This window comes from Sus scrofa, chromosome X (assembly GCF_000003025.6).
Source record: "Sus scrofa isolate TJ Tabasco breed Duroc chromosome X, Sscrofa11.1, whole genome shotgun sequence".
NCBI lineage: Eukaryota > Metazoa > Chordata > Mammalia > Artiodactyla > Suidae > Sus > Sus scrofa.
Window position 1 is genome coordinate 110027613 of NC_010461.5, and position 72089 is coordinate 110099701.

Below are 72089 nucleotides of genomic sequence, written 5' to 3' on the forward strand. Positions count from 1 at the left end.
AGCAATCATATTAGGATTTAGATTATGAATTTATCAAATATGATCATCATTGAGGAATGATCTACAATGGGGAATATCAATTTAGCTGGAATTCTAATATATGAGGAATATAATATATGATTAACCGAATTCTTCTGTGGTCTGGGGATTTATTCGAATGGTGATTTTACTTTGTGTGGATTAGTATCAGTTAACTTGGTTAATATTTTGAGATTTAAAATTTTTGAATAAATAATAAGTATTTTACACAATTCTGGACCTCGATAATTTTAGCGTAGATGAGATCTGGTCAAATCACCATGCTATTCTGATTATTTACAAGTGTTTTGTATACTCCTGGAAGTTTTCTCTAAAGTTCTTCTGAAGATTTTTACGACACTTGATTCAGTGACGGTGACAATAGGGAATCCAGCTATTCCTCTTGAGGAGAGTGACAACTGCACAACTCCACTGTTGGAGACTGGCGGTAGGTAGCCTCCCTTCTCTGAGAGGAGGGCTGAGAGGAAGAGGGCTCCCTAGTGGTCTCCAGGCGCCCCCATGCACCCCCTGCCCTAAGCGCCCTGGTGAGACTGGGAGGAACCCCAAAATGGTAGCATTTTGTGAATTTGGGAGATTATATAAAAGCGTAACCGAACATACACTGTTTGTGCTTTGGTAACTGCTTTTAATATCCTGTTGGTTGGCTGAAACGCCTTCTATGACAGTGACGCCTTTTGTCTTTATTTTTCAGTTGGGAAATCTTTCCCCCCACCTGAAAAGACTGAATCTGGGCTATAAGCCATACTGCAACCCTTGACCTTCTTGCCTTCCCAAACCTCCAAAGAAAGCTGGGTAGCCAGTAATCCCCGACTTCTGATTGTGCTTATGTAACCTCTCTTGATATTTAGGACTTTCAGTGGGTTTTAAATTTGTGACAATAACTTTTGATTTTAGTCTCATTTATTTCTCCTTTATCTGTTTCAAAAAAAATAATAAGTATTTTATCCTAATTTCTGTGGGGATTAGCAGCAGAGGAGGTTACGGAGCTCCATAATATAAAATTGAAAATGTAATCATTTATTCATTCAAAAAATATTTGTTGAATGCCTCCTACATACTTTAGGTTCTGGGAGCACAATTGTGGATAAAACAAACCCAAATCCCTGCCCTCATGGAGTTCACAGTCTAATCATTCAGTGTTTAACGATCCATGGTAAAAATCACAATACTTGTTCCCAGGCTGCAGTAGATTTTACTGAGAAATGCTAGAAGATACTTTGTCCATAATTTAATGTGCTTTATGTTTGTTTTATTTGGAACTGACTCTGAGGTTTTGCTAAGACTGCCTGGGAATGACTTGTAATGATATTGGGTAACATCCAGAATGTAGTATGAACGTAGAACCATTGTCAAAATATGCTGCCCCCGCACCTGGATTGCAGCTGTATCCATGAGTCTTTACTCTGAGAGGAATGGGTTTCTTATTTGGCTGTAGATGTGTTTTGTGATCTCATGCTCAGTGACCCAGGCACTGTGTTGTCCTGGGCTTATGGAACTTGTTTAGCTTGAACCGATTGGTATATTTTCCCTGTTTTTAATATTTGATTTGGTTCTTTAGCCCGATATTCTTGATTGGCTATTTTTATCTGCTTAGGGGCTGGGAGGTGGAGTTGAAAACAAAGGACCAAACGTAAATATTCAAAGGCTTTATGGGAGGGATTTGAAGAACAGATGGCATCAGTATATATGGTAGCAGGTAGCGTGGGGACATGGGAAGGTTGGGAGAGGATGGCTAAGCTGTCCACAGTAAGGTCAACGAAGGTTTGCAGACAGCTCCAAGCCACTGATGAAGTTCCACTCTGCCTAGAAATTAATTAGGGCATGCTCAGTGGTCTGAAAGAATTTCTTTCGGCATGGGTGTAATCTGAGCAGTTTGGATTTCTCAAAAACAGCAGTTGTAGTAGAACAGCTGTTATTTTAAATCTGCGAATCTCCACAGAACATACCCTGTGCCCTGTATTTGGCTGCTTTTCATTAATAGGGCTAGAGACCCTGGAAGAGAAAGCAGTCTTGGGTCTTGGGGTTGGGAAGAGTACTGAGCCTTGACACCGGCGCTTTACTAGCAGCCTGCAAAAGGGCATCTGACGCGGGGGAGGGGATGTTGGAAGAGGCAATAAGAAAAGTCGAAGGGAAGAGGAGGGGGAATCAATAGCAAAACTGCCTGCGACAAAAGGACAAGCAAGTGGATCAGTGCAGAAAAATATGAGGGAAGTAATGTTGGGGTTCTGTCAGAGGAGGCTGTTTATTAACATATCATAATTGCCAACAGTGTATCAGCTATCTTAGACATATTATCTGATTTAATCCTCATAACAATTCTCTGAGGTAGTTATCAGCTCATTTTATAAATAAAACAACTAAGGAACAGAGAGGTGAAGAAACTTCTCCAAAGTTACGCAGGTAACAAGTAGCAGAGTCGAATTCTTGTTTCAACAGTCTGGTTTTGAGTTTGTGTCCTTCTTTGAAAATTTTAATTTTTATTTTATACTGGAGTATAGTTGATTCACAATGTTGTGTTAGTTTCAGATTGAACAGCAAAGTGATTCAATTATATATATATGCATGTATCCATTATTTTTCAGATTCTTTTCCCACATAGGTTATTACAAAATATTGAGTAGAGTTTCCTGTGCTGTACTGTAGGTCCTTGTTACTTACCTATCTTATATATATAGTGGTGTGTATATGTTAATCAAAACCTTCTAATTTCTGCCTCCTCCCCACGTTTCCCCTTTGATAACCTTAAATTTGATTTTGAAATCTTTGAGTCTGCTTGTGTTTTATGAGTAAGTTCTTTTGTATCATTTTTATTAGATTCCACTTTTTTTGGTTTTGTTTTTGCTTTTTAGGGCTGAACCCACAGCATATGGAAGTTCCTAGGCTAGGGCATGAATTAGAGCTACAGCTTCCGGCCTGTGCCTCAGCCACAGCAATGTGGGATCCAAGCCATGTCTGCAACCTACACCACAGTTCACGACAATGCCAGATACTTAAGCCACTGAGTGAGGCCAGGGATCGAACCTGCATCCTCATGGATATTAGTCAGGTTCGTTTCCACTGTACCACAATGGGAACTCCAAATTCCACATGCTATTGATCTCAAATATATGTCTTTGTTTTACTTACTTCACTTAGTATGATAATTTCTAGATCTATCTATGTTGCTGCAAATGGCAATATTTCACTCCTTTTTATGGCTGCGTAATATTCCACTGTATATATATGTACCAATCTTCTTTATCCATTCCTCTGTCAATGAACATTTAGGTCGCATCCACATCTTGGCTATTGTGAATAGTTCCGCTATGAATACTGGGATTCATCTATCTTTTCAAATTATGGTTTTCTCCAGATATATGGCCAGGAGTGAGATTGCTGGATCATATGTAGTTCTATTTTTAGTTTTTTAAAGAACTTCCATACTGTTCTGCATAGTAGTCATATCAATTTAAATTACCATCAACAGCATAGGAGGGTTCCCTTTTCTCCACACTCTCTGCAGCACTTATTGATTGTAGACTTTTTGATGATGGCCATTCTCACCAGTGTGAGGTAGTACCTCATTGTAGTTTTGATTTGCATTTCTCTAATAATTAGTGATGTTGAGCATCTTTTCATGTGCTTTTTGGCCATCTGTCTCTTTTCTTCTTAGAAATGTCTACTTAGATCTGCCCATTTTTTGACTGGGTTGTTTGTTTTCTTGATATTGATCTGCATGAGCTGTTTGTATATTTTTGGAGATTAATCCCTTGTTGGTTATATAGCTTGCAAATATTTTATCTCCTTCTATGGGTTGGATTTTCATTTTGTTTATGGTTTCCTTTGCTGTGCAAAAGGTTTTAAGTTTAATTAGGTCCCATTTGTTTATTTTTGTTTTCAATTTCATTACTCTAGGAGATGGATCCAAAGAGATACTGCTACAATTTATGTAAAAGAGTGTTCTGCCTATGTTTTCCTCTAAGAGTTTTGTAGTTTCCGACCTTATATTTATGCCTGTAATCCATTTTGAGTTTAGAGTTGTGTATGGTGTTAGAGAATATTCTAATTTCATTCTTTTGTATGCAGCTGTCCAGTTTTCCCAGTACCATTTATTGGAGAGACTGTCTTTCTCCATTGCTTCCTTTGTTGTAGATTAATTGACTGCAGGTGTATGAGTTTATTTCTGGGCTTTCTATACTTTTCCAGTGATCTATATGTTTTTTTGGTGCCAGTACCATACTGTTTTGATGTCTGTAGCTTTTTAATATAGTCCAAAGTCAGCAAGCCTGATTCCTACTCTCCATTTTTCTTTCCCAGGATTGCTTTGGCTATTCAAAGTTATTTGTGCTTCCATATAAATTAAAAAATTTTTTTTCTTCTGGTTCTATGGAAAACGTATTGGTAATTTGATAGGGATTGCATTGAATCTGTAGATTGTCATGGGTAATATAGTAATTTTGACAATATTTATTCTTCCAATGCAAGACCACGGTATATCTTTCCACCTGTTTGTGTCATCTTTGATTTCTTTCCTCAGTCTTACAGCTTTGCCTCCTTAGTTTTATTCCTAGGTATTTTATTCTTTTTGGTATTAGGATAAATGTGATTGTTTCCTTAATTTCTCTTTCTGATATTTTGTTGTTAGTGTATAGACATGAAGGTGATTTCTGTGTATTGGGAGTTCCCATTGTGACTTAGCAGTAATGAACCCTACTACTATCCATGAGGATGTGGGTTCAATCTCTGGCCTTGCTTAGTGGGTTAAGGAATCTGGCATTGTTGTGAGCTGTGGTGTAGGTCACAGAGGTGGCTCGAATCTTGTGTTGCTGTGGCTGTAGATGTGGCTGGCAACTGGAGCTCCAGTTCAGCCCCTAGCTTGGGAACTTCCATATGCTGCAGGTGTGGCCGCAAAGAGACAGAGGGAGAGGGAGGGAGATTTCTTTGAATTAATTTTGTATCCTTCAACTTTACTGATTGTTGAGCTATTGATTATTAGCTCTAGTAGTTTTCTGGTGGCATCTCTAGGGTTTTTTATGTTTACTTTCATTTCATCTGCAGACAGTGACAGTTTTACTTCTTTTCCAATTTGGATTCCTTTTATTTCTTTTTCTTCTCTGATTGCTGCAGCTAGGACTTTCAAACCTATGTTGAATAAAAGTGGTGAGAGTGGACATCCTTGTCTTATTCCTGATCTTAGAGGAAATACTTTCAGCTTTTCACCGTTGAGAATGATGTTAGCTGTGAGTTTATCATATATAGTCTTTATTAATTTGAGGTAGGTTCCCTCCATGCCCACCTTCTGGAGAGTTCTTATCATAAATGAGTGTTGAATTTTGTCAAAAGCTTTTTCTGAATCTATTGAGATGATCATATGATTTTTATTCTTCAATTTGTTAATGTGGCATATCACACTGATTGATTTGTGGATATTGAAAAAATCTTTGCATCCCTGGGATAAATCCCACTTGATCAAGGTGTATGGTCCTTTTAATGTACTGTTGTGTTAAGTTTGCTAGTATTTTGTTGAGGATTTTTGTGTCTTTTTCATCAATGATATTGGCCTATAATGTCCTTTTTTTAGTGTCTTTTTCTGGTTTTGGTATCAGGGTAATTGGTAGCCTCATAAAATGAACTTGGGAGTGTTCCTTCTTCTGCAATTTTTTGGGACCAGTTTCAGAAAAAATAGGTATTAACTCTTCTCTAAATTTTTGGTAGAATTCCTCTGTGAAGCCATCCAGTCCTGAACTTCAGTTTTTTGGAAATTTTTATTTTTTATTATTTAAAAAAATTTGGGAGGCCATGCCCACAGCATGTGGAAGTTCTTGGGGCCAGTGATCGAATCTGCACCAAAACAGCAACTTAAGCCACTGCAGTGACAATGCCAGATCCTTAACACACTGCAACACAAGGGAACTCCTTTTTGGAAGTTTTTAAATTAGTTTCAATTTCAGTACTTGGGATTGGTCTATTCAAATGTTCTATTTCTTCCTGGTTCAGTCTTGGAAGGTTGTGCTTTCGTTAGAATTTGCCCATTTATTCTAGGTTGTCTTTTTTTTTTTTTTTTTTGGCATATAATTGCTTGTAGTAGTCTCTTGTGATACATTGTATTTCTGTGGTGTCAGTTGTAATTTCTCCTTTTTCATTTCTAATTTTATTGATTTGATTCTTCTTTTTTCTTGAGAAGTCTGGTTAAGGGTTTATCAATTGTGTTGATCTATTCAAAGAACCAAAATTTTCATTATCTTTTCTATTATTTTCTTCATCTCTATTTTGTTTATTTCTGCTCTGATCTTAGTGATCTCTTTCCTTCTACTAACTTTGGATTTTGTTTGTTTTTCTTTCACTAGCTGCTTCAGATGTAAGTTAAGGCCATTATTTGAGATTTTTCTTGGTCCCTGTGGTTAGACTGTATTGCTCTAAATGTCTGTCTTAAAACTGTTTTTGCTGAATCCCATAGGCTTTGGATCATCAAGTGTTCATTGTCATTTGTTTCTAGGTATTTTTAATTTTATCTTTGATTTCTTCAGTGATCCATTCATTGTTTGGTAACATATTGTTTAGCCTCCATGTGTTTAAGTTTATGTTTTTACCCTTGTAGTTGGTTTTTAATCTCATAGTGTTCTGATTGGAAAAAGTACTTGTTATGATTTCAATTTCCTTAAATTTACCGAGGCTTGCTTTGTGACCCAGTACATGATCTATCCTGGAGAGTCTTCTGTGTGCACTTGAGAAAAATATGTATTCTGCTGCTTTCAGATGGAATGTTCTATAAATATCTATTAAGTCCCATCTGGTCTGATGCATCATTTAAGGCTTGTGTTTCCTTATTGATTTTCTGCCTGGATGATCCATCCATAAAAGTGTGGTGTCATAAAGTCCCCTACTATTATTGTGTTACTGTCAATTTCTCCTTTTATGGCTCTTAGCATTTTCCTTATATACTGAGATACTCCTATGTTGGGTGCATATATATTTATGATTGTTATATATTCTTCTTGAATTGATCCCTTAATCATTATGTAGCATCCTTCTTTGTCTTTTATGAATGTCTTTATTTTAAAGTCTATTTTGTCTGATAGTATAGCTATTCCAGCTTTCTTGGTTTCCTTTTTCTATCCCCACACCTTCTTTCTGTATGTGTCCCTAGATCTGAAGTGGGTCTCTTATGGACAGCATATATACAGGTCTTGTGGTTTTTTTTTTTTTTAATCCATTCAGCTAATCTGTGTCTTTTGGTTGGAAAATTTAATCCATTTACATTTACAATATGTATATTTAATCCATTTACATTTACAATATGTATATTTAATCCATTTACAGTTATCAATATGTATATTATTATTGCCATTGTGTTAATTGTTTTGGATTTGTTTTTGTAGGTATTTTCCCCTTCCTCTTTTGTTCTTTTCTCTTATAATTTGATGACTATCTTTAGTGTTTTGTTTGGATTTCTTTTTCTTTTTCATGTGTGTTTCTGTTGTAGTTTTTTCATTTCTGGTTCTGATGAAGTTTTGATACATCAATCAAACAAACAAGACTTAAATAAGACTGTTACGTTGCTGGTATCTCAATTTCAAACGCCTTTTCAGTATGCTGCATTTGTACTCTCCTCTTCTCATGATTGCTGGATTTGATATCATATTTGTGTGTGGATGATTTCCAACATTCACTGTATGTTTGCCTTTACTGGTGGGATTTCCCATTCTTAATTTTCTTGTTTCTAGTTATGGCTTTTATCTTCTCTTCCTAGTTCCTTTAGCATTTGTTGTGATGCTGGCTTGGTGGTGTTGAATTCTTTTAGCTTTTGCTTGACTGAAAAGCTTTTGATTTCCCCACTGAGTATGAACAAGAGCCTTGCTGGGTAGAATATTCTTGGTTATAGAAACCTGCCTTTCATCACTTCAAATATATTGTGCCACTCTTTCTGTCCTGCAGAGTTTCTGCTGAAAAACCAGCTGATATCCTTATGGGAAGCCCCTTATATGTTATTTGTTTTTGCTTTTTGCTTTTAATATTTTCTCTTTTTGCTTTTAATATTTTCTCTTTGTATTTAATTTTTGAAAAGTTGATTAATATGTATCTTGTCATGTTCCTTCCTTGGTTTATCTTATATGGGACTCTCTGTGCTTACTGGACTTAAGTGAACGTTTCCTTTCTCATATTGTGGAAGTTTTTGGCTATTATCTCTTTAAATATTTTCTCAGGACCTTTCTCTCTTTTCCTTCTAAGACCCCTATAATATGAATGTTGGTGCATTAGTATTGTCCCAGAGGTCTCTTAGGCTGTCTTCATTTCTTTTCATTCTTTTTTCTTTATTCTATTCTGTGGAAATGATTTTAAACAATCAGTCTTCCAGCTCACTTATTTGTTCTGCCTCATTTATCCTGCCATTGATTCCTTCTAGTGTATTTTTCATTTCCGTTATTGTGTTGTTCATCTATGTTTGTTTGTTCTTTAAATCTTCTAGCTCTTTCTTAAACATTTCTTGTGTCTTTTTGGTTTATGCCTCCATTCTTTTTTGAGATCTTAAATCATCTTTACTGTCATTACTCTGCATTCTTTTTCAGGCACATTGCCTATTTCCATTTCACTTCCTCTTATTCAGTCTTGTTCCTTCATCTGGAATGTATTTAAAATGCTTTTGAAGAATTCCTACTGTGGTACAGTGGATTAAGAATCTGACTGCAGTGGCTTGGGTCACTGTGGAGGCATGGGTTTGACCCCCAGCCCAGCACAGCAAATTAGGATCTGGTGTTGTCACAGCTGTGGCATAAGTAGCAGTTGTGGCTCATATCCAATCCCTAGCCCACGAATTTTCATATGCCACAGGTGAGGCCATAAAAAATATAAAACACATTTCAACTTAAGAGAGCAACAACTTAAAGCAATCACACACACACGTGTGCGTGCGCGCGCACACACACACACACACACACAGACTGCTATATCAAAACCTCATGGTAACTGCAAACAAAAAATCTATGATAGATATACATACAAAAAAGAAAAAGAGATCCAAACAAAACACTAAAAATAGTCACTAAATCACAAGGCAAGAGAACAAAAGAGGAAAGTGGAAAAAGAAGCTACCAAAAAAAGGTTGTTAAACTTTGAGTTTGTGGTCTCCATTCCATAGGCTGCAAGATTATAGTCCCTCTTGCTTCTGGTGTCTGTCCGCCTGGTGGGTGAGGTTGGTCCAAGGGCTTGCACAGGCTTCCTGGTGGAAGGGACTGGTGCCTGCCCACTGGTAGGTGCAGCTGGGTCTTGTCCCTCTGGTGGGCAGGGCCACGTCAAGGGGTTTGTTTAGAGCTGAAGCAGCTGTGGGCTCAGGGTGACTTTAGGCAGCCTATCTGCTGATGAGTGGTGCTGCGTTCCCACCCTGCTGGTTATTTGGCCTGAGGTGTCCCAGCACTGGAGCCTGCAGGCTGCTGGGTGGGGCCAGGTCTTGATGCCAAAATGACAACCTCAGGGAGAGCTCGTGCCAATCCGTATCCCCTGGGGCATCTGCCACCCGTGTCCTTGCCCCCACAGTGAGCCCCAGCCGACCCCCACCTCCCCAGAGACCCACAGGTAGGTCTGGCCCAGGGTACTCTGGAGCCAGTGCTTTGTGCTCAGTCCCTGTGCATGTGGAAGCGTGTGTGTTCCCTCCAAGAGTGGAGTGGCTGTTTCCCCCAGTCCTGAGGGGCTCCTGCACTCAAGCCCTGCCAGCCTTCACAGCCAAATGCTGTGGGGGCTCCTCGTCCTGATGCCAGACCCCTAGGCGAGGTTCAGAAGTTTCACTCCCGTGGGGGAACCTCTGTGAGAGTTATTTTCCAGCTTGTGGGTCACCCACCTGTAGGGGATGGGATTGGATTATATCACAAAAGTGCTCCTCCTGTGAGCTCATTGTGGCTTTTTCTTTGTTTGGGCTTTTAAAATGCCTTTTGTGGTAGGTTTCAGTCTTTTTTGTTCAGCAGTTAGTTGTGATTTTGGTGGTTTCGTGAGAGGGGGTGAGCTCACAAGATGATTCTACCATCTTGTCTGGAATCCTAAATTGTGGTAATATATCGACAACATAAAATTTGCCATTTTAGTCCATTCCTTTTTATGTTGTTGAATAGTATTCCATTATATATATGAATCTATCACAACTTATTTATCTATTCAGACAAGTAATATTATATTCATGCCCATTTTACAAATGTGGTAAATTACAGTCAGGTATGTAATAGACCTGGTATTCAAACCCAGGTCTGTCCAATGCCAGATTCAATGATTTTTTTTTTTTTTTTTGCCACATCCACAGTATGTGGAAGTTTCAGGGCCAGGGATTGAACCCACACCACAGCAGTGACTTGAGCCACTGCAGTGACAATCCTGGATCTTTAACCCACTGTGCTACAAGGGAACTCCTAGAGTCAATGCCTTTAACGACTCTGCTACACTGTCTTTCCTGACTGAAAAGACCTAGCTGTACTTTAAATGAAATATGTGCTGCCTCCATGGCCAACAACATATCAGTGCCTGTCATCATCTAGCCCTGGAGGCTGATCAAGGTCACCCTCACCTAATAAGCTGAAAGAGCCCTTCATACACACAAAAGGTAAAGTAGAAGCCATCGTCAATATAAGCCATAGACCTTGAAGTGACCATACTGCAAACAGGAGGCAAGGTTCCAGAACTGAGGATCAGACATGGGTTCAAAGAGCTGGATATTAAGCAGACAGGTTAGTGTCAGAACAATGAGCTTTGCCCAATCATCAGGAAAATAAACTGTCAGCCCTCCTCAGGCTTATGTGAAAGTATTAAATGAATGCCAACTAGGAAAAGAAACAAGTCTTTGTGAGATAACAGCTCAGCTGGAACAAGTACCCAAAAGAATCACTTCAACTCTCAAGAGAGTTGATTCATTCACATTTAATAGTGCCTCAGATTGGGAACATACAAAGATATATTCCCCTACACTTTCCAGAAAGAAACTTGAGGGCTAACGCACTAAACTACCTTCACAGGATCATAGGACACAAGGGCTACCAGGAGAGAAGACAGCGGTGGTCTCATCTCTATTTTCACTCATTTAGAAAAAGAGGAAATGAGTTGTAGTAGAAATAGGCATTTCTTGACAGTATTATAAAGCACTATAATATAAGCTGTCAGAGGAGGCTGTGGAATCTTCCGTCCTGGAACTCATTAAGAACAAGAGAGATACTTGGACTAAATCCAAGAGTAGAGTCAGAGGATTACCAGAGAGATGAACTGAACACGGACTTCAGCGAGGGCGGGCTGTAGCCAAATTGGATCCTAGCCAGCTGCATAGGCGAGCCATTTCAATAATCTGCAGGGATGACAACTCCAGGGTGGCCAGAGATTACCAGGAGGTGCTTCCTAGAGAACTGGACTCCAATTCTGCTGAATTCATCTGCTTCTTTCCTCTGTGAAAACACGGCCACAACAAGGCCACTAATATGACATCTGGAAACCAGAATATGATTTATTTTAAGCCTCTAGGATCTTTGGACACAGAACGAAACAGCAACCGATGTTTTAAAAAACCCTGAAACACATGGACCCTAGTCACTATAGGGTTTTTTTTAATTGGGGTATAGTTGACTTACAGTGTTGTATTAGCATCATATTTACAGCATAGTGGCTCAGATATACATATACATATATCCATTCTTGCCACCCACAGGTTATTAAAAAACATTAAGTAAACCTTCCTGCACTATACAGTAGGTCCTTGTTAGTTATCTATTTTCTATATAGTAGTGTGTGTGTGTGAATCCCATCCTCCCAATTTATCCCCCCATCCCACGGTTTCACCTTTGGTAACCCTAAATTCAATTTTGAAATCTTTGTGTTTGTTTCTGTTTCATAAATAAGTTCTTTTTTCTTTTCTTTTCTTTTTTTTTTTTTTTTTTTTTTTGTCTTTTTGCTATTTCTTGGGCCGCTCCCGCGGCATATGGAGGTTCCCAGGCTAGGGGTCGAATCGGAGCCGTAGCCACCGGCCTACGCCAGAGCCACAGCAACACGGGATCCGAGCCGCGCCTGTGACCTATACCACAGCTCACAGCAACGCCGGATCCTTAACCCACTGAGCAAGGCCAGGGACCGGACCCGCAACCTCATAGTTCCTAGTTGGATTCGTTAACTACTGCGCCACAACGGGAACTCCATAAATAAGTTCTTTTGTGTCATTTTAATAAATTGCACATATAAGTGATATCATATGATATTTATCTTTCTCTGTCTGGCTTACTTCACTTAATATGATAAGCTCTATTTTGCTGCTAATGGCATTATTTCGTTCACTACACATTTTATCCATAAAAATTAGGAAACAGGCTGAAGAAATATGCACAGCTCAAGACAAATGAATCTTAATTCCTGAACCTGGCTCTGAGGTCATTTACAAGGGTCTGAATCCAGTCTACAAGACCCCTTTTACCCATAGCTGAGACATCAATTTGATCCTAACTAGAGGCTCAGTGCTAGCCCCAGACACAGCTCTGTCTGCAGAGTTTTAGGATACTCCACCCCAACACTCCGACTCAACATAAACTTGCTGCAAGTCTTCTCCCTGTGGCCCAGTCAGTTAAAATAGAATTCCTTCCCCTTCTTTCCTTCTTCCTTTTCTCCCTCTACTCCTTCCTTCGTCCCCATCATCCAGCAATTCCACTCCTATGTTTTTACCCAAAAGAAATAAAAGCATATATCTACAAAAGATCTGAATATCAATATTTATAGCAGCTTTATTTTTATAGCTAAAAAAACCAAAAACAACTTAAGTGTCCATCAACAAAAGAATGGATAAATTGCAATATGTCCATGCAATGGACTACTACTCAGTAATAAAAAGAAAATACAAACTGATACTTACAACCAGATGGATGAATTACAAGAACATCCTGAGTGAGAGAAGCTAGACACAAAACAATGTATATTACATGATTCCATTTATGTGAAATTCTAAAACAGGCAAAATCAGTGGTGGGAAAAAATCAGAATAACAGTTGCATCTGGGATGTGTTAGAGTTGAATTATGTTCTCCCCAAAGATATGCTGAAGTCCTAACCCTCAGTACCTATGATGTGACCTTATTTGGAAATAGGGTCTTTGGAGATATAATAAAGTTTAAATAATGTCAATATGGTGAGTCCTAATCCAGTATGACTGGTGTCCTTATAAGAAGAGGAGAGACAAAGACAGAAACATGCAAGGAGAATGCCATGTGATGACAGAGACAGAGATTGCCGTGGTGCATCTGTAAACCAAGGAATGCTAAGGGTTGCCAGCAACACTAGGAAGTGAAAAGAAAGGAACTGAACGGATTCTTCCCTGGAACCCTCAGAGAGAGCATGGCTCTGCTGACACCCTGAATTTGGACGTCTGCACTCCAGAACTGTGGGAGAATAAGTTTCTGTTGTTTTAAGCCCCCCAGTGTGTAATAATTTATTACAGTAGTCCTAGGAAACTAATACAGAGTGGGTGGAGTGGGACTGGCTGGAAAGAAACATTAGGGAACTTTCTGGGGTGAAGAAAACGTTCTATATTTTGATAGGGGTTTGGGTTGCATGAATGTATGCATTTGTCACAGCTAATCTAATACTACACTTGAGATTTATACATGCTGCTGTCTGTGAGTTTTACCTCAAAAATAAAAAGTACCATAAAATAACTATTGGATTCTAGTGAATGACATGCATGCTGAAACATTTAGGGGTAACGTGTACCCATGTCTGCAACTTACTCTGATTGATGGATGGAGGATATGCGATAAAGCAAATAACGCAAAATGTTAATAATCACTGTAGAATCTAGGTGGTGGGTGTCTGGTGTCTATACTTCTTTCAACTTTTGAACATGTTTGAAAGTTTTCATAGTAAAATACTGGAGAAGAAACAAATTCTGCTTGCTGTGTGAAAGCATCTTCAAAACAGGTCTGTAGCCTGCCACATCTCTGCTCCTTTCAACCAAACTGGAAATTCTGGAGCTTCCATAGTCTCAAAACATTTTACAGTTAAGAAAATTGAGTGACAAGCTAGTTCAGTGACTTTCCCCAGGTCATACTGCTGTCCAAGAGTCATTGGATAGAGACTGGGTACAGACATTTTCATTTTCCATCTTTACAAGACTGCACTTGGCACAGGGTGGAAGCTCAAGAAGAATGAAAGCCTACAAAGTTGTGCTCTTTACTGCTCTGCGCACACCGTGTCCTAAGGTCCAGGCCCTCCTTGTGCCCCAGTTCTGATCACTGGACCTATGCCTCCTCCCTGAGCCAAAGCCCTCACTCTGATGTCCTACCAAATACCTTGATCCCACAACACCAGCCTTGCTGGCTCCCCTTCTAGGGACCAAAATCCTATTCCTCTCCAGACTTTGATACATGTTCACAGTTTCCTACTGTCAGCCTACCTGGATTTCTTTCTTTCTTTTCTTTCTTTCTTTCTTTTTTTTTTTTTTCATCTTTTTAGGGCTGCACCTGCAGCATATGGAAGTTCCCAGGCTAGGGATCGAATCGGAGCTGCAGCTGCCGGTCTACCCCACAGCCACAGCAACTCGGAATCTGAGCCGCATCTGCGACCTACCCCACAGCTCATGGCAACACTGGATCTCTAACCCACGGAGCGAGGCCAGGGATAGAATGTCCTCATGGATGCTAGTCGGGTTCGTTACCAATGAGCCACCACGGGGACTCCTGATTTCTAACCTAACCCAATTCCTCATTGCAACAGTAATCCACCTGTCTGGTGGTGCTTCCCACTTCCCTGGGCACAGATATTGACCACCACCCCTCCCCTCGCCACTGATTGCCACTAACTGCCTAAAGTGCTCACCCTCTGCCTGCTGGTTTGGCCTTTGCACCAGAACCATAGTAAAGAAAAACAAGTCTTTACACGGACCACTTCCAAACGCTACCTGCTTCCTGGCTGTCTCGGGTCCTATCTCCCCCTGTATGATTCCCTCGTGGGTCTCCTCAGGTCCCCACAGGCAAAATCGGAGCCACAGCCTATTGTCCTAGAGACTGAGATAACCCCCCAAGCCTGGAGCGAAGGGAAGGCAGGCAGAGAAGGAAGAAGGAGAGGGAATACAACGAACAACTTTCCTTTCTCTGCAAAACGCAGGGCGGCATGTGACAGGCTTGGGGTCAAAAGTGCCTTTTTTTTGGTCTTTTGTCCTTTTAGGGCCGCACCCCAGGTATATGGAGGATCCCAGGCTGGGGGTCGAATCAGAGCTGTTGGCACCGGCCTACACCACAGCCACGCCAGATCCAAGCCACGTCTGCGACCTACACCAGAGCTCATGGCAACGGCGGATCCTTAACCCACTGAGCAAGGCCAGGGACCGAACCCGAAACCTCATGGTTCCTAGTCGGATGCGTTAACCACTGCGCCACGACGGGAACTCCCAAAAGTGCTTTTATTTTAGAAGGACTAAAACACCAAACCACAAACCCAGCACTTGGGGAAGGGGGCAAAGGAAAATAAAGTTTAAAAAGGGACCTAAATGGGGAGAGATTGACAAATGTTGTTGGCATAAAGCAGCTAAGGCCTGTGAGGAAGAAGCCAGTGTGAAATGTCCAGACTTCCAACTTTTCATCAACCCATTTGATCCTTCTAAGCTGCCCTCTGACTCAGTGGCTATATAGACACTGTCTCTGAAAAAATCCCTTGTTGGTTCCCAGGCTCCTCCAAGTGAATGCCTACATTCATGGACATGCTATACATTATATATATATATATATAAAATATAAAATATATATAAATATATATATATATAAAATATATATATAAAAACAATAGACACATCATTTGCATGCGGCCTGCACACAGCCAACCTGACTGAGATGGAGAGAGGGCCCAGGGAGGCAACCCTTCCAGCCAGAACTGTTTCACTGATGAAAGATAATTCCACAAAAGAATTCTTTTCGCTTCAATTCACTTCAGGTGAAAATAGCCTGTGACTAATAGAGAATTGGGCATAATGAGTTCCTCGACGTTAGATATGCATAAAGCAGAATAAACAATGTCTCCCTCGCTTCACACCCCCAGCTCTATAATGGTTCTAACTTAGTAGCACTGGAGAAAAAACACAGGGAACTGAGTAAGGGAGAGCGAGCCATGCTATAGGCAGAGAGCAAATGTAAAGAGAGTAACCTAGGAGTTCCCGTCGTGGCTCAGCAGTAATGAACCCAACTAGGATCCATGAGGATGCAGGTTCAATCCCTGGCCTCACTCAGTGGGTTAAGGATCCAGCGTTGCCATGAGCTGTGGTATAGTGGTGTAGGTCGCAGATGTGGCTCGGATCTCATGTTGTTGTGGCTGTGGCGTAGACCAGCAGCTGCAGCCCTGATTTGACCCCTAGCCTGGGAACCTCCATATGCTGCAGGTACCGCCCTAAAAAAGCAAAAAGAAAAAAAGAGAGAGAGGAGGGAGTGAATAAAGGGAAGGAAAAACAGGCAGGTTATTTAGATTCAGGCAACACTGATAACCATCTAGTTTGTTACTAATATCGACTTAATTTTAACAGTATACAAAAAGTTTGTTCTCCTAAAACTCCATTCCTTCTCCCTTCCTTTTTGCTTTACATCTTTATACACTGTATGCCCACGAACACAGACTTATAATTATCACTTTACGGAGTTGTCTTTTAAAAACAGATAGGAGAAAAAAACAAGTAACAAACTGTTTGTGTGTCTCTGTGTGTGTATTCATACAGTTTTTTATGTTTGTCTACGTAGCTAACTTTACTGGTCCTCTCTTTCTTCATGTGGATTCAAGTTACTGTCTAATGTCCTTTCACTGCACCCTGAAGAACTTCCTTTAGTACGTTGTGGAGGCCAGGTCCTCCAAGAAAAGAAAAGAACTCTTTGCTTTTATTCATCTGGGAATGTCTTAATTGCTCTTTTTCTTATGCACTTTTTTGGGATTTTTTTTTTTTTTGGTCTTTTTAGGCCATACCTGCAGCATATGGAGGTTCCCCAGCTAGGGGTCAAATTGGAGCTGCAACCATAACCACAGCAGCACAGGATCCAAGCCCGATCTGCAACCTACACCACAGCTCACGGCAACGCCGGATCGTTACCCCACTGAATGGGGCCAGGGATCAAACCTGCATCCTCATGGATGCTAGTCAGATTCGATTCCGCCGAGCCATGATGGGAACTCCAAAGCATAGTTTTAATATATTAAGAATTCTTGGAGTTCCCATCGTGGCGCAGTGGTTAACGAATCCGACTAGGAACCATGAGGTTGCGGGTTCGGTCCCTGCCCTTGCTCAGTGGGTTAACGATCCGGCGTTGCCGTGAGCTGTGGTGTAGGTTGCAGACGTGGCTCGGATCCTACATTGCTGTGGCTGTGGTGTAGGCCGGTGGCTACAGCTCCAATTCGACCCCTAGCCTGGGAACCTCCATATGCCGCGGGAGCGGCCCAAGAAATGGCAAAAAGAAAAGACAAAAAAAAAAAAAAAAAAAAAAAAAAAAGAATTCTTGGTTGACAGACTTTTTCTTTCAACACTTTGAATATGTCATGACACTGCCTTCAGACAGGTGATATGGCCTCCGTGGTTTCTGATAAGTTAATTGCTCACCTCTTCAAGGATCCCTGTATGTTTGGGGTCTCTTTTCTCATTGTTTTCAAGACTTTCACACTGTCATTATATTTCAATAGTTTGGCTCTTTTGTGTCTAGGTGTGGACCTCTTTAATCAAATTAATGTGTGAAGCTTCTCGGGTGTACGGATTAATGTTTTTCATGAAATTTTGCAAGTTTTGACCATTGTCTCTTCTAATATTCTTTCTGCCTTTTGCTCTTTCCTAATTTTCTAGGCTTCCCATTATGCATATGTTGGTACACTTGATGTTGTCCCCTAAATCTCTGAGGCTCTGTTTATTTTTCATTCTTTCTTCTTTCTCTTTCTCAGACTAGATAAGTCCAATTGATCTATCTCTAGGTTCTCTGCTCAAATATGCTATTGAGTTCCTCTAGTAAATTTTTCATTTCAGCTACTGTTTTTCCACAGTGGAATCTGTATTTGTCACTTTTTTATAATTTCCATCTTATCATTAATGTTCAATATTTCGTGACATATCATTCTTATACTTTCTTTTAGTTCCTCTAATATACTTTAGTTCTTCGAGCACATTTTAAATGATTTATTTAAAGTCTTTGCCTAGTAAGTCTAATGTCTGAGCTTCTTCAGTGACAGTTTTTGTTTATTGATTTTTATCCTGTGTATGGACCATAGTTTCTTGTTTCTTTGCATATCTTGCAACAGTTTGCTGAAAACTGGAAATTTTAAGTAGTATAATGTGAAAACTTATAGAAACCAAATTATCTCCCCTCCCCTGAATATGTTTTGTTGCTGTCTGTTGTAAATGTTGTTATTTGCTTATTTAATGGTCTTCCTGAATTCTGTTAAAGTCCGTATTCTTTGTCATGTGTGACCACAAAAATCTCTGCTCAGTTAGCTTAATTGTCAGTTAACTATTGTACAGGAGTTTCTTTAAATTAGTGAAACCAATAAATCTACCAATCTTTGTTGAGGAACTCTATGTGTGTCTGTGTGAAGGCCCACTGTCAATGCTCCAGCGGGCAATTTACAACTCTGCCTTAGCTTTTGCTTTGTGCTTTTGCAGAGCCTCGAGGTCTGTGAAAGGTGACAGTATGGAGTCTTCTCAGGTCTTTTCTGAACACATAGAAAACTTGGGCATGTACACGACCTTCTACATTCCCAGGAATGTGACAGAGCTTTTCAAAACCTCTATAGACATCTAACTCCCCAGCTTTATTTCTAGATTTTGGTTAGCTTTTTGTTCTCCACCACTGTTCCTACCTTCTCAAACAGCCAGGGAGTTAAACAATTGCCCCACAACTTTCTTTAGACAAATGCCTTATGGGGAAAAGCTTTTCATGCTGAGCAAGCACTGAGTCAGGTTAAATACAGACACCCTTGGAAGTGAGGTCTTCCAGGGAGCCAACGGATACATCAAATAATGACAATTTTGGGGGAATGAATATTTGAAAGACCTCCACACTTGTTCTGCTCCCTCTGCTGGTTGCCAAGATGAGAAGGTGGGCTGTAGTTTTTCAAGGCTACCATCTGGAGAGTAGGGGGTGGGACTGAGGCAAGTTAAAATGCCACAAAGCTCACTGTTCTTACTTATCCATTTTTCTTGAATAAATGCTCCTTGATTACTACAAACCTTCAGTTGATTCTCAGAGTTCTGAAAAAGTTACTTCTGATACTTTTTGACAGTTTTCTCATTACTTGATGCAGGAGAAACCTTTTAGAAGCCCTCACTCTGCCATTTTCACTCTCTCAAGGATTATTTTTCAACCTTTTCCCTGCACATTCTTTTCTTTGGGCATAAATTGGATAACAGAAAGTATCATGGCCCTTGCGAATTTGAGGCCTCTAGTTCTAAAAAGGGACTACCAGCAATGTTCTTAAAACTGTAGAGCCATGAGAGACCTGAAAGGTAAGGTCTACAGAACCAGAGACAGAGAGCAGCAAAGGTCAGTGAAGAAAGAACTAGTATGAACAGGCAGCTTGTTTTTCACCAGCTTTTCAAATACTGTGGACTGGTAACAGAGATGCCTGTCTGAATGTATCCTCCAAATTTATATCTAAACAAACAGTTTTCAAGTACCAAAAAAGGGGAAGGATCTGTCATGATCCATTCATCTTAAAACGATCACCGCGTTTTTTTCTCCTTATGCTGTAGAAAAACTTCTGAGAAAATGACCCACAGCCAATATGGTACTCAATGGTAAAAAGCTGAAAGACTTCCAGCTAAAATCTGGAACAAAACAAGAATGCTCACTCTCACCGCTTCTGTTCAACATAGTATTGGAAGTCCTAGCCAAGGCAATCAGAAAAGGAAATGTAAGAAATGTATCCAAATTGGAAGGGAAGAGCTAAAATTGTCATTGTATGCAGAAGACACGATACTCTATATAGAAAACCCTAAAGACGCTACACAAAAACTATTATAGCTAATAAATTAATTCAGCAGGTAGCAGGATACAGGATCAATACACAGAAATGTGTTCCATTTCTTTACACTAACAATGAAATATCAGAAAGAGAAAGTAAAAAAAAATCCCATTTAATTTTTATTTATTTTTGTCTTTTTTTTTTTTTCAGGGCTGCACCCACAGCATGTGGAAGTTCCCAGACTAAGGGTCGAATCCGAGCTATAGCTGCCAGCCTACACCACAGCCACAGCAATGCAGGATCCTTAAGCCACTGAATGAGGCCAGGGATCGAACCCACAACCTCATGCTACCTAGTCAGGTTCATTAACCACAGAGCCACAACGGGAACTCCAAAAAAAAGTATCCCATTTTAAATTGCATCAAAAAAAAAAAAAATACCTAGGGACTTCCCCTGTGGCTCACATCATAATTACTTGGCATTGTCTCTGCGGTTGCTCTGGTTCTATCCCTGGCCTGGGAACTTCCATGTACCATGGGTGTGGCCAAAAAACAAAACAAAACAAGATGAAACAAAAACTTAGGAATAAACCTGACCAAAAAGAAAGACCTATACACTGAGAACTATAAAACACTGATAAAGAAAATTGAAGGTGTTAGAAAGAAATGGAAAGACATACCCTGCTCTTGGATTGGAAGAATTAATATTGTTAAAATGGCCATACTACCCAAAGCAATCTACAGCTTTAGTGTGATCCCTATCAAATTATCCATGACAGTTTTTTCATAGAGCTAGAACAAATAATCCTAACATTTATATGGAACCACAAAAGACCCAAAATTGCACAAGCAATTCTGAGGAAAAAGTACAAAACTGAAGGGATAACTCTCTCAGATTTTATACAATACTATAAAGCTACAGTAATAAAAACAGTGTGGTATTGGCACAAAAGCAGACAGATAGATCAATGGAATGGAATAAGAAGCATGGAAATAAACCCACACATCTGTAATCAATTAATCTTTGACAAAGGAGGCAAGAATATACAGTAGAGAATAGACAATCTCTTCAGCAAGTAGTGTTGGGAAAGCTGGATAGCCTCATGTAAATCAGTGAAATTAGAACTCTCTTACACCATACACAAAAATCAACTCAAAATGGTGTAAAGACTTAAATATAAGACATGACACCAAAAAACTCCTAGAAGAGAAATCTAGGCAAAACATTCTCTGACATCAACCATACAAATGTTTTCTTAGGTCAGTCTCCCAAGGCAATAGAAATAAAAACAAAAATAAACAAAAGGGACCTAATCAAACTGACAGGCTTTTGCATAGCAAAAGAAACCATTCTACAAAATGGGAGAAAATAGTTGCAAATGATGCAAACTACAACGGCTTAATCTCCAAAATATACAAACAACTCTTACAACTCAACAGAAAAAACAAAACACCCACTCAAAAAATGGGTACAAGACTTAAATAGACATTTCTCCAAAGGAGATATACGAATGGCCAGTAGGCACACGAAAAAATGCTCAACATCAGAATGGCCATCATTAATAAGTCTACAAATAACAACTGTTGGAGAGGGTGTTGAAAAAAGGGAATCATCCTACACTTTTGATGGGAATGTAAATTGGTACAATCACTATGGAAAACAGATGGAGTTTCCTCAGAAAACTATAGAACCACCATATATGATCCAGCAATCCCACCCCTGGGCATATATCTGGATAAAACTTTCATTCAAAAAGATAAATGTACCCCTATATTCACTGAAGCACTATTCACAATAGCCAAGACATGGAAGCAACCTAAACATCTGTTGACAGATGAATGGGTAAAGAAGATGTGGTACATATACACAATGGAATACTACTCAGACATAAAAAAAAAACAACAGAATAATGGCATTTGCGGCAACACAGATGCAACTAGAGATTCTCACACTAAGTGAAGCAAATCTGAAAGAGAAAGACAAATTCCATATGATACCACTTATATGTGGAATCTAAAATATGGCACAAATGAACTTATCTGCAAAACAGAAACAGACTCAGAGACACAGAGAACAGAATTGTAGTTCCCAATGGGGAGATGGGAAGGAGTGGGATGGACTGGGAGTTTGGGTTTAGTAGATGCAAACTATTACATTTAGAATGGATAAGCGATGCAGTCCTACTGCATAGCACAGGAAACTATATCCAGTCTCTTGGGATAGACCATAATGGAAGAAAATATAAAAAAGACAATGTGTATATATGTATGACTGGATCACTTTGCTGTACAGCAGAAATTGGCAAAACATTCCAAATCAACTATACTTTTTTTTTTAGGTCTGCACTTGTGGCATATGGAGGTGCCCAGGCTAGGGGTCTAATTAGAGCTATAGCTGCCAGCTGACACCACAGCCACAGCAGTGGGGAAACCAAGCCACGTCTGTAACCTATACCACAGCTCAAGGCAATGCTGGATCCTTAACCCACTGAGTGAGGCCAGGGATTAAACCCAAATCCTCATGGATACAAGTCAGGTTTGTTTCCGCTGAGCCACAAGGGGAACTCCAAATATACTTTAATAAAAATAAGTAAATAAATAAGCAAATGGGACCTAATCTAACTAATAAACTTTTGCACAACAAAGAAAACCATAAACAAACAAACAAAAAAAACAACCTTCAGACTGGGAGAAAATATTTGCAAATGATGCAACTGACAAGGGCTTAATTTCCAAAAATATACAGACAGTTCATACAACTCAATTAAAAAAAATTAAACAACTCAATCAAAAAATGGGCAGAAGATTTAAATACACATTTCTCTGAAGAATACAGACAGATGGCCAAAAAGCACATGGCAAAATGCTCAATATTGCTAATTATTAGAGAAATGTAAATCGAAACTACAATGAGCTATTACCTCGCCCTGGTCAGAAAGGCCATCATCAAAGTCTGCAAACAATACATGCTAGAGAGGGTGTGGAGAAAACAGAACTCTTCTACACTGTTGGTGGGCATGTAAATTGGTGTGGCCACCATAGAAACAATCTGGAGTTTCCTTAAAAAACTAAAAATAGAGTTACCATATGACCCAGCAATCATTCCTGTGCATATAACCAGAAAAGACAAAAACTCAAATTCAAAAAGATACATGCACACCAATGTTCATAGCAGCATTGTTCACAATGGCCAAGACATGGAAGCAACCTAAATATCCACCAACAGACTATTCATTTCGGAAGATGTGAGAAACACACACACACACACACACACACACAGAGAGAGAAAGAGACAGAAAGCAAACAATGGAATATTACCTAGCCATAAAAAGAATGAAATATTGCCATTTGCAGCAGCATGGATGGACCTAGAGATTATTATACTAGGTGAAGTAAGTTGGACAGAGAAAGACAAATATTATATGATATATCACTTATATGTGGAATCTAAAAAATTAATACAAATCAACTTATTTACAAAATGCAAATAGACACAGTCATAGAAAGTAAACTTATGGTTACCACAGAGGAAAGAGGAGAGGGAGGGATCAATTAGGAGTTTGGGATTAACATACACATACTACTATATGTAAAATAGGTAAGCAACCAGGATTTACTGTATAGCACAGAGAACCATATTCAATATCTTGTAATAATGTATAATGCGTAATCTGAAGCTGTACACCTGAAACGAATAAAATATTGCGTATCAACTATAGTTGAATAAAAGAAAACTTCTAGGGAAATGGAAAATCTAATGGTAGTTTCAATCTCTAACCTCTATAAAGGCAGATAGCCAGTTGCTCTGTCTCAACCTATCAAAAAACAGAGGAAAGATGGTATTATGGACTGAATTGTACCCACAAAATTCACGGTGAATCCTTAACCCCCAATGTGATTGTATTTGGATACAGGGCCTTTAAAGGGGCTATTAGGGTTAAATGAGGTCATTAGGGTGGGGCCACAATTCAATAGCACTAGGGTCCTCAGAAGAAGAGGAAGAGACACCAGGAGCACCTGCACACAGAGGAAAGGGCACGTGTGGACTCAGAAGGCAGCTGTCTGCAAGCCAAAGAGAGAGGCCTCAGGAGAAACCAGATCTGTCCACACTTTAATCTTAGATTTGTAGCCTGGGGAACTGTGAGAAAATCAATTTCCAGTTTTTAAGCCACTCTGTTTGAGCAATGTTGTTAAAGCAACCTGAGCAGACTAATACAGGTGGTATCCTGGATGAGATCCTACAACAGAAAGAGGATATTAGGGGGAAAGCAATGAAATGTGACTAAAGTGTATTTAGTTAATTGTAATGTACCAGTTTGAGTTCATTTGTTATGGCAAACAGACCGTAATCACATAAGAGGTTTTTAATAGTGTAAATTGGATGTGGGCTACACAAGAGTTCTCTGTACTCTCTTTGCAACTTTTTATACATCGAAAACTTCTCTAAAATTAAAAGTTTATTTTAACAAAAATAGAGAGAGGAGAAGTATCCAAAACCCACAGGTTCAGGGCAGCAGAGGCCTGTAATGGAGGCTCTAGACTTTCCAGGGCAACATTTCTTCCACCACTACTTCCTCTCTGTGGACATATACCAGAGCTCCCCCTAATGCTCCTTTTGGGCTGCTTTCCAGCACACGAAGCAAGGTGGGGATCACTCCTGGTCCAGTTCCCTTGCAGTCACTGCACAGTTGTTTCTATTGGAAATAGATTATGCCGTAGGAAAATGGAAACTCTGATTGTATTTCCAGTCCCCAATCTCTGTCAAAGCACTGGTACAGCTGCTCTTTTTCAGTCTCTCAAAAGGAGAGGAAACCAGGTCTCTAAAGCTCACAGGCTCAGGGCAACAGAGGCTTATGAAGGAGACGCTGGTGTTAAGAGAGAAACCCAACAGACCAGCTTCTATCTTGCTCCCACATCAACAGAGAGAGCAACACTCTTTGGGGGTCTGTCCCCCCCAAATCCTTATCTGAACCCTTCATTCTACCGATTAAGGCAAGATTCGGTCACCCTCAATTCCCCCTTTTACAGATTTCCCTTGCAGATAACAATAGAAAATAAAGGGAAAAGGAAGCCATCAGGATTTCCAGGCCTCTGGCTCTATGATTAAGTGATAGGATGGGATCCACTGGATGGCAGGCCCATGACGAAGGAGCCTGTGTGAGTAGGGCAGCTCAGCTTTCACCCCTCATCTGCCAGTCGTGGACTCACCCCAGAAGCCCTCATCAGGGTCTCCCAGTCGTTCTCCCTTTAGACTAACTTCTATCCCAACCAGCAAGTCTGGTGTCTTTGCTGATCTATGCCTTTTAAGAACCACCACCTACTTTCCCCCTGAACGCAAGACAGGGAGAAGACACGAGGCACCATGAGCTCCTTGCGTCCATAGAGGCACCAACACAGCAGTACTGGGAAGGGACTCTACACAAGCCTGAGGCAGCGAGCAGCACTGACCTGTGAAGCAGAGGCTGCTGTGACCTGCTCCTTTGTCCCTGCTGTTTTTACTGTGGAGAAAGCTGTTAACTTGTGTCTCAATTAGGTGCTACCAGACAACCCCCCGCTGGCTGGTCCCCTTCTATTCCTCCAAGGGAAGCAAAGGTCACTCTTGACCTATTCCCCGTCTATTATTTTCCTTGAGTGTAGACAAAACTGGAAGAGGGAGAACACCAAGTAACTACAGTCCTTCAGCTTGATAACGTTCCCCTAGCCCAATAGGACACAACGAAGAAGACTTTAGGCGTGGCCAGAGAGAAGCATGTGGAACTTGTAGCCTTTACAGCAAAGGGTATTGGGAGTAACATTTAGACTGGCATCTAAGTCCCTGCAGCCACCCTGGTAAGTAGCCTGGGACACAGAACTTTCTCCCCAGGCGCACACCGCCTGAAGGAGCAGGCCTGTCCAAGGCCTCTGAGGGTGGGTCCCGTGTACTTGAATCCCAAACAGGAGGGAAGAACCAGCGTTCGGTTTGCCTGACCAACTGCGCTGGGGAGCCACCTCCTGGGTGAGGTCCGCTTTGGAGGGCAAGGCCAGCTGTGCCGGGAGCTCCCAGCCGAGTCCTAACTGCCCCCTGCTGGTGCCGGGGCCACCGGCTTCCCTCGCCCCCCAGCCCCCACCCCTCGCCCGCCCCCACGGAAGAGGCTGGCCAGGTGAGGCAGGGAGCTACTTTCCACAACATCCTGCTGGAAAGAAAAGGGATGGTGTGAAATTGAGGTAACAGCATCTCAGAAGGAACAAAAGGGAAAAAATGTGAATTGAAGCCCACTCACGCATTCACAATGCCTTAGCGGTTTCTATACGCTATATTTAGCAGAAGCCCACAGTCCCCTCTTTGCAATTATTTGTATGCTTCATCCAGACCTTCACACTATCTGTATTAGCCACAATTATTATCTCAGCTCATCTACATGCTCGGTTTCCCAGGAAAGGAAAAACCTCTCCTGATACTTAGTTTCTGAATTCTGGGGAATCTGACTGGGGGAGATGTAGAAAAGCAAACAATTGGTAGGGCATATAATTATCTCTTTCAAAGGAAACTTCACCTCCAGCTGGCCTACTTGTATAGGTTCTAATGCCTGAAAAGAGAATTAATTAACCCAGGCAGGTCTCCAGCGCTTGCATGTCCTCCTTCAAATCTATTTACAAACCTGCTTAGAAATGCCAGGCTTTTTACAAGCAGAGAGTTCTCTTAGAAATACAGCTGCAGATGGAATTTTTTGAAAATGGAAAATTCTGAATAGGAATAACGACATTAGATTCTGGAACAATGGTAAAATGTCAACATCTGCCATGGAAATACAGAACTATAAAACAATGATTAAGTGTCCTTTCAGTTTTTTTAAATATATAACATTGTTCGGGTTTGGTTGTTTTACAAAGCTTCTGTGCAGTATCACTTTGCTTTAACAAACTTAAAAAAAAAAACTTAAAGTAATACTACTTAAGCAATTGAATAATTAACTAGGCACACTTAGAATTTAAATTTTATTGGAACATAATAATAGTCTCACTCTATCAGAACTGTGGCCCATATAGGCCAGAAGGCTCTCTTTTCCATATACTAAAAGCTAGGTTGTTTGATAGCCTAATAATCCCCTATTTAGTAATGCTTTTAAATAATCCCCTATTTAGTGATCTGGGTATCACCAAAACATCCCAAATCCTGTTAAAAATCCATTTTAATGCTATCACTTATAATTGTTCTTAAATTTTTCTTAAACTTCTTTACGATATGAACTAATACCAGTAGCTTCAATGACTACTTAAGTCCTTGAGTTTGCTGCCTGTGGGGTAAAGTAGCACCTCCAACTTTTTCTTAAAAAAAAATTTACTGTGGTTTAAAAAAAACCACACTTAATGTAAGATTTACCATCTCCAGGAATTTTTTTGTGTTGCAAAACTGAAACTCTATAGCCATTAACAACATCTCCCCGTTTCCCGCTCCATCAGCCTCTGGCAATCACCATTCAACTTCTATTTCTATATATACTTTATACAGATTAAATCACAACATATTTGTCTTTTGTGACTGGCTTATTTCACTTAGCATAATGACTTCAAAGTTCATCCATGGCATATCATGTGATAGGATTTCCTTTTTTTTTTTTTTTTTTTTAACTATGGCCACACCCACAGCATATGGAAGTTCTCAGGCCAGGGATCAAATCCAAGCCACAGTTCTGGCAATGCTGGATCCTTCAATCCACTGCACTGGGCTGGGGATTGAACCCACTCCTTTTCAGTGACCTGAACCACTCCAGTTGGATTCTTAACCCACCATGCCATGGTGGGAACTCGAGGATTTCCTTCTTTTGTAAGGTTGAAAAATATTCCATTGTATGCATGTACTACATTTTTAAAATCTATTCATCCATCAATGGACACTAGGCTTGCTTCTGCCTCCCAGCTATTGTAAATAATGCTGCTATGAACATGGGTGTGCAAATATCTCGGAAAGATTCTGATTTCAATTCTTTTGGATCTACATCCAGACATGGGATTGCTAGTAATTCTATTTTAATTTTATTTTTTGAGAAACCACCACGCCATTTTCCATAGCAGCTAAACCATTTTACATTTCTACCAACGGTGCACAAAGGTTCCAGTTTCTCCACATCTTATTTTCTGGAGGGTTTTGATAGTGGCCATCCTAAAGGATGTGAGATGATATTTCCTTGTGGTTTTGATTTGCATTTCCCTGATGATTAGTGATGTTGAGCACCTTTTCATATTTGTATGTCTTCTTTGGAAAAATGTCTATTCAGGTCTTTGGCTCATTTTTTAAACCAGGTTATCTGGATTTTCTTGCTATTGAGTTGTAGGAGTTCCTTATACATTTTAGATATTAATCCTTTATCAGCTATAATGGTCTGAAAATATTTTTCTCCTAATCCATAGCTTGCCTTTTACTTTGTTAATTGGTTCCTTTGCTGTACAGAGCTTTTTAGTTTTACATAGTACCACTTGTCTATTTATGCTTTTGTTGGCTGTGCTTTTAGTGTCGCATCTAAGGAATCATTGCCAAGACCAAAGTCAAGAAGGTTTTCCTCTATTTTTTCTTCCAAAAGTTCTATGGATTTGGGTCTCATTTAAGTTTTTCATCCATTTTTAGTTGATTTTTGTGTACTGTGTAAGATGAGGGTCCAATTTCATTCTTTCACATGTGGACATTCAGTTTTCCCAGCACTATTTATTGAAGAGAATGTCCTTTCCCCTTTCAATAGTCTTGGAAGACTTGTTGAAGATCAGTTGACTGTATGTGTGTGGGTTCATTTCTGGGCTCTCTATTCTGTGCCATTCGTCTATACCATACTGTTTTGGTTACTGTAGTTTTGAAATAAGTTAAATAAGTTTTGAAGTCAGGATGTGTGATGCTTCCAGCTTTGTTCTTCTTGCTCAAAAATTGCTTTGGTTATTTGGGATTTTCTGACTCCATATGAATTTTAGGATTGTTTTTCTACTTTTGTAAGAAATGCGATTGGATTTTGATAGAGATTGTATTGAATATGTAGATAACTTTGGGGAGTACATTTTAACAATATAATACTTCTGATCCACGCACATGGGATATTTTTCCATTTATTTGTGTCTGCTTTAATTTCTTTCATTTAGAGTTTTATAGTTTTATTACTGAATAATATGTTATTATATGAATATATCACATTTTTTATGCATTCATTAGTCGACAGACATTTGAGTTGTTTTCACTTTTGTCTATTACGAATAATGCTGCTATGAAAATCAGTGTACAAGTTTTTGTTTGGATGTATGCTGTCAATTCAGTGTCTTTTAGTACATTTACAGGGCTATGCAACAATCCCCATTCCCTAATTCCGGAACATTTTCATCTCCCTAAAGAAGAACCTTGGAGTTCCCGTCGTGGCGCAGTGGTTAACGAATCCAACTAGGAACCATGAGGTTGCGGGTTCGGTCCCTGCCCTTGCTCAGTGGGTTGACGATCCGGCGTTGCCATGAGCTGTGGTATAGGTTGCAGACGCGGCTCGGATCCTGCGTTGCTGTGCCTCTGGTGTAGGCCGGGGGCTACAGCTCCGATTCAACCCCTAGCCTGGGAACCTCCATATGCCGCGGGAGCGGCCCAGAAATAGCAGCAACAACAACAACAACAAGAAAAGACAAAAAGACAAAAGACAAAAAAAAAAAAAAGAAGAACCTTATACCATGTAGTCACTCCTCACTGTCTACTTTCCCCCAGCTGTAGCAACCACTGTTCTACTTTCTTTTTTTTTTTTTCTCTCTTTTTTTTTTTTTTTTGCTATTTCTTTGGGCCGCTCCCGTGGCATATGGAGGTTCCCAGGCTAGGGGTCGAATCGGAGCTGTAGCCCCTGGCCTACGCCAGAGCCACAGCAACGCAGGATCCAAGCCGCATCTGCAACCTACACCACAGCTCATGGCAACACTGGATCCCCAACCCACTGAGCGAGGCCAGGGATCGAACCCGCAACCTCATGGTTCCTAGTCGGATTCGTTAACCACTGCGCCACGACAGGAACTCCTGTTCTATTTTCTGTTTCTGTAGATTTGCTTACTCTAGACATTTCACATAAGTGGAATCATATGATATTTGTCCTCTTGTGTCTGATTTCTTTTACTTAGCATAATATTCTCAAGGTTCCTCCAAGTTTCCCCTCCTTTTTATGGCTGAATAATATTCCATTGTATGAATATACAACATTTTGTTTATACATGGGTATTCGAGTTGTTTCCACTTTTTAGCTTTTAGGAATAATGTTGCTGTGAACATTTGTATACAAGTATTTGTGTGGACAAATGTTTTCAATTCATTTTGGTATTTTCAATATCTTTAGTAGGGACATTGCTGGGTCATATGGTTACTGTTTAATTTCTCCAGAATCTACCAAACTGTTTTCTACTGAAGCTAAACCTTTTCTATTCCAACCATCAATGTATTAAGATTCCAATTTCTTCATCTCTTTACCAACATTTGTTATTGTCTTTTTAAATTATAGTCATACGAATGGGTTGAAGTGGTATCTCGTTGTGGTTTTCACTTGCATTTCTCTAGTGACTAATGATGTTGAGCATGTTTTCATGTGCTTAATGGTCATCTGAATGTCTTCTTTGAGGAAATTTCTATTCACATCCTTTGCTTACTTTTTAACTGGGTCATTTTTCTTTTTATTGTTGAATTGTAATTTTTAATCTATATATTCTGGGTACTATGACCTTATCAGACATAAGTTTTGCAAATATTTTCCCATTCTGTAAGTTGTCTTGTAGTTTTCTTAACAATATTGCTTGTAGTACAAAACTTTTTAATTTTGATGTAGTCCACTTTATCTCCTTTTCTATTAAGTCTAATTTTTTCAAAATTACAAATTTGGACCAAAAGTAAGGTGAAAGGTAAGGGACACAGCCTTGTTGTGTTTATAATCTAAGTATATGTAAAATAGTAACTCAGCAAAAAAGACCACGGGGAAAGAGATGAGGTTGTGAACAGTGGGACACAGGTTAGGGAAACTAAATCAGCTGCTGTATTCTCTCCTACAGGTGATAGTTAACAATTAAAGCCACTGGCCAAAAGGTCAAGATAGTCTGGGTCTTGATTTATACTAGCACCGGCATCTAAGGGAGTCAGTCTGGAGAGTGAGGTATAGCAGCAGGAGTCTCCAAACTGGAATGAACAAACCTGTGAATGAAGCAAGAGTTAGCCATGTGGTTTGCAGTAATCCATCCAGCTTAGAGTAGAACTCCAATCAGAAACTCAGAATATAGAGAATGGAGGAAGGAGCTGGTGAGTAGAAGGGAAGTCCAGCAAGCCAAAGCAGAATTCAAGATGTGCAGATTAGCTACAATTTTATAGGAAAGAGGAAAAATGTGAGGAATTGAGGGAATGAATTGTTTAGGGTGTTGGTTAATTTTATGTATCGACTTAACTGAGCCATGGGGTGGCAAGATATTTGATCAAACATTAGTCTGGATGTTTCCATGAAGGTGCTTTTGGATGAGATCAATATTTAAATCAGTAGATCAAGTAAAGCAGATTGCTCTCCATAATGTGAGTGGGCCTTATCCAAACAGTTGAAGGCCTGAATAGAATTAAAAGGTTGACCCTCTCCCAAGTAAGAGAACTAGTCTCTGAGCTGAAAAACAGTCTTTTTTCCGCCTTTGGCCTTGAAAGAAAACATTAGCTCTTCCTGGATCTCAAGCCTGTTGGCCTTTGGACTGGAACTACACCATCAGCTCTCCCGAGTCTCCAGCTTACCAACTCACCCTGAAGATCTTGGGGCTTGTCAGCCTCCATAATCATATGAACCAATTCTCTATAATAAATCTCTTTATATACATACATATAAAATACATCTTATGTATTATATACATTATATATCTTTATTTGTAGCCCTCATATTATGTATTATTTATATTAATAAATTATATACACAGATTTATTATAAAGAATTGGTTCCCATGATTATGGAGACTAACAAATCCATATGTATTATATACATATAGAGAGAGATACATATACATGGATATGGATATAGATATAGATACTACCGGTTCTGTTTCTCTGGAGGATTCTGACTAATACACCCAATTTAGGGAAGCCAAACTCCACCGGTTATTGGGAGCTCCTAAATATCCTGTCTGCTTTCAGAGTAGCTCACATGTTAGATGGGACTGAGCTCTCAAGTTTGGAAACATCAGTACATGCTGCAACATGGCTGGAGAGGTAAGGAATGAAAATTTCTAGTACCTGACGATGACAAACAAATCTATGAACACCATACTGACTTCACACTATATAATAATATCACTTCTTGGCTTGCATTTTCTAGCCTGAAAAATATATGATGTAATTCATCTAGCCGGGCCTCACATAGCAATTTCCTCTATTTTCTTGATTTTTAAAAATGCCAAACCAACTATACTTGGATTTTTTAAAAACGCTTACAAATAAAATAAAAGAAGATGCAAATTTAAAAATGTTTTTCTCTGGATGGTCCGTAGCTCCACCCAGTCCTTTTTAAGGTGAAGAATCAAAACTTGCCACAGTGTTCTAGGTTCAGAAATATCTTGGTTTCATGTAAGAAGAAAATATTTGGGTTTTCTTACCAACAGTCTTCTCTGTTTCTCAGCACTTTGTTGGCCTTTCCTCACTGTGGTTTTCTTAGATGGGGGTGTTCTCAAAGTCTTCCTGCTGAGCCTCTGTAGTGGGGTTAATTTAAACAATAGGCAAGAGCAAGATGATCTGATTAAAGTGCTTGGCTTAGATTTCCTGCTTTCTCTGTGATGACTCATCATATAGATGCTCCCAAGGGCGTGGTCTTCCTGAATCCTTTCATTACCACCCACCATATCCTAATGCTTAAAAGTGCAAGTGCACTTTTCACCACAGGGATGTGTGTATTACTCCATAACTTCAATCTGCTTCCACCCACTTCTTGGTCCACACTAATCAAAACTTGAACAAAGAAAGATGGATAATGTATCATGCTGCCCTTCTCTCACCCCAAAAGCCTAAGATCCTGTTAACGGCTTTTGTAAAATCAGAATATGGTTACCTGGGTAACCATGACTCTATATTAGAAGCTCCTGTTCTCTTTCCTTTCTACACTATTCACTCTTCGGTTTCCATTTTCTGTCATATGAATCAACCCTTAACATGCAAAGAAAATTCTGAAATATGTGAGCACTGACAGTTTTTAAGAAATCACAGCTGTGTAAAGAGGCTTTCCATTAAAAAAGATTTTTTTGTTGTTGCTTTTTAGGGGTGCACCTGCGGCATGTGGAGGTTCCCAGGCTAGGGGTCTAATCGGAGTTGTTGCTGCCGGCTGAAGCCACAGCCACAGCAATGCAGGATCTAAGCTGCAACTGTGACCTACACCACAGCTCAGGGCAACATCAGATCCTTAACCCACTGAGCAAGGCCAGGAATTGAACCCACATCTTCATGGACCCCAGTCAAGTTTGTTACTGCTGAGCCACAACAGGGACTCCTGCTTTCCATTTTTTAAATTTGCTATTTTTGGAGTTCCCGTCATGGCTCAGCAGAAACGAATCTGACTAGTATCCACGAGGACGAGAGTTCGATCCCTGGCCTTGCTCAGTGGGCTAAGGATCCAACGTTGCTGTGAGCTGTGGTGCAGGTCACAGATGAGGCTAGGATCCCCCATTGCTGTGGCTCTGGCGTAGGCTGGCCTGGGAACCTCCATATGATTTGACCCGTAGCCTGGGAACCTCCATATGCTGTGGATCTGGCTCTAAAAAGACAAAAATAAATAAATAAATAAATTTGCTACTTTTAAACACATCTTAAACACAAAATTGTTTTGAAGAGCATTACACAGTTTTCTTACATGGTAAGAGGAGCGGAAAATTTGTTAACAATATTTAACCATGTTCTCAAAAAATATCATCCACTATCCCATTCGAATTTCATGTGTAGAAAAGAGTATACTCTTAAGGCACAACAGGACACAGCCTCTCTGCCTCATACTGGGAATCCAAAGAAGTAAGGTGGGTTTACATCTCCCCCCTAAACTTGCTAAGTGGAAACCTAGATCATATAACATCTGCTTATACATTTTTTCTTTTTTTAAAGGTTTATTGAAGTAGAGCTAATTTACAAGGCTGTGATAATCTCTGCTGTACAACAGAGTGATCCAGTTATACACATATCCATTCTCTCTCAGATTCTTTGCCCACATAGGTTATCACAGAATACTGGGTAGAGTTCTCTGTGCTGTACAGCAGGTCCCCATTGGCTGACCATTCCATATACCTCAGTGTGCATTTGTCAGTCCCAAACCCCCAGTCCATCCCTCCCGCGCCCCCCATCTGTCCCCTTTGGTAACCGTAAGTTTTTCAAAGTCTATGAGTCTGTTTCTGTTCTGAACATCTGCTTATATTTGTTTACAAAGAAGTACCAAGCAATTTTATAGGTCTGATATCTTTATTTGAGATATAATTCATATACAAAAAAAAAACAATTCAGTGTGGTATATTTACAAGTTATGCAACCATCACCACCTCCTACTTCCAGAAATTTTTCATCACCCCAAAAAGAAACCCCACACCCAGTAGCAGTCACTCCCTTTTCCTCCTTCCCACCAGCCAATGGCAGCCAATGTACTTTCTGCGTTTATGGATTTGCCCATTCTGGATGTTTCACATGAAAGGAATCATACAATATGTGGTCTTTCTGACTGGCTCCTTTCATGAAACATAGTGTTTTCAAGTTACATTGACATTGTAGCAGGTACCAATGCTCCATTATTTTTATTACCAAATACTACTCTATTGTCTGTATATATTACATTTTATTTATTCATTCATCGGTTGGTGGACATTTAAGTTCTTTTCACTTTGGGGCTATTATAAATGATGCTGCTATGAACATTTGAGTACAAGTAAGTTTTTTTGTGGATATCAGTTTTCATTTCTCTTGGATATATTCCTAGGAGTGGAATTCTTTGACTATGTGATAACTCTATATGTTCAATCACTTCAGGAATGGCCATTCTATATTCCAGAGTGGCTGCATCATCTTACATTACCATTAGAATGGATAAGTGTTCTCATTTCACCAACATTTATTATTGTTTGCATATTAATATATATTATATATCCTTATCTATTGTAGCCATCCTAGTGGGGATGAAGTGGTATCCAATTTTTTTTTCTTTTGTCCTATTTAGGGCCACACCCGCGGCACATGGAGGTTCCCAGGCTAGAGGTCTAATCGGAGCTATTACTGCTGGCCTACCCCAGAGCCACAGCAACACCAAATCTGAGCCGCATCTGTGACCTACACCACAGCTCACGGCAACTCCAGATCCTTAACCCACTGAGCAAGGCCAGGGATCAAACCCGCAACCTCAGGGTTTCTAGTCAGATTTGTTTTGCTGCACCATGATGGGGACTCCCCATTGTCTTTTGATTTGCATTTCCCTAATGATTAATGATTTTGAGCATCTTTTCATGTGCTTATTAATTATTTATGTGTCATCTTTGGGGAAAAGTATATTCAAATCCATTGCCCTTTTTTGAATTGGGGTATCTTTTTATTGTTAAGTTGTAAGAATTCTTTATATATTCTGTATGCAAGACATGTCATATACGTGATTTGCAAATATTTTCTCCCATTCTGTGGGTTGTCTCATCACTTTTTTGATGGTACTCTTTGAAACCTAAAAGTTTCAACTTTGATGAATTTATCTTTTTTTCCTTTAGTTGTTGTGCTTTAGGTGTCATATCTAAAAAGTGTCTAGATTCCCTAATCTAGACCATATTTATTTCTACCTACTTTCCTTCTAAGAGTTTGATACTGTTAGCTCTTTGATCCATTTAAAATTAATTTTTGGTTTATGGTGTGGGGTAAGGGTTCAACTTCATTCTTTTGCATGTAGATATAGATTTGTCTCAGCACGTTTTGTTGAAAAGACTATTCTTTCTCCACTGAGTGGTCCTGTCACCCTTGTTGAAGATCAATTGACCATAAAAGTGAGGGTTTATTTATGGACTTTCTGTCCTACTCCATTGATCTATAGGTCTTTAGGCCAGTATCATACTGTCTTGATTAATGTAGTTTAATAGTAAGCTTTGAAATCAGAAAGTGTAGAGTCTACATTCTTTGTCATTCTGCTCCCTCCAGTTGATGTTTAGTTGCTATTTTCACTAGAGTTGTGGGCTGTTGGTTTTCAAGGATACCGCAGAGCTAGAGAGGGAGCATGGGAATAGGGGATGTTCTAATGACACAAAGCTTACTCTTCTTAGCAAGATTAAGCCAATTTTCTTGGAAAAAAAAAAAGCTCTCTGGATTTTTGTAAAATCTGTGTTCAGCATTTTTCTAGAATACTGAAAAAGTTACTTTTGACATTTTTTGGTTAGTGTTTTCATTGCTTTTATGGAGGGGAGGGTTTTCAGAGTTCCTCTTTCACCATACTTGAATTCATCTAGATCTGAGTTTTTAACTTCCACCACTTTCTCCTCCTTTTTATCAAATGCTGTTAGACCAACTTGTACATTTCTCTAGGAACTGAATAGATAACAACCTCACAAATTACCCCATGCATTATAAGCCAGCATAAAACTGTTGGGATTTCCAGATTAGGTTATGTGAGATTAGATCCTTGTCTTTTTTTATATGAATGTGTCTATTTCTTACCCATGAAACAGAGTATTAAAATGGGAATCATATATAGATATATGATCTAACTTCCACAGTACAATTTTGTCAGTTGACTAGTAATATCCTTTTCCAGCACTTTATTACCCTTTAGCGCAGGATACAGTCTAGGATCAGGTATTGCATTTGGCTGTCACATCTCTTTAGTCTGGAAGATTCGCACAGTATTTCTTTTACGACATTGAGATTTTTGAAGTATACAGCCCTCCTTCCTTTTAATAGAATGTTCCATATTTGGAGTTTGTCTAAAATTTCCTTATATTTAGACCCATATTATGCATTCCTAGCTAGAAAAGTACATAATTGATGCTGTGTCCTTCATAGGGTATAATATTGGGAGGCACAGATGTCTATCTGACCTCCATGGGTGATGTAAATTTTGATTACCCAATCAAGTTGTTTTCTGATTTTTCCACTTTAAATTTACTATTTTTTCTCCAACGACTAATAAGCAGTCTGCAGAGAAACACTTTAAGAGTAATGTAAATATTGTGATTCTTATAAAAAATTTGTTTTAGCATAAATTGGTAATTTCTGCTTAAACCAATCTTTACTATGATGGCTGGAAAATGATTTTCCAATTCTAGAACTCCCTCCAGATTCACCATTTTGATACTCAAGGCCCCTGATCTTTTAAAACAGCTTTACTGGCTGTTCTCTCTAGATGCGGATGCTAGTATGACATGCTGCAGTCAAAACGGGCTTGTTGGTGTCAGTGGAGATAATATGGGGATGGGAGAAGCTACTAGAATAGGTAGCAGGGCTGTATGTAATCAGAACTTGTAGTTCACAGGTCCTTTGGCATTATCTAACTGAGCAGGTACCCAAGGGACATATAGATGGGCAGCCCACCCACTGAGGTCCTTCTACAACTGACAAAACTGGTTCAGTGAAGGAAAACATGGTTTGATCTATTACAAAAGAGAGTCATGACCTTTCACCCAATTACCAGATCTGAGTTGGTTTATAGCTTAAGGATCCCATAAATTAAGAGGAGGCCGGGTACCCTTAAAGAATACACAAGGATGTATACATTTTCCTCCTAACTTTCCCCCAGTGACTCTGCAGCCATTTTCCCTAGGGAAAGGGAAATACCTCAATTTTTGGAGAAGAGTAGCTCCTACTTTTGAGTTCACACCAATTTCTGGGCAGCCAAAACACCATGGCCACCCATCACAAACTTTAAGGCTAAGGATTGACAAGGTGTAAGTGCAATGTTGACCCTAGTTGGTCTCGTCATAGGCCCAACGAAACCACCAGACCCAAACTAGTGAAACTATCTTTAGTTCCTGAGGGTATCAATGAAATGCATATCTTCAGTAAATGACAATTCCCCTCTGGGCTCCTTGAGCCGCAGAGACAGGGCTTTTAAGACTATCATGGAAGGCCAAAAAAAAGAAAAGGAGTTCCCGTCGTGGCGCAGGGGTTAACGAATCCAACTAGGAACCATGAGGTTGCGGGTTCGATCCCTGGCCTTGCTCAGTGGGTTAAGGATCCGGTGTTGCCATGAGCTGTGGTGTAGGTGGCAGACACGGCTCAGATCTGGTGTGGCTATGGTGTAGGCTGGTGGCTATAGCTCTGATTCGACCCCTAGCCTGGGAACCTCCATATGCCGCGAGTATGGCCCTGGAAAAGACAAAAATAAATAAATTAATTAATTAAAAGGCTATCATGGAAGAAGGGGCTAAGTAGAGACTCCTGGAGATCCACTCCCTAACAAGAAAGCAATATTGCCTTCCTGGTGGAATGGCAGAGATAAATATTACCATCCATGTAGAAATGTTTATTTAACTCCTATTTGGCCACTTTAAAAGTCAGGTGGGTCTCCTACTGTATAGCACAGGGATCTCTACTCAGTAGTCTGTGAAAATCTATATGGGAAAAGAATCTGAAAAAGAATGGATGTGTGTATATGCATAACTGAATCACTTTGTTGTACAGCAGAAATGATCACAGCATTGAAAATCAACTATACTTCAACAAAACTTTAAAAATGTAATCTCAGGGGTTCCCTTGTGGCTCAGTGGAAACAAATCGGACTAGTATCCACGAGAATGTGGGTTCGATTCCTGGCCTCGCTTAATGGGTTGGGGATCCAGCATTGCTGTGAGTTGGGGTGTAGATCGCAGACCTTTCTTGGATCCTACACTGCTGTGGCTGTGGTGTAGGCCAGCAGCTGTAGCTCCAATTCCACCCCTAGCCTGAGGACTTCCATATGCCACAGGTATGGCCCTAAAAAGGCAAAAAAAAAAAAAATGAAATCATAAAAAAAGTCAGGTGGATCTCAAAGTGACCTTAGATTATTGTATGTCAACTCCAATTCTGGCTACTGTTCCAGATATGATCTTGTAAACACTTGACAAGTAGCTATTGATCTAATGAAAGCATTTTCTCTATATATCAATCAAAACTGGGACCAGGATAAGGTGAATGAAGCAGTTGCCTTGGCACAAAATTTAAGATGGTGACAAAAATAAATAATATTTAATGCAATATTTTGTAAAAACTACAATTAATGTGAAAATCTATAACATATAAAATAGCAAAATTTTAAATAGAGACAGGATTAGCAACAGAACACCTTCACTTTCTTGTCACAGAATCTGTCAATTCCTCAACCATGTGCCACTACTTTGCAGGGAATATTGATCATCTCACTAACCCATAGGTCGTCACTATGCTAGGCTGCCACTGGTAACATCATGTTCGCTCAACACGGAGAGAAAAAATTATTTACCTCAGATGCAAGAAAATGGGTGATAGTTCTCCAGAAAGACAGGGTTCTCTTTACACATCAGCGAAATTGGGGGGCGGGGGTTGCAGGTACACCCAGGATCTGAGACATACTGAATATCCCTTCCAAAGTAAATGAAAGTTGTTGCATCCTGGACTCCCTACCATTTAAAGAATTTCAATGGATGTTGGAGATAACATGATTCACATTTGACTGGTTGCTTCTTTCCATTTACTGGCCTACGAAGCTGTAATTTTTCATCTTTGAGAAAACCCAGAGCAAGAGATGTGCTCCATCTGGTCCAAGCTACAGTGGGAGCGTTTCTACCACCTGACTTCTATCACCCAATAAATTCAATGGTACCAAAAACATTTGTGGCAGATTAGAATGTTACATATAACAGCTTATGGAAAGTCCATACCAATGAATCACAGCAAGAAGACCCTGGCACAAATCTATGTTCACTTAAGGAAGTTATTTTCTCCTTTAAAGCCAGTTCACATCTTGTTTCTAGCTTCTGGTTGAGACTGAATTTCTAACATAGATCTTCAAGTGATGCTGTAACCCAAACTGTCCATCATAAATTGAATGCTAAGAGCTAGTTGCCTAGCTATAAACTTAGATGTGCCCTGAAGCATTTCATCTTCAATGGAAATTATATATTTGCAATATGGCCTGAGTAGATATTGTAGGTACAAGTCCCAGCCTATCAACTCCTACTACATAGCTATTTTTGCAATACCTACAACCTCATGGGAAGTTCAAGGCTTGCTTACAGTGGGCTCTGCGTAATATGCCTGCAACAGCCAGAAGTGAACTATTCCAGCAGAGCAGCACTGAGGGCTATTCCTGAAGAACAGTGGAGAAGTAAAATTCTCCCAGTGGGTAGAACTTCAAGGATTACAGCTTCTGGTCCACTACACCTGCCTGGCCTTTAGCCCAGGATCTACACTAAGGCTTGGCAAACTTTTTCTCTAAAGGGCCAGATAGTATTTTAAGCTCTGTAGACCACATATAATCTTTGTTGCGACTGCTTATCTCTACCCCCATAATGCAAAAATGACCATAGATAATACATAAATAGAAGAGTGTGGTTGTGTTTCAGTAAAACTTTATTTACAAAAGCAAGTAACAAACTGGAGTTTGCCAACTTCTTATCTATACCAATTCACTGGCAGAATCTAATGGTTTGATTAGAGGGTTATGAATTTGGAAGAAGTCAAAGTAGAAAATTGGTAACAAGATTAACCTCTTAATTTAGGGTCCACAGAATCCTAAGTGACTGGAAAAAAGAATGATATAATATTATATAATACTGGTTTCTTTAATAATCTTACATGTCTTGTATGTTGCACTTAAAAACACTACTTGGAGAATGGATTCATGAGCTATGCAAGACTACCAAAGTTTTTGAAAGAAGAAAATGTCAAGAACTCTTCAGAATGAATCTCAAGAATGAGAATTTTCATGTCTCAAGTAGAATGCATCCTAAAAGGCCCTAGTCTCCATTGCAAAGGGGTGGTACTAGCAGAGTCGGAGAGAGCAAGTCCAGACACAGTTTCTGTTCTAGCAAGGGAAATTGCTACCCCATCCATAACAAAAGGGGTCCAGTGCAATCAACCTGCCATAAGGCTACGGCTAGTCACCTTAAAGTCTGGTACCTCGCCAGGGGTTCAGAGTTCATTGCTGCTGCTGATAAACTGGGTTGAAGTCCATGAGATTCACTGGTCTTGTGTACGTCATCACAGAAGCAGCGGGTCTTGTACACTGTTGGGAAGGCTTACTGAAAACAGTACCACCTGGGAGACTAACACCTTGCAAGGTTAGGATGCTGTGCTATAGGATGTGGAATCACTCTGAGCCAGCCAGCAGTACCTGTATAATGCTGTTTCTCTCACTGGAAGAATACATGGAAGAGGTTACTGGCACCTCTCATGACTCATTACACCTAATAGTCCACTGACAAAGCCTCTGTTTTCCAAACCTGAAAATTAGACGTTGAGTACAGGAGTAACTCTGGCAGACTCTGGCAGGAAAGAAAACTTCATTACATCAAAAGCCTGGGCAGCAGGTCACCAGATGATGCAAAAGTATGGACAAGGCCACTTGAAAGCTGTGAGTATGAAATGAGACTATATTCTTGGGGACTCCAAGGAATAATGGGGTGGGGGCTTGGAATAGAGGGGAACTGGAGATTCCATAAGACTCAATGGAAGCAAATCTACAGAAATGATGTGTGTGACATTCTGACTACATTGCGATTACTTAAATACAATGATAGCAGTTTTCTCCATGAAATCTGTGAATTTTACAGTCATGCAGCTGAAAGAACCATGACTTATGTTTTACAATTTATACAGCTGTTTTCATATATTTTTGAACATTTTACTTCTTTTAACTTTAACATTTTTTATGTGTCTAAACCATAGACATGTGCTCCCCTATCTATGTTGCAGCCACCTTTACCCTTAAGATGAGAAGGTAAAACCTCAGTCTTCCTCTTGCGTATGTATCTCTTTTATTTTTTATTTTTTAATTTTTTTTTATCTTTTGTCTTTTTAGGGCCATACCCGCGGCATATGGAGATTCCCAGGCTAGGGGTCTAGTCGGAGCTATAGCTGCCAGCCTACACCACAGCTCACGGCAACGCTGGATCCTTAACCCACTGAGCGAGGCCAGGGATCGAACTGGCAACCTCATGGTTCCCGGACGGATTCATTTCCACTGCGCCACAACGGGAACTCCTGTATGTATCTCTTTTACTCTCCCTACTACCACGCTCACACTTCTGGTACCAGATGTCTGCGGGTCCTCCCCCGACAACCAATTCTCTGCACTACCAGCTGGTGTCCTATGCTTTAACTCAATTCTGATACTATCTACCTGGAGATAATGTCAGATCCCACAGGTTAAGGGCTCAGTCCCACAAAACTCCCCTCTGCAGCCCCCCAACACACACCTCAGACACCAACTGCAAGCCAGGCTGTCACCTGTGCTTCTGACCAACTGGCTATAGATCAGAAGTTCCCACAGCCCCCTCTTTGGGTTTGATTAATTTTCTAGAGTGGCTCACGGGACTCTGGAAGACATTTCCTTACATTTACCAGTTTATGAAAGGATATAGTAAAAGACACAGATGAAAAGACACACAGGGCGAGCACAGGTGCTTCTGTCCTCGTGGAGGTGCTGTACGTCACCGTTCCAGTATGGATATGCTCACAAGCTGAAAGCTCTCCAAACGCCACACTATTGGTTTTATGGAGGCTTCATCATGTAGGCATCACTGACCATGAACTCCATTTCCGGCCCTTCTCCCTTCTCAGGAGAACAGCGGCCGGGGGAGGGGGGTATTGAAAATTCCAAGCTACTAATCATCGCTTGGACTTTCTGATGACCAGCCTTCACCAGGGAGCCATCCACGAACCCACTCAGAGGTGCCTCATTAGGACAAAAGACACTCCTATCACCTAGGAAATTACATAGATTTTTAGGAGCCCTGTGCCAGATAATATTTTCTATTATCTCAGAGTGAGCATGTCTTTTTTTTTTTTAAGCTAGGGGTTGAATCAGAGTCACAGCTGCATGCAGGCCTACACTACAGCCACAGCAACGTCAGATCAGAGCCAAATCTGTGACCTATGCCACAGTTTGTGACAATGCTGGGTCCTTAACCCACCGAGCAAGGCCAGGGATCAAGCCCACATCCTCACAGAGACAATGCTGGGTCCTTAAACTGCTGAGCCACAAGGGGAACTCCATGAGCATGTTTCTTATGTTACCCCGGGCTGCTATATGGTCTGCGGTAGTATAGATTATAATACAATTTTGTACTTAGTTTATAATTTTGTATTCTATACAGATTATAAAACAATATAATTACAGGTTATAAAACAATTTTGTACTCTTACGTGTTCACCTTAACAAGATTCTTAACTCCCTGAGGACAGGGTCTTTGTCTTATTTCAATGCTACTCAAAGTGTAATCTTTGAATTGCTTGTTACCAGTCCATGCCTAGACAGGTGCAGGAATTAAAATTAAACATTTTAAATCTTATAGAAATTTGACAAGGTAATTTTCACGTCTATAGAATATTTAAAAATTTTGGATTTTTATTTTCTATGACTTGCTGATTTTTAAAATTCTTATAACAGTTCATTTTTGCTGTATTTTATAAAAGTAGTAGTTCACTACAGATTGGAAATTTTTAGAAAAGTCCTTTACTATATATTTTGATAAGCACTATTTTTTTTCTTTTTTTCCCTGCCCAAGGCATGTGGAAATTCCAGGGCCACAGATCAAACCTGAGCCACAGTTGTAGTCTAGGCCACAGCTGCAGCAATGCTGAACCCTTAACCCACTGTGCCACAAGGAAACTTCCAAAAGAAGCATTATTTTTCATACCACTTTTTTTTTTTTTCAGATTTGAAGCTTTTGAGTTTCTGAGGCCAGTCTTTAAAGTTTAACTAGAAAGACGGAAACACAATGGACAACCTGTGCAGAATATTTCCAATGAAACAAGAGGAAAGATAAGAAAGAAAAAAATAAATCATTGTTATGTATTACCAATATACATCCAGTAGTATTACAGATACCATCAGATATTTACTTAATTATCTCAGATAATAGACAAATGATAATTTGTAACATCTCTTGATTCTTTTTTTTTTTTTCCTGTCTTTTTAGAGCCGCACCCGTGGCATATGGAAATTCCCAGGTAATGGGTCAAATTGGAGCTGCAACTGCCGGCCTGCGCCACAGCCACAGCAACACCTGATCCATGCTGTATCTGCGACCTACACCACAGCTCAGAGCAACACCAGATCCTTAACCCACTGAACGAGGCTAGGGATGGAGCTCATGTCCTCATGGACACTAGTCGGGTTTGTTACCACTGAACCCATCTCTTGGTTCTAATATGAAGTTTTTTTTATTACAAAAAAGAAAAGGGGATTCCACTTTTGGATTTTGTCCACAGAATAAATTTGTTTTTGTGAAACCATAGTTTGATACACACAAGTTTACTCTGAAAGACACTTTGTAAAAATCTTCTCTTTTTTTGTCTTTTTTTTTCTTTTCAGGGCTGCACCCGCAGCATATGGAGGTTCCCAGGCTAGGGGTCTAATCGGAGCTGCAGCTGCTAGACTACACCACAGCCTGAACAATGCGGGATCTGAGCCGCATCTACGACCTACACCACAGTTCACGGCAACACCGAATTCTTAACCCACTGAGTGAGGCCAGGGATTGAACCTACGTCCTCATGGATGCTAGTTAGATTCGATTCTGCTGAGCCATGACCAGAACTCCAAGTTCTCTTTTCACTAAATGACTTTTTAAAAATATTTTTTAGGGAATTCCCTTTGTGGCTCAGCAGTTAACAAACCTGACTAGGATCCATGGGGATGCGGGTTCAATCTCTGGTCTTGCTTGGTGGGTTAAGGATCTGGTTTTGCTCTGAGCTGTGGTGTAGGTCGAAGATGCAGTTCGGATCCCATGTTGCTATGGCTGTGGCGTAGGCTGGCAGCTGTAGCTCTGATTTGACCTGTAGCCTGGAAACTTCCATATGCCATGGGTGTTGCCCTAAAAAGCAAAAGAAAAAAAAAATTTAAATCATGGATCTTATACTAGTTCAACTTCTGTTTTATCCAGTATGATGCTGGTTCTTAAATGTAGGACTGATATGCATTAGATAGTTTTAATGCTGTATTTCATGCATGAACCTAGAATGAAAAAATTCTGAAAACTGAGTTATCTCACAAAAAAATGAGTAAAAGTGATGTCTAATAACTAGACTATTAATCCATTCAACATATACTGGACACCTGTGTGCCAGACACCCAAAGCTAGGCTTGGAAAAGTAATTTTAACTTTCTTGCAACCAGGACTCCTTTCATTTCGTACCCCATTAATGGCCAGGTAGTATATTCTTGAAAAAGCTTTTATTTGTCTAATACCAGAAGCCTAGTTCTGAATTCGTAATTCGTAATTGTTAAAGAATGAGCTATTCTGGTACACTGAGGATTAACCCATTTGCATATTATAATATATTGTAAGGTGAAAAAAAGCAGAACATAAGATCACGTGTACACTACAATTACAAAAGGGTAAAACATGCATATGAAAATAGCCCAGAAGGCAATAAAAATGATAATAGCTGTGTCAGAATAGTGGCATTGTGGGTGGTTTTTATTTTCTCTGTTTTTCAAATCTTTTGTAGTATATTATTTTCATAATTTAAAAAATAGAGGCAGTAGAGAGGAACAAACATTTCACAAAAGAAGAAATTCAACTAGTAACCAAACATTAAAAAAAAAACCATTCACACTCACTAGTAAAAGAATATATATATTAAAACACCACTATGGTGCAATTTTTCCCCTAATTAGCAATAGAATTTCTTCTTCTTCTTCTTCTTCTTCTTTTTTTTTTTTTTTGCCTTTTTAGGGCCACACCCGTGGCATATGGAGATTCCCAGGCTAGGGGTCAAATTGGAGCTGCAGCTGCAGGCCTACACCACAGCCACAGCAATGCGGGATCCGAGCCATGTCTTCAACCTACACCACAGCTCACAGCTCACGGCAACGCCAGATCCTTAACCCACTGAGTGAGGCCAGGGATCAAACCCACAACCTAATGGTTCCTAGTCGGATTCATTTCTGCTGCACCACAAAGGAACTCCAGAATTTCTTCTAAAAATAAAATTTTATGTCATCGAGAAGAACAGTACTCTTATACATTATAGACGACGCTGTAAATTGTTTTGACCCTTGTTATGAGTTAAATTGTTTGCTCCCAAAATTTATATGCTGAAATCCTCACCCTTGGTACCTCAGAATGCAACCTTTTATATGGAAATAAGATTATTGCAGATATAGGAGTTCCCGTCGTGGCGCAGTGGTTAACGAATCCGACTAGGAACCATGAGGTTGCGGGTTCGATCCCTGCCCTTGCTCATTGGGTTGACGATCTGGCGCTGCCGTGAGCTGTGGTGTAGGTTGCAGACACGGCTTGGATCCCGCGTTGCTGTGGCTCTGGCGTAGGCTGGCAGCTACAGCTCCGATTTGACCCCTAGCCTGGGAACCTCCATATGCTGAGGGAGTGGCCCTAGAAAAGACAAAAAAACAAAAAAATTTAAAAAATTTTAAAAAAAAAAGATTATTGCAGATATAATTAGTCAGGTTAGGATGAGATGATGCTGGAGTATGGTGGGCCCCTAATCCAATATGACTAGTGTCCTTATGAAGAGGGGAAATTAAATTTCTGTTGTTTAAGCCACTCAGTTTGTGGTATTTTGTTATCACGCATCCCTAGTACACTAATACAACACTTATAGAATTAAAATAGCAAAAAAAATGTGTTATATTCAATATATTTATATTATAGGTGTATATATAAATGAAAGTTATATTTGAAAAACTAGGCATAAAAATAATGTGGTGGAGGAATTCCCGCTGCAGTGTAGTGGGTTAAGGATCCAGCTATAGCAGCTCAGGTTACTGCAGAGGCATGGATTCAATCCCTGGCCTGGCACAGTGGGTTAAGGATCTGGTGTTGCTGCACCTGTGGTGTAGGTTGCAGCTGTGGCTCGGATTCAATTCCTGGCCCCGGGAACTTCCATATGCTGTGGGTGTGGCCATAAAAAAGTGTGGTGGGGAGTTCCCGTTGTGGCTCAGTGGTTAAAAACGAATCCGACTAGGAACCATGAGGTTTTGCATTCGATCCCTGGCCTTGCTCAGTGGGTTAAGGATCTGGCGTTGCTGTGAGCTGTGGTGTAGGCTGCAGACACAGATTGGATCCCGCGTTGCTGTGGCTCTGGCGTAGGCAGGTGGCTCCAGCTCCAATTTGACCCTGGCCTGGGAACCTCCATATGCCGCGGGAGCGGCCCGAGAAAAGGCAAAAAAAGACAAAAAAAAATGTGGTGGAATTGATTTTTCTTTCGTTCTCTTCTACTGTTTTATTTAACTTTTCCATTATTCCTATAATGAAAGAAATATTAATAAAATTTAAAACTAAGAATTTTTAAAAATTCCCTTACCAATTCATAGGCCATTAATTGAGAAATATATCTGCTTGGCTTCTGAAAGACATTTCAGTTCTGAAATTTTTGATCCGACAAAATAGTTTCCTTCTTGGTGTGTTAATATTCCTTGTAGGTTAAAATACCATCCAAGGATATATGGATGAAAATTCAATAAGAACCTTATTGCTAAAAGGACTCAAGTCAAATATACAACTGTAGGAATTGTAGGACTCACTGAATTCCCTGTATTGTCCCTGACAGATGTGCTCCTGGCCTCTGCCCAAGTACTTGCAATGATAGAGAGGTTACTGCTTTTCCAATTAGGCCATGCAATTGTAGCACAGCAATTATAACTAAAAGTCTTCAGTATATTAAGCTGAATTCTGCTTATCCTCATGGTGCCCAGGGTCTCCTTTGGAACAACAGAAAATATATTTATTATCTGATTCACATGGCTCCATTTTAAATATAGGAAGTCTTTTCAGGTCAAACTTTTAATTCCTGAAATTATTCCTTATCTGATACTGTTTCCAGAGATCTTCTTTTCATGCTTATCTCATTGTTCTCTAGTCCCTCAGTATCTTCAAAATATGGTACGAAAATAAAGTTCTTCAGGTATACACTGAACAAAGCAGATTACTATGGGTCAATTACCACAACTGATTTAAAACAAGGCTAAACATTAAAAATTATTATTGCTTCTAAATACTTTTCCAGGTCCTTTGCATATATTATCTTATTTTAGTTCTCTCAATCATCATACATTATTATTAGTCATATTTTACAAATAAGAAAACTGAGGCACCAAGAAATAAAGTAACTTGCCTAAGATCACACTGGCCCAGCTGAGATCTGGAGAAGTCCAAAGCCCTTTCTCTTAAGCAGCTCTTAATATGCACTTGTTGAATACATGTTTAATAAATTTTTGTTGCATGAAGGAAATATTTATATATTCATGACTTTAGTAATTTTTTGGCCCTGTCCAAATCCTAGTGCTTAAGGAATTAACAGCAAACTAAAATCCCCAGATACTTTTCACAGAAACAGCCATTAACTCTCATCCTAAACAGCCTTAGGCCTCGTCTCCTTCACCTAAATGCAAAAACATATATATTTCTCTATATTACATTTCACCTTGTTGATCTGCGCTCAGCATTACAGCCTGTTGAAATATTTCTGAATCTTGACTGTCATTTGCTGGTCTCCTACCATGACAAATTTAATAAACACACCTTCTCCAATAATTCTTTGGTTTTAAAAAGAAAATGTTTTTTCCTAATTTTCTATGACATCGACTGTCGCTTTCATGGATATGCATTTTCCTCAATAAAATAAAAACAATGACAATAGAAAAGCATACTCTATAATTCAGTTTTAATTATTTCATGTTGACATTCAGCCCTAATGGGGCTGAATCTATGAAATTTTAGTGTAATTTAGAAAACCAAGAGAGTGATGTCACCTAATGCAATATAGGAACCATCAGTTTTATGTAGGCTGTCACTTAAGATGCCTGCCTGCAAGTAATAAAAACTCAACCCAAAGTGGCTTCAACAATTGTCAGCTTATTAAATCATATGAGAAGGAGAACAGAGATAAGGCAGTTTCAGTAACTCACTGGTTCAATAATATTATCAAGGATTCCCATTCTTTCCATTTTTCTACTCTGAGGTTCTGCTTGTCTGCTACTCTCCTCAGAGCTGCAGAATGATTACAATACCTCCAGTCATCATATCCATGAACAATAATTTCCAAAGGCCAAAAGAGAGGATACCCTTATTTGGTACTCCATTCTACAACTGAGAAAAACCTTCCCAAAGATCCCTAGACTTCTCCACATGTGTCATCACCAGAATTATATTACATGTCCATGCCTAAGCCTGTCATTAACAAGGATAATGAAATTCTCGTGGCTGCAAACTAAGAGAAGATATTTGCAAAAGACACATTTGATAAAGGACTATTATCCTAAACATACAAAGAACACTTAAAACTCAATAGGAAAACAAGAACCTGGTTAAAAAATGGACTAAAGACCCTAACAAATACCTTAACCGAAGAAGATATATAGAAAAGTAAGCATATGAAAAGATGCTCCACATCATATGTCTTCAGGGAAATGCAAATCAAAACAAAAATGAGATACCACTACACTCCCATTAGAATGGCCAAGATGTAAAACACATAACACCACCAAATGTGCCAAGGATGTGGAGCAAGAGGAACACTCTTTTACTGCTGACGGAAATGCAAAATGGTATAGCCATTTTAGTGGTTTCTTACAAAACTAACCATATTCTTTCCTGCCATACGATCCAGCTATTGATCGATCTCATCGGTATTTACCCAAAGAAGTTGCAAACTTACGTCCAGAGAAAAGCCTGCAAGTGATATTTACAGCAGCTTTACTCATAATTGCCAAAACGTGGGAGCAACCAGTAGGTGAATGGATAAATAAACTGCAGTACCCCCAGACAATGGACTGGTATGTGGCACTAAAAAGAAATGCGTTATCAGGCCATGAGAAGACATGGAGGAACCTCAAATGCAGACGTCTAAGTGAAAGAAGCCAATCTGAAAAGGTTACATACTGTATGATGCCAACTATATGACCTTCGGGAAAGGGCAACGCTATGAAGATATTACAAAGATCAGTCAGTGGTTGCCAGGAGTTGAGGGTCGGGGGATAAAAAGGCAGAACACAGAGAATTGGGGGGGGGCAGTGAAAATACTCTGTATGATACTATAATGATGGATACGCATCTTTATGCATTTGTCCAAACGCACAGAAGGTCCAAGATCAAGAGTGAATAGTAACGTCGTAAACTGGGCTTTGGGTGATAATGATGTGACCAGCTAGGTTCACCAACTGTAACAAACTGTACAACTCTGGAGGGGGATGTGGGTCACGGGAGAGGCTATGCATGTGGGGGGGCAAGAGGTATGTAGAAAATCTGTGCCTTCTCCTCAATTTTACGTGAATCTGTCAATAGCAAAGCCCATTAACAATTCCCGGGAAATAAAAATAGAGTAATTGAGTCTAACCTTTTTTTTCCTTCTCTTCTCCTTTGTGCTCAGTCTAGTTTCACTTGCTCCTAGGGGGCCGAGTGCAGAGGCCTCCCACCCGGCACTTCAAAGCAGCGTCCCTGGTAGGAAACATACACGGCTGCGCCTGACACCTCAGCTCGGCGGGCGGGCCGTGTGCAGAGACGAGGACGGCACGACACGGCCGTCCAAGATGGCGGCAGCGGGCATGCGCAGAAGAGCTGCGCCGAGCCCCTGGATCTGGAGGGCTGTGAGCAGCACAACTGCGCCCCACCAGGGAGAACTCCCTCCCCCTCCCTGCTGGCCCTGGCTCAATAAAGCACTGCCCACAGGCACGTGCTCTAGAGTGCAAGCCCACACCTCTCCGTTCTTCCATCAGAGAATAAAGCTGTCTCCTATTGGCTCCAATGACACCTGGTGGGTGGACCCTTGTTGGAGCTGAGCTTGGCAGGGTCAAGCTCGGAGCAGTTTTTTTAGATTTGTTACTACAAATCTAAAACTGCACTAAAAAATAAAACAAGTTTTAATTTGAACAAAATGTACCAAGGCTGGTACCTCACATCAGTACACATTGGGGTTCTGTTATCATGGAAAAGGTGGTGGCAGGAGGCAGTCAATGGTGTCCGCAACCCATATCAGGATACGTGCAGACATTTTAAAGTGCGGAATGAATAGGTAACATCCACCAAATACACTTGCACTACTATATAAAAAAATAGACACTAGTTAGCAGTGGAATAAAACTTAAAATCCAAACCCAGCGGAAAACCTAAAAGTACTTTACTTGGTGGGTATTATGGAAGAAAAGTGGAGCCGATCTAAAAATGTTAGAAACAAATTACCATATATTTCCTCCATTCTGCAAGGATTGGATCAAAAAGGGATGGGAAATCTTCTTTCAGAAAATCCAAGTAGAATTCAGTAAATGCACAATGAAGTATCATGATTTTGCATTTATTCCACAGAAAAATAAACAATGTACTTCAGGCTTCCTTATGTTTATACAAGTATACTCCATAGTTTCTTTGATGTCTTCAGTATAAAGGCACGCTAATACCAGTTTTTAATAAGGAGTAAGAGTGATACAGTGAATATTTCATTTTGAAGAGTTGGCAAAAAGATTATTTTTAAGTTTACTTCAAAGGAAAAGGATGAAATAATAAAAGATGAAAGACTGATTCATGTTCTCAGTGCTAGTTAATTCAGAAGACTCCACAGTCCCATTTTTATCTGCTGACTGCAATCTTTCTAAGATAATTGATCTAGGTTTCTGTTTTATTGCATTTGCTGTCACTCACTGTATTGTTTGCCAGATTAGAAGTGTTTGATATAAATTTATGTACTAGGTATAATTTCAATATGTCATCTAGTCTTTGTTCATCTTTCACTGTCAGTTGATGGCTTAAAATTGGCTCGCCAGGAAATCTTAATTCACTATTATCTAACTGCTGCATTAAAAAAATGATGAGGGAGGGACTTCATCAACTACCATTTCTAACATCATTCCATAAATCCTACCTACTCAGAGCTAGAGGAAGATTCATTTGGTTGCATTTTAAATGGTTAAGTCCAATTCATAACAATTTTACAAAAATAATATTGCAAGTCCCATGAACAAGATTCATTTCCTGGAATTAGGAAAACAGGAAGTATTTCTAAAATAATCCTAAGGACATCAGTGGTATTCAGGGGATTAAATGGATAAGGAGTCCGATGTTGTGAACTCCGATAGCATATAGGGAAGTGTTCTCATGTGGTGGGCTTGGTACCTTGAGTGTTTGTGACAAAGTCAAAGAGACAATAAATGCAACTCCAAGTACCTGCTACAGAGCTAACAGAAGGGGTGTTTAGTCAGGTACCCTGCAGAGTACATATGCCTCAGCTGTAAATCTGGAGGAAATACTAGAGTAAGTACATCGAAGGAAGTGTTTTTTCCAGCTTTCTCAGTGACGTTTTTCACAGACTGAAGTCGGAAAATCTACCAGCGGGGATGACCCATGAAATTCAAGGAACAGAACAATGATATCTCAGAAAGTAACAATTTGCCTCAGAAGTTTCTAAGAAGCTGTGGTGAGTAATGCATTACTCAGAAACCGTTAACCCACAATTCCCCCTGAGGGCACGTCTGCTGGGAGCCCCCCCACCCCCATCAAGTTACAGAGCAGGGACTTTTGTGTTTAAAATTCAAACAAGCTTATCAAGACCACAGTGGTTCAGGAAATAGGCAACAAAGGAAAGTACAATAAATAAAGTGCTCTTCACAATGAAATTTGTCAAACTTTTCTAGAAAAGTAACTATCAAAAGGATTTTGTATAATACCTTACCCCAGGGGGTTGAAATCAAAGTTTCACAAATTCTTTATCGTCCTACAAATTTGGAAAAGAAGGTGTAGCACATGAGCAGTATAAGAGAGCAACATCACTCACTCATTCATTCATTCAGTAAACATTTAACACCTACTATGTATAAAATCCTATGTAACATATAGAGGATCCAAAATCAAAGAAGACACAGTGTCAGCCCCCAAGAGATGTGTCGGAGGGAGACAGGCAAATAAAACCATGCTTCCCGTCAAGTCTAGGGAGTCCTAGGGTATATCTGCACAGGGGTTACCTGCATCTTCATTCTGTTCCTTCCTGGCATTCTTACTCACTTACTCCCCCAAAATTTATAGATGGAAATGGGAAATGGTAGAAAAAAGGAAGGTAGAGAGGTTTAGGAAATGACCAGAGGATAGGTAAATCAGCCAGAAATCCAGAATGTAGGAAACTGACCAGGAAAAAAAAGAGGGAGGGGAAACCTTAGACTCAAAGAGATATTAAAAATACAACAATGAAATGTAACTGGGAAATCTGTCTAGATTCTGATGCAAACAAATCAAAAGCTACATATAGGCTGCAGGGCAATTGAACACTATCTGGTATTTGATATTAAGGAGCCATTGTCAAAATTTTTAAGTGGATAATGGTATTGGAGTTGTGCCCTTTTTTTAAGTCCTTATCTCTTAGAGACTCCTACCAAATGGTTTAGAGATGTAGTGAGAGGATGGCAGAGATTTGCTTTCAAATGATCCAATAGGGAGAGGGGGGTGTGGCAGGGTATAGAATAAACAGGATGGACCATATGTTAGTAACTGTCGAAGCTAGGACACAGTGACATGATGGTGCGTCAAATTATTCTCTCTTCTTCCGTGTATGTTTGAAACGTTCTGTATTAAGTAAGTCAAGCTGGGAAGTCCGAGGAGGCTTCCGAAAGGAGATTTGAAGGTGGACAAGAGCTATCTAGCTAAAAAAAGAGGGGGCATCCTCTCATCGAAGCACTTGGAAGTAATAATATCTTTTTTAAAATGACTTTGAAAAGCTGCTGAAGTATATTCTACATATGATAGTGTATTTAAGGTAAATACACAGTTTAACAAATAAAAGTAAAATGCAAATCTGTGATCTACCACCCAGCTTAGGAAAGAATTCAGAGTTCCCATCGTGACTCAGTGGTAACAAACCCGACTCGTATCCATGAGGACTCAGGTTTGATCTCTGGCCTCAGTGGGCTAAGGCTCTGCTGTTGCCATGAGCTGTGGTGTAGGTCACAGATGTGGCCTGGATCTGGTGTTTCTGTAGCTGTGGTGTAGGGTGATGACTACAGTTCCAATTGGACCCCTAGTCTGGGAATTACCATATGCCACCGGTGCGGCCCTAAAAAGACAAAAAAGAAAAAAAAAAGAATGCCTTCAAAGCCTTCCAAGCCTTCCAAGCCTTCCCTCCTCTCTTCACCTCCAAGAGCTAGCCACTCTCCTGAACTCCCTGCTCATTAATTATTCCTTATCTTTAGAGTTTTTATCACGTACGCATTTATCTCCAACCAATAAGATATTACTAGTTTTACCTGCTTTTGAACTCCGCATCAACGGAATTATACTGCATGTGTTTGTTCAACGTTATTTTTGAGATTCATCTGTGATTTTGCATGTACTGGTAGATGATTCTTTTTGCGGCTGGCATTTCATTTACAAATATGCCATAGTTTATTCAGCCACGCTACTACTGATGGACATTTGGGTGGTTTTCAGTTTGGGGCAGCTTGCTACTATGAGTAATCAGTTACATGTTTTTGGAGCATAGACACAAGAGTTTTCCTAGGGGGTAAGGGCCTAAGAGTGGGGTCGGATTACGGGTAGGATTAGGATTGCTTTCTTGAGCTGTCAGCTGATTACACCAACTCCTGACGGAAGGAGACTGTCAACTCCACTATCACTCAGCCAGCGTTAACAACACTCCATGTTTCTTCACAGAACTCAGCACTGAAAAGAGATGTTCTATGGGCATGGTTTCGCAACGTATATCTTACACCACGTGCGGGAAAGAAAAGTTGAATTCAGGCACCATTTGCTACAGAGCTTCATTGTAGCTGGAATAAAATACCCCTCAAGACAATTGCACTCCCTTTGTTCGGAATCCTTGCTCGCCAAGCAAATTTCTGAATTATACTTCTCAGCAATCCTGGTATCAGGAAAAGGGAGTCCTGTGGATAAGATAGTATTCAAACAACCTGCTTATGGAAAAGGGGTTGCCTCTACTGGAGGACAAGATGCTGAAGGATGAAACTGGCTGACAACAGTGAGAGCCAAAATACAAAAATTGTGTGGCAATTCCTTAGAACTCTAAAAGACTGAGAGTTTAAATTGGGTCTGAGAATATGGTGATGCCATTAACAGACATAAAACAGTCTGAAGGTCAGGTTTGAAATGGGGGTGAGAAGCAGAATTGGAAGTGATGATATGAGCATATACTAGATGCGCAGGGCCCCTGGGACCTCCAGGTGAAGAAGGCCAGTTGGGAAGCCTGGAAGTCAGGCCTGGAGCTCAAGCGAAAAGTTGGAACCAGAGATACACATTTATCATCTTTTTTTATTGTCTTTTTAGGGTCACACCTGGAAGTTCCCAGGCTAGGGGCCCACTGGCAGCTGTAGCCGCTGGCCTATGCCGCAGCCATGGAAACATCAGATCCAGGCCACCTTTGCAACCTACACCACAGCTCATGGCAATGCCAGATCTTTACCCCACTGAGCGAGGCCAGGGATCAAACCTGCATCCTCATGGATACTAGTTGGGTATGAGCCACAACGAGAAGGCCACACATTTAGAAGTCATTCACATAAGCCCAAAATGGGATTGCTAAAACAGGTACTCCAGAGCCAGAAGAATGTTGAGCCCGGGACCTTGAGGGCATCCCTTCATTCAGGCCATAAGAAAAGGAAGGCGAGCCGGTAAGGGCAACACAGAGACAGTCAAGGAAGTAGGAGGAGAACCAAGAACCTAGACAGCAAGGGAAGAAAGTGAGACAGGAAGGCAGCAAAGTGACAAGGCTGGGAGCAGGTCCTCCAAACAATACGGAGATTCCCCTAGTGATAAGCGAAAAACGAGGTCGAAGGTCAAGGAAGCCACCAACTACTCGGCACCTATCATGCGGCAGGCACTATGCCAAGAACTTTGCCTATGTGATTTTCTTTATCACGGTAGAATCTACACACCAGAAAAGCAGCCATCCTAACCATTTTTAAGTGTACAGGTCAGTGGTATTAAAATACATTCGCATCGTTGTGTAACCATCACCGCCATGCGTGGCCATAATGCTTTTCATCTTGTGAAACTGAAACTCTAGACGTATTGATTACACCCCAGTCTCCCCCCTCCACGGCCTCAGCTCCCAGCAACCATTATTATACTTTCTGTCCTTATGGTTTTGACTATTCTAAGTACCTCATATTCGTGGAATCAGGCTACAATATTTGTCTTTGGGGAACTGGTTTATTTCACTTTGCAGAGTGTCCTCAAGAATCATCCATGTTGTCGCAGACTGCAGAATGTCCTTCCCTTTAAAGATTAAATAATATTCTACTGGATGCCTATACCACCATGACAGAAGAGAAAATGTATATTGGTCTCTGCCCTTGGTTCCTGGCCCAAAGCTCCTGAAACCCTTGTCACTTCCTAAGTGATAAGAGCACAAGGAGCATCTTTTGTTCTAATGTTTGGTCTGTGACCCCAGTTCCTGACACCAGGCTCCTAAATCCCCTGGAATTTCCTGGGTGGTAGGAGTGTCATTGGTTCTTATGAGGCAACTCTGGGAGGGCTCCCGGATAAAGGCTGCTCACCTGAAAGACCACACCATGATTAGAAGCTCGGAATTTTCAGCCCCAACCTCACTTCTCTAGAGAGGGTGGGGGGCCCGGAGATGTCGTTAATAATTGAGCATGCCTACGTGAGGAAGCCTGCATGAAAATCCCAGCAGTAGGGGGTAGAGAGAGCTTCCAGGTTGGTGAACATGTCCACCTACTGGGAGGGTGCTGCGACTGAATTCCACAGGGACAGAGGATGATGCACCTGAATTCCACAGGGACAGAAGCTCCTGTACTTGGGACCCTCCCAGATCTCACCCTACGTACCTCTTCACCTGGCTGCTTTATCTTTCATCATATCCCTTCATAAACTAGTAAACCTAAGTGTTTCCCTGAGTACTGTGAGCTGTTCTAGCAAAGTAATCAAACCCCAGGAGGGGGTCATGGGACCCTCCAACTTGGAGCCATGTTGGATAGAAGCTGCGAGGAACCTGGGGACCGACTACTCGGCAAAGGGCATCTGAAGTCGGGGGAGGGGCGTCTCCTGGGACAAAGCACCTAGCCTGTGGGATCTGACTCTATCTCCAGGTAGATGGTGTCAGAATTGAGTTAAATTCTAAGAAACCTAGCCTGTGTCAGAGAGTTGCTTGGCGGGGGACCGCCCCCTCCCCATCCTGCCGATCTGGTGTTGTGAAATTCGAGGATAAAGGTGAGACACAAGAGAAAATACTAAGTTTCTTCCCTTTACAACCACATTTTGCTTGTCCAGTCATCCACTGATGGACACGTGGTTTGCTTCCACGATTTAACTACTGTGGATAATGTTGCTATGAGCACCAGTGTACAAATATCTCTTTAAGACACTGCTTTCACTTCTTTATAGAGTAAAGTGGTTGTTTTTTTTTTGGTTGTTTTTCTTTTCTTTTTTTTTTTTTTTTGACTGCACCCACAACATGTGGAAGTTCCCAGAGCCAGAGATCAAATTCGTACCAAAGCAGGGACCAGAGCCACAGCAGTGACAGTGCTGGATCCTTAACCTGCTGAGTCACCAGGGAACTCCTCAAAAGCAGAATTGCTGGATCACATGTTAATTCTAATGTTTTTTATTATTTGAGGAATAATAAAAAACACAGCAGCTGTACCATTTTATCTTCGTACCAGCAGCACACAAGGGTCTCAATTTCTCCACATCCTCTCCAACACTTGTTATCTTCTGGATGGTTGGTTTGGTTGGTAGTAGCCATCCTAATGGGTGAGAGGTGGTCATCTCACTGTAATTCTGATTTGCATTTCCCTAATGATTAAAAAACGTGAGCATCTTTTTATGTATCTATTAGCCATTTGTATTTTTCCTTGGAGAAATGTCTCATCGAATCCTTTGCTCATTTTCAAATCAGGTTGCTTGTTTTCTTTGTTGTTGAGTCTTAGAAGTTCTCTATATATTCTGGATACCAGGTGTATGATTTTCAAACATTTTCTCCCATTCTGTGGATGGGGTCTTTGGATGCACTAAAATTTTAAATTTTCATTGAAGTCCAATCTCTATTTTTTCTTTTGTTACCTGTGCCTTTGATGTCATATCCAAGATTTTGTTCTATGTCTTCTAAGAATTTTATTGTTTTAGGTCTTACATTTAGGTCTTTGATCCATTTCGAGTCAATTTTTGGATGCCTATATTATTTTGAATCTCCCTGACAACTCTTAGAGGCAGAGAGTCTTGATATTCCTATTTTACAGAAGAGGAAAAAAAATTTAAATGGTGAGAACCTTGTCCAAGGCCACCAGGATAGTAAGTGGAGGCATTAGGATTCGAACCCATATTTATATGAATCTAAAGCTCAGGTCATTATATATCATCTAGTCAAGGCTTGGCCAAGATAAACAGGAAATTATAACAAAATTAACCAGTGCCTGACTTTTACTTGAGAGTAGGAGGTAGAGGGTTTTCCCATGGCCTGGGATTGGCCAGAGGACTTCGGAGTTCAGCTCTGGTGTAACTGAACCTAAGCTCAGTTGGACGTCAGCATAGCCAAGAGAGTGGGATGATATGGGGCGGGCGGGTGTGGGGGGGAGAGCCTCAAACCAGAGAAAGAACGGAAAGGCCTCGATGAGGTCAGATCAAGTGTAGAAGCTTGTGCTAAAGATGGGAGTTTCAGAGTTTGCGGTGAACTCTTGGAAGATGTAGCCAATCTCTAAAGCTGGCCATACTCAACCTCTGCTCTCTAGATCTTTGGACATCTCGAATGTTCTCTTCTACTACTGTGTGCAACCCCCACACCTACCCTGGTCACATACACGCCCTAACTTTGCCTAAGTCCTACTCACCCTTCAGGCCTCAGCTTAGCTGTCAGAATCAGATGCTCTCTATGCCTCTACGACCCTCCAAGCTACCCTTTACCATAGCTGAGAGCTTGCTGCCCTCCCTGTGACAGACTGGGAGCTTCTTACTCATCTCCCTGCCCCCAACACGCAGCATCAGGTCTGACCCAGAATAGTTGCTCCAGGGGTATTAAGAAGCAGTATGGCTTAAATGTGACATGGTATCTTGGATTGGATTTTGGAACCAAAAAAAGATATTAGTGGGCAAACTGGTGCTATCCAAATAAAGCCTAGAGTCAAAAGTTACTAAGAGTTAATAATCTGCAGTTTAGTTAATAACAGTAACACAGTACCAAATTGATTTCTTACTTGTGACAAATGTAGATTAAGATGTTAACATTAAGGGAAGCTGGGTATGAAGTATATGATAACTCAGTGACCCAGCTATGCAACTCTTCTCTAAGTCTACGATTGTTTTAAAGTGAAAAGTTTGGGAGTTCCTGTTGTGGCACTGCAGAAGCGAATCCAACTAGCATCCATGGGGATGTGGATTCGATCCCTGGCCTTGATCATTGGGTTGGGGATCTGGCATTGCTGTGGCTGTGGTGTAGGCCAGCAGCTGTAGCTCCGATTCGCCCCCTACCCTGGGAACTTCCATATGCTGCAGGTGTGGCCCTAAAAAGCAAAAAAAAAAAAAAAGTGAAAAGTTTATTTGAAACCAACCAAAGAAAAACAGAAGCAGCACTGTGCAGTGGTTAGGAACTACAGTTGACCCTTGAACAACAGGGGTTCGAACTGTGTGGGTCCACTTACACATGGATTTTTTTCAATAGTAAATACTGTAGCATTGCACAATCTAAGGCTGGTTGAATCCATGGATCTGGAACCACAGATACAGCAGAACCGCAAATATGGCAGAACTGTGCATACATGGAGTTGACTATAAGTTATTTGGATTTTTGACTGCACTGGGCGGTCAACACCCTAACCTCCTTCTTGAATCTCTGTTTCCTTAACTGTAAGATGAGTATCTTCTTGACAGAGTTGCAAGTGTATACATGCACATAGATTTTATGATCTATATGTGTCTATTACAAATCTACGTGTATACATGTATATCATATTTACTGGATGTCAGCCACTGTTCTAAGTGTTTTACATACATTAACTTATTTTTTTTTTTTTTTTAATTTTATTTTCCCACTGTACAGCAAGGGGGTCAGGTTATCCTTACATGTATACATTACAATTACAGTTTTTCCCCCACCATTTCTTCTGTTGCAACATGAGTATCTAGACATAGTTCTCAATGCTATTCAGCGGGATCTCCTTGTAAATCTATTCTAAGTTGTGTCTGATAAGCCCAAGCTCCCGATCCCTCCCACAGACAGACAGACCAATGGAACAGAATAGAGAATCTGGAAATTAACCCTGACACCTATGGTCAATTAATCTTTGACAAGGGAGGCAAGAACATCAAATGGGAAAAGGAAAGTCTATTCAGCAAGTATTGCTGGGAAACCTGGACAGCTGCATGCAAAGCAATGAAACTAGAACACACCCTCACACCATGCACAAAAATAAACTCCAAATGGCTGAAAGACTTAAATATACGACAGGACACCATCAAACTCCTAGAAGAAAACATAGGCAAAACACTCTCTGACATCAACATCATGAATATTTTCTCAGGTCAGTCTCCCAAAGCAATAGAAATTAGAGCAAAAATAAACCCATGGGACCTCATCAAACTGAAAAGCTTTTGCACAGCAAAGGAAACCCAAAAGAAAACAAAAAGACATTAACTTATTTTAATCCTCTTATGACTCCATAAGGTGGAATTGAGCAGCAGCATCATTCTCATCCCCCCTTTTACAGACGGAGAAGTTGAGGCACAGAGAAGTTAACCAACCTGTCCAAGGTCAACAGGTAGGAGATGGTACAGCTGACTCGTGAACTCCTGCAGTCTGGCTCCAGAGCTGATGTGTTACCTCCTTTTAAGCTTAACTGAGTTAAGGAGTTCCTGTCGTGGCACAGTGGTTACCAAATCTGACTAGGAACCATGAGGTTGCGGGTTCGATCCCTGCCCTTGCTCAGCGGGTTAACAATCTGGCGTGGCCGTGACCTGTGGTGTAGGTTGCAGACGCGGCTCGGATCCTGCGTTGCTGTGGCTCTGGTGTAGGCTGGTGGCTACAGCTCCGATTTGACCCCTGGCCTGGGAACCTCCATGTGCCGCGGGAGTGGCCCAAAGAAATAGCAAAAAGACAAAAAAAAAAAAAAAAAAAAAAAAAAGGTTAACTGAGTTAATACACACAAAGCACTTAGAACAGTGCCCGGGACAGTGTCAGCACCCCCAACTTTTGAGCCATTACTTAGTTAACACTGAAGGGCAAGGCTAAAGGGTGATTCAAGCAGTGAGCTCCAGGATGGAATGGAGGTAAAGAGCATAGAGGTTTATAAAAATAAAAGTTCAAGCCAGGGAGTTCTGAGGTTAGAAGGGAATCACGAAGTAAAGAGTTTTTTGTTTTGTTTTGTCGTTTTTTTCCCATTCACAGCAACTCCTATCCACTCAACCCAGTATAAATAGAGCTAGAGGTCTTTTCTAGTGCTAAGTATTCGATTGCATTTCTGAGGATTATTGTTATTTATTTATTTTTGTCTTTTTAGGGCTGCACCCTCAGCATATGGAGGTTCCCGAAGGGGTCCAATCAGCGCTACAGCTGGCGGCCTACACCACAGCCACAGCAACGTCAGATCTGAGCCTGGTCTGCGACCTACAGCACAGCTCACGGCAACACCGGATCCTTAACCCACTGAGCGAGGCTGGGGATCAAACCTGTGTCCTCCTGGATGCTCGTCAGATTCATTTTTGCTGAGCCACGACGGAACTCTGAGGATTGTTTTTATAATCTAAACTTGCAGTAATTTTAAAGCCATTGATACTATAAAAAGTCCATTTTAATGAAGCATGTTTCCAGCTGATTTTAAGTCACATGCAAAACTTGAAGCGCTTTGTAACCAGTGTCCCTCCAACCTGGCCTCTAGAAGCTAAAAGCTCTAAAGAGCAGTTTGCTGCTGCTGGCGATAGAGCTGGGGTCACTGTGTGTGCTCTACAGGTCTCGGGCTGAAGCTGGGGCTCCTTCGAGATCTGTAAGGGACATGAGAGGTCACCTAACCAGAGCCCTTTCGTGTGTCCGTCAGCCAAACCACAGCAAAGAAAAGCAGTTGAGTCTTTTAAGAACTAGAGCTAAAATCACTCATTTTTCAAATCATACACATGTTGGGTGCTTTTTCTGGGCCAAGCCCAGTGTTAAGCAACTGGGAAACACAGAGGCCAACAACAACAACCAAAACACCTCTGACTTCTAGTTCCCTATAGTCTGGTGGATCAGAGAGAACTGTAAATCATGGAGTGTGATAAGTGTTAGGAGAGGTGTGGCTACAGGATGCTGAGGTGACAGGTGTCCCTGGTGAGACCAGGAAAGGCTTCCCAGAGGAGAAGACCCTGGAGTTGGGTGTTGCAGACTAAAAGAGGCAAGAAGCGGCCCTGAAGGTGAGGCTGCTGAAGGCATCTTCCTGGACGGTCCCTGCGGGGTGGGCGGCGGCTGGCCCTGTGGCTCTCGCCTCGCGCTGCTCTCTCTCTGAGGCGCGCCTCCTCCTGGAAACCCAGACCACTAGACCCAGCCCCATCCTGCTGGTTTCCAGCCCTGCTCTTGGCCCAGCGTTAGGGCAGCCCGATTTAGCAAATGAAAATACGGGCCACCCAATTAACTGTGTGTTTCACCCACAACTACTATTTTGGCGTATGAGGACTCCCCAAGTATAGGCACAGGACAGCCTTATGCGACGAAATATACTGTTCACCTGCAGTTCAACTCTAGCTGGGGCACCTGCCTTTTATCTGGCCGCCCTACCGAAAGGAAATGTCCAGTAAATACTTGTGGGAGTAAGGGAGTCGGAGAGGCCGGGAGGAAAGAAGACAGGCCAGGAAGAAAGCGGTGTGCACAGGAAGAGGTGCAGGCTTGAGGAGGTCGGCAGATTTGTCAGGGCCTAGAAACCGCACCAAACCTGGCCTTAACAAAACGCCTCGCTATTGTCTTTCTGTTTTCTTGTTTCCCAGTCTTACTGAGATAAAACTGACATGTGCCACTGTGCAAGTGTGAGGTGTGCCACCCAGTGATTTGATACCTGCATCGATTGTGACATGATGGCCACAATAAGTTTCGTGACCCTCCCTCACCCGAAGTGGTTACAAGCCTTTGTTCTTGTGGCGGGAACTCTTAGGGTCTAGCCTCTGGGCAACTTTCAAATGCCCACAGCAGTGTCGCATCCTTAGCTCTCGTCATCGCGCTGTATGACACGGCCCCGGCACTATCTTGAGTTCTATACACTGCAAGGAAAACAGCCGTTTCCCCCTTTTTTGTTAAGAAGTCTGCCCTCATGTGGTAGGAAAAAAGTATTAGGCCAGAAGTCTTCATTCTGGTCTTTCAGCTCCTGGGGGCCAAAGGCTCCTAAGAGGCTGAAGGAGGATGTGCCTGCTGTCAGAGTGTGTGTGTTCATTCGTCCGCCCGTCTGTTGGGGGAGGGGAAGAGAGGAGTGAACGAACAACCAATAGGCTTTATGTCTCAGATACCAGGGGAGTACTGTTAACACAGCTTTTAACAATTGGTTAAGGAGTTCCCCTTGTGGCGCAGCAGAAACGAACTCCATTAGTATCCATGAGGTTGCGGGTTCGATCCCTGGCCTTGCTCAGTGGGTTAAGGATCCGGCATTGCCATGAGCTGTGGTGTAGGTTGCAGACGCGGCTCGGATCCGGTGTTGCTGTGCCTGAGCTGTAGGCTGGCAGCTGCAGCTCTGATTGGACCCCTAGCCTGGGAACCTCCATGTGCTGTGGGTGCGGCCCAAAAAAGCAAAAAAAAAAAAAAAAATGTTTAAAACACATTTGTAACTCTGTGCAAGCCAGCATAATCTGTTTCTAAGCTATTTTGGTGAGAACATATTTTAGGAGACTGCCTAAAAATGCATGCAGTAGAATATTTAAATTGAGACACTTTCTAAATGGTAAAGTACTATTTAAAAGTTGTCGAGGAGTTCCCGTCGTAGCTCAGTGGTTTACGAATCCGACTACGAACCATGAGGTTGCGGGTTCAGTCCCTGCCCTTGCTCCGTGGGTTTAGGGTCCGGCGTTGCCGTGAGCTGTGGTGTAGGTTGCAGGCGCGGCTCGGATCCCGCGTTGCTGTGGCTCTGGTGTAGGCCAGTGGCTACAGCTCCGATTCGACCCCTAGCCTGGGAACCTCCATATGCCGTGGGAGTGGCCCTAGAAAAGGCAAAAAGACAACAACAAAAAAAAGTTGTTGATTAAAAAGCCACCATGGTGGGAGTTCCCCTTGTGGCTCAGCGGTAATGAAGCCAACTGGTAATGAAGCCAACTAGTATCCACAAGGACTCAGGTTTGATCCCTGGCCTCACTTATCAGGTTAAGGATCAGTGGGTTTAGGGTGTGGCTCTAAAACAAACAAACAAAAAAGCCACCATGGTGACCTTGGGTGTGAAGAAAGCCATGGTTTGCATGTCTCTTCTGGTCATTAATCTTAGCAGGTAGCCCAGTCCCCATGGGGGGGGGTCCCCCACTCATTCTCCCTGCTCTTTGCCTCAGCTCCAAACCTTACACGCTGCCTTCATCCCAGGTGACGCCAGTGCCTAAGAGGACACCCCTCCAAACACCAGGCCTTGTGGTTCCTTTATCTCCTCACCTCCACAGCTTCACTCTCACCCTCACACATGTGCCCAGGGACAAGACTTTGGCTTTGCCATCTCTGGATGGCACCCGATGACACCTCTTCTTCTGCCATCTCCAACTCCAAAATGTCCCTCTCACACGAGACCATGACTTTCTATTCTTCCCACTTTCTCCATGCACCCAATTTTTTGGGGTCTGTGCCCAGGGTATGCACACGTTCCCAGGCCAGGGACTGAACCCACGCCCCAGTGGTGACAGTGCCAGATCCTTAACTGCTAGGCCACCAGGGGACTCCTGAACCTATCCTTGAAGCTCCCGCAGACGCGCAGCCCTGGGAGCCAGCCCCGTTTTCCCAGGCTCTGCGCCCTGCTCTGGCTTCCCTCGGTCTGACACCACCAACCCCAATGCTTTCTCACCGGCGCCCGGACGCCTCAGCCTCTGTCCACCAGCCGGGCCCTGGACTCTGCCTCCATCGGACCCTCCGTCTGCTCCCCGCCCCGCCCCGAGGCTGATCGCGGCTGAAGCGAGCGGCACAGTGGGGCAGACAGGGGCCCATCCTCGGAGAGCCCGGCTCAGCCCAGCCCTCAGCGCCCTGGGACCTGTCCTGCATTAGCTACCTCTCCTTGTCATCCCTCGGCCCTTCCAGACCCTCTATGCCCCTGAGGACCGCAGCCTCCTCGTCCACGAGCCAAGGTGCGCACACGGAGGAGGCATGAGGCACAGGGAAGACGGGCAGCTGTGCCCTCCCGAACCTACAAACTTGACCGACACCCAGCCGGCCACCTGGACTCATTTGCCACTCGTCGCAGAGAATGAGGGGCCGCTCGCTCAATCCAGCCCTTTCTTAGCTGTCCCTTCATCCTTCCCCACCTCCTCAGCTCATAGGCACGCCCAGATCGCCCATCTTAAAAAAAGTTCTCTCTTGGAGTTCCCACTGTGGCTCAGTGGGAACGATCCCGACCGGTATCCGCAAGGACACGGGTTCGATCCCTGGCCTCGCTCAGTGGGTTGAGGATCTGGCATTGCTGTGAGCTGTGACGCAGCTTGGATCTTGCACGGCTGTGGCTGTGCTGGAGGCCGGCAGCTGCAGCTTCGATTAGACCCCTAGCCTGGGAACCGCCTTATGCCGCGGGAGCAGCTCTTAAAAGAAAAAAAAAAAAAAAAGTTCTCCCTTGGCTCTAAATCGTATCTCTCATTCTTTTCACGGTCAAGCTTCTTCAGAGAGTTGTCTGTACCCACTTCCTCGCCTCCCACTGACTTCTCCCCCCAGTGCGAAGAGCTCTCTGCCCTCACACCTCCAGCCTCGTCCTCTGCTGTGGGCTATAATGCCCTTCGCACCACTGGGGTGAAGGGCCCTTTAAGAGGAAACCTACGCGCGTACAAGAAACATCCACTTCTTTTTACGTCTATCTACAGGACCAGGACTTCATCAGGCACTGGTACTAGCTCCCTGGCTCCTATCCCCTCTACTCAATTTAAAAGTGCCCCCCATCACTTCAGGGTTTTGTTTTTTCTTTTTGGCTGCACCCACAACATGTGGAAGTTCCCAGGCCAGGGACTGAACCCACGCCACAGCAGCGATGCAAGCCACAGCAGTGACAACGCTGGATCCTTAACTTGTTGCACCACCAGGGAACTCCCCACTGTCACTTCTTAGCTATTTGATCTGGATTGAGTTACTTGACCTCATTAGTAAAATGAGATTAATAATGGTGTCAACTTCATAGGTCAAAGTGAGGATGAAATGAGCTAATCCACGTAAAGTGCTTAGTGCCTGGCCTGACACATGCATGGCAAACACTCGCTATGTTTTCTCCACTGTTGATCAGTCTGCCTGGGGCTGGATTCTGGCTCTACTGCTTCCTGCCGGTGCGCCCATGAGCAAGTTCTTTCACCTCTCTGAGCCTCACTTCTCTGCTCGATCAAATTGAAGCAACAGTCGTACCTACCACTGAGGGCTCTGCCAGACATCCAGTAAGTGGACGCGCATAACGCTTAGAACCGTGCTCAAAAAAGCTGCAATATTAGTGTGACACCAATCCTCAGAAAGGCACGGAATGCACTTGTGAGCCCGTCAAGAGCACAGCCATCTGGATCTCAGTCCTGATTCCCCTCACAGTATACCAGACACATGTACACATGCTCCTTGAGGCCGGCCAGGCAATGGGGAGCCACAGCAGGACAACAAATGTCACCTGGTGCGGCCCAGTGTCCAAGTGCTTCAGGGGCAGCTCTTTGTGCAGGGATGCAGCTCTTCTCGCCATCTCTGGCTCTGTGATTTCTTACAGCTGTACACTGCTACGGGACACCCCCGGAGGGCCAAGTGGCCTCTCCTGGACTGTCAGCATCCTGTTCTTTCTTATCTTGAAACTGTCTTTGAGGCCCTGAGCAAGGATCTGCTGTTCTCGGTTTAAAATCTATGGGGGGAAAAACGTGATTAACCCTTACCAGCCTTGTCCCCTACTGTAGCTGTACCTTTGGAAACATCTAGCAGGCCCTCCGCGCTGCCCCCACCCCACGCCTTCTCTCGGCTCCACCTGCGCTTCCATTGTCCCCACGGATGGTCTCAAAATCCCCTCCCTCTGGAGGCTCGAAGTCCAAGAGCAAGGAGCTGTCAGGCTTGGTGTCTGCTGAGACCTCTTCCTGGCTTGTACACGGGTCCTACTTGCTGTGTCCTCACAGGACTTTTCCCCGCTGGTATCTCCTTCCCTTTTTAGAAAGATACCCATTCTATGGGATTAGGGCCCCACCCTTTTGACTTCATTTAGCCTTAATTACCTCCCTAAAGAGCCTATATTCAAATACTATCACACTGGGGATTGGGGGTTTAATATCTGATTGGGGGGGTACACAGTGCAGTCCATAACAAATGCCTCATAAAAATCTCAACCTTGATGTGTCCAAAATGGAGCTTCTGATCAGGGACAGATCCAAGTGTTTGGTTCCTGAAACTGATACAAATTAGGGTTCCTTCCTTCAGAAAAAGAACTTAAAAATACCCTATGAGGAGTTCCCGTCGTGGCACAGCGGAAACGAATCCGACTAGGAACCATGAGGTTGCAGGTTTGATCCCTGGCCTTGCTCTGTGGGTTAAGGATCTGGTGTTGCTGTGAGCTGTGGTGTAGGTCGCAGATGCGGCTCAGATCTGGCGTTGCTATGGCTGTGGTGAAGGCCGGCGGCTGCAGCTCCGATTCTACCCCTAGCCCGGGAACCTCCATAGGCAACAGGTGCGGCCCTAAAAAGCAAAACAAAACAAAACAGCCTTACAAATGTCTTGCTAGAGCCAGGGCAAATGAGAGACCTAAGCGTCACCAGCTATACAGTACATCTGCCTCTGCTCCCCATCTTCATTCCAGCCCGGCCCCATCTCTCCCATAGTCCTTCCTCTCCTAGGCAACCACAACTCCAGCCCTCCAGCTCCAGGCCCAGGAGTTCCCGCTGTGGCACAGGTGATTAGTAATCCAGCCTGTCTCTGTGGAGGGGTCGGTTTGATCCTCGGCCTGGCGCAGTGGGTTAAGGATCCAGCGTTGCCACAGCTATGGCGTAGGTCATGGCTCCAGCTTAGATTTGCAGCTCTGGCTGCGGCTGTGGAGTAGGTGGCAGGTGAGGCTTGGATTTGATCCCTGGTCCGGGAACTTCTATGTACTGCAGGGGCGGCCGAAAAAGAAAAAGCAAAGCTTCTTAGGCCTAAACCCTTCCAGTCATCACTGACTCTCCTCTTTCTCCCATCCTCCATCCAGTATGTCAGAAAACCCTGCTGCTTCTACTTTCAAAATATATTGAGAATCTGACCACTTCTTACCGTCTCTACTACCAGCACCATGTACTGAGCTATGATCTACTCTTGCTTGGAATACTTAAGTGGTGTCACTGCGTCTACTATGGACCTCATTGTCTATTCTTTTTCTTTCTTTTTTTTTTTTTTCATGGCTGCACCTGTGCCACATGAGGTTCCCAGGTCAGGGTTTGAACCCGAGCCGCAGCTGTGACTTCCCCTGCAGCTGCAGAAATGCCAGATCCTTAACCCACTGTGCCGGGCTGGGGATCAAACCTGTGCCTCCGCAGCAACCCAAGCCTCTGCAATCAGATTCTTAACCCACTGTGCCACAGCAGGAACTCCTCAAATGTCTATTCTTAACATAGTGAGACTTTAAAAACTGTCAAGCAAATCATGACCGCTTAAAACCCTCCAATGTTTTCAATCGACAAACATAATCAAGGTACCATTCTAGGCCGTGGGGACACAGCAGTGAAGAAAAGAGATAACAATTCCTGCCTTTATGGAACTTACACCCTAGGAATAACCTCCCTGCTCACTCAGAATAAGATCCGAGGTCTTTATTATGATAGATTTCTTTAGCTATTAGGTTATTGAGACTCCTGCTACTAGAATATAAATTGCACGAGGTCAGGAATTTGTCAGTCTGTATCCTTAGTGCCTGGCACGTGTTAGGTACCTAATAAATATTTGTTGAAATGAATAAGTAAACCTCCCTGTGACAAACGGATGCATTTATCCGCATCTCTACTTTTCTGATTCTTTCTCTCCTGTTACTCTTTTCTGGCCACACCCAGAGGATGCAGAGGTTCCCAGGCCAGGGATCAAACCTGAGCCACAGCAGTGACAATGCTGAATCCCTGACCCCTAGCCCCCCAGGGTACTCTGAGATATCCTCCCTAGTATCTATGTAAGTGACCCTCAAACTTGAGTGCACATCAGATCCCCTGGGAGACTTGTTAAAACACAGCACTCTAGGCCCCACCCCAAGTTTCTGATGCAGTCAGTCTGAAAAGAGGCCCAAGAATATGCTTTTCCAACCAGTTCCAAGTGACACGGATACTACTGGTCCAGGGACCACACTTGAGAACCACAGCTTTCACCCCTCCTGCTTTCTCAGGAACCTTACACCATCAACTATATTTTCCTTCTAAATATGTTTATTGGCTACCTTTCAACTGAGTCCTTCCACTCCCTTCCTACTCCTTTTTTTTTTCTTTTTTTAGGACCACACCTGTGGCATATAGAGGTTTGCAGGCTAGGGGTTGAATTGGAGCTGTAGTTGCTGGCCTACACCACAGCCACAGCAATGTGGGATCTGAGCTACGTCTGTGACCTACACCACAGCTCATGGCAATGCCGGATCCCCGACCCGCTGAGCGAGGCCAGGGATCGAACCTGCGTTCTCATGGATACTAGTCAGATTCATTTCTGCTGCACCACGACGGGAACTCCTCCCTTCCTACTCCTACTGGGGCTCTGTCTTCCTGATCAGAAGCCAAATTTCTGAACAATGTCCTCATATTGGACGTGTCCAGTTTCCACCCTCTACTCACTCCAACGAAACTTCTTTCCCCACGACGCCACTAAAACCTCTCTCATTGGAGTCACAGACAATCTACACGTTCTCCAGTTAGCGGACATGTTTTTGGTATCATCTTCCACACACTCAGCACTGAAAACTCTTCTTCTTCTAACTGTCGCTTCACTTGGGTTAAGAATCCAACTGTTCCTGTCGTGGAGCAGCAGAAACGAATCCGACTAGGCACCATCAGGTTGTGGGTTCGATACCTGGCCTCACTCAGCAGGTTAAGGATCTGGCATTGCCAGGAGCTGTGGTGTAGGTCGCAGACATGGCTCGGGTCCTGCGTTGCTGTGGCTCTGGTGAAGGCTGGCAGCTGCAGCTCCAATTCGACTCCTAGCCTGGGAACTTCCATATGCTGCAGGTGCGGCCCTAAAAAGAAAAAAAAAAAAAAAGATCTACCTCATTCTTTTTTTTTTTTTTCCCCAATAGTCACACATATGGCATATGGAAGTTCCTGGGCCAGGAATTGAATCTGAGCTGCAGGATGCAGCAATGCCAGATCCTTAAGCTGCCAGCCTACACCACAGTCACAGCGACATCAGATCCGAGGCACATCTGCAGCAGCTTGCAGTGACATCAGATCCTTAACCCACGGGGTGAGGCTAGGGATTGAACCCACATCCTCATGGATACTAGTTGGGCTTTTAACCCAATGAGCCTTGATGGGAACTCCTGAAGTCGCTCTCTTTGGATTGACATGGAATGAACTCCAAAACACACCGCAAAATTTTTTTAAAAAGTGACGAACATTGGATCTAGCATGCTGTAAATATGTGTAAAAAAGGAGAAGCAAAACGAAAGAATATACATGCTCGTATGTGTATATGTATCTGTGTCGGAAAGAATACACAAGAAACTAGTACCAAGTGGATATATTTTGGGAAAGAATGGGGGAGAAAGAGGGAGACCTGTTTCTGTGTATCCTTTGGTGTCTACTGAATTGAAGCTGGCCTCCAATCTACATATAGAACAAATAAAGAACACATCCCTTAAATAAATAAACTCTTGTCAAAGCAGGATTTTCCCATCCTCCTCCTCCTTCCTGCGGTGCAGTCCCGACAAGCTTACACAGCAGCAATTCAAGCTGGTCACACTAGATCAGGGGTGGGTCCAAATTTGATGGGACCCAATTTACAGCGTTTGGAGAGCCCTCCAAAGAAAAATAATACACAATTATGAAGAAAAAGTTAAGTACAGGGCCTTGGAATTCATCTGTGCAAGTGACGGGCCCTGAAGCTGAAAATTCAGGAGCTTCAGGGCCCATCGGCCTCTGATGCCGAGTGAATCCACTGGCTCTCAGCCTCGCCCCTGGTCCCCATGGCTCCGCTGACCTGGCGCCCTTCTCACCTTATTTCCAGCCTTCCAGCCGCGCCCTGAACGCACTCAGTCAGGATGGGCCGACCTCCCCCGATCTGCCGGCTTCCTCTCTTCTCTCAGACAGCTTCCACGCCCTTCTTAGAGGTTGCAGGAACATTCAGCTGTCCTCGCGAGCCGCCGCTGGGAGCCGGGGGGGGGGGGGATCAGGACAGAGGCAGTTAAAGAGCCGCACCGTGAACGCGTCCTCTGAGATCACGGAGACATCAATCCTCACTTGGCAGCGTCCAGCCACGCGGGTGTAGGCGCCGAGAAAATAGGGCTGTCGTGTCGACCCACGGTTGGGATCTTGTACGATGGGCACTGCATCAGGACAAGGACGAGGGAGGCAGGGACCTGGTGTGCTAGATACTGCGTGGACGGACCGTGACACCAGGCTCAGTGGGGAAGGTCAGGATTCGGCGGGTGGGAGTTTGAAGTCGGCAGAATTAAAGCCAATTTACCGTGAAATTCAGCGGCGATTTCCACGACCTCTCCATCTCCCAGTCCTCTTTCTATCTGTGTGGTCACTCATTTCGTCTCTTCTGCTGGACCTTCTTTCTTCGACGGCCCTTTAAAATAACCTTGTCTCCAGGGCTCTGCCTTGATGCTGCAACATCCCATGGGCACCTCGGATCCAAGACGACTGATGTGTCCTACTCATTTTCTTCTTCATCTCCCTACCTGGTCTCTTCCCAACGTACTGAGACCTGTTTCACAAACTGAATTTCCATGAGAACGCTCAGTTTTACAGATGAGGAAAACAGAGGCTCCGGGTAAACAACCTTCCAAATTTCTGGTTC

The 72089-nt window shown here is 42.0% G+C and overlaps 1 long non-coding RNA gene across 2 annotated transcripts; it reads right to left on the reverse strand.

The window, feature by feature from the left end:
• LOC110257831 lies at positions 10425–50548 on the reverse strand. 2 transcript variants are annotated; one of them, XR_002340842.1, is made up of 3 exons: positions 50394–50548; positions 32519–32611; positions 10425–11429 (listed from the first exon to the last, which is right to left on the reverse strand). It is a non-coding gene; the product is annotated as an uncharacterized LOC110257831 (long non-coding RNA). The 2 variants fall into 2 exon arrangements; XR_002340843.1 differs by lacking the exon at positions 10425–11429 and adding an exon at positions 30823–31091.